The 52332-nt window shown below is 35.7% G+C and overlaps 6 protein-coding genes across 7 annotated transcripts; 5 read left to right on the plus strand and 1 right to left on the minus strand.

Moving 5' to 3' along the window:
• Positions 1 to 875: 875 nt before the first annotated feature.
• LOC132307781 (UPF0426 protein At1g28150, chloroplastic) lies at positions 876 to 7698 on the plus strand. The gene is made up of 3 exons (XM_059805646.1): positions 876 to 1053; positions 1803 to 1925; positions 7380 to 7698. The coding sequence occupies exons 1-3, from the start codon at positions 1009 to 1011 to the stop codon at positions 7554 to 7556; spliced, it is 345 nt and encodes a 114-aa protein (XP_059661629.1). The 5' UTR covers positions 876 to 1008; the 3' UTR covers positions 7557 to 7698.
• A 1278-nt stretch (positions 7699 to 8976) lies between these two features.
• LOC132307783 (phytochrome-associated serine/threonine-protein phosphatase) lies at positions 8977 to 18425 on the plus strand. The gene is made up of 10 exons (XM_059805648.1): positions 8977 to 9320; positions 10997 to 11143; positions 11257 to 11324; positions 12136 to 12193; positions 15766 to 15876; positions 15985 to 16035; positions 16594 to 16737; positions 16825 to 16920; positions 17021 to 17092; positions 17934 to 18425. Exons 1-10 carry the CDS (start codon positions 9237 to 9239, stop codon positions 18015 to 18017), a joined length of 915 nt encoding a protein of 304 aa, XP_059661631.1. The 5' UTR covers positions 8977 to 9236; the 3' UTR covers positions 18018 to 18425.
• A 706-nt stretch (positions 18426 to 19131) lies between these two features.
• Positions 19132 to 31053, plus strand: LOC132307784 (uncharacterized). 2 transcript variants are annotated; one of them, XM_059805649.1, is made up of 5 exons: positions 19149 to 19673; positions 19754 to 19896; positions 20163 to 20344; positions 30331 to 30444; positions 30523 to 31053. In XM_059805649.1, exons 1-5 carry the CDS (start codon positions 19413 to 19415, stop codon positions 30648 to 30650), a joined length of 828 nt encoding a protein of 275 aa, XP_059661632.1. In that variant the 5' UTR covers positions 19149 to 19412; the 3' UTR covers positions 30651 to 31053. The 2 variants fall into 2 exon arrangements, with proteins under 2 accessions (XP_059661633.1, XP_059661632.1); XM_059805650.1 differs by lacking the exon at positions 30331 to 30444 and having other exon boundaries at positions 19132 to 19673.
• Positions 31054 to 31136: 83 nt separating this feature from the next.
• On the plus strand, positions 31137 to 32603 carry LOC132307785 (NDR1/HIN1-like protein 6). Its single transcript, XM_059805651.1, has one exon. It carries the CDS (start codon positions 31784 to 31786, stop codon positions 32531 to 32533), a length of 750 nt encoding a protein of 249 aa, XP_059661634.1. The 5' UTR covers positions 31137 to 31783; the 3' UTR covers positions 32534 to 32603.
• A 147-nt stretch (positions 32604 to 32750) lies between these two features.
• Positions 32751 to 38094, minus strand: LOC132307782 (uncharacterized). Its single transcript, XM_059805647.1, has 4 exons — positions 37537 to 38094; positions 36152 to 36989; positions 34771 to 34937; positions 32751 to 33205 (listed from the first exon to the last, which is right to left on the minus strand). The coding sequence occupies exons 1-4, from the start codon at positions 37764 to 37766 to the stop codon at positions 32998 to 33000; spliced, it is 1443 nt and encodes a 480-aa protein (XP_059661630.1). The 5' UTR covers positions 37767 to 38094; the 3' UTR covers positions 32751 to 32997.
• Positions 38095 to 39903: 1809 nt separating this feature from the next.
• On the plus strand, positions 39904 to 51738 carry LOC132307787 (DEAD-box ATP-dependent RNA helicase 51-like). Its single transcript, XM_059805652.1, has 12 exons — positions 39904 to 40526; positions 42005 to 42190; positions 42501 to 42686; positions 45989 to 46072; positions 48280 to 48321; positions 48584 to 48655; positions 48738 to 49037; positions 49481 to 49519; positions 49629 to 49733; positions 50073 to 50141; positions 50234 to 50359; positions 51364 to 51738. The coding sequence occupies exons 1-12, from the start codon at positions 40056 to 40058 to the stop codon at positions 51544 to 51546; spliced, it is 1863 nt and encodes a 620-aa protein (XP_059661635.1). The 5' UTR covers positions 39904 to 40055; the 3' UTR covers positions 51547 to 51738.
• The last annotated feature ends 594 nt before the right edge of the window (positions 51739 to 52332 follow it).

A 52332-nucleotide genomic window follows, 5' to 3' on the forward strand; every position in this document is an offset into this window, starting at 1 on the left:
GGTCACTGAAGTTGAATATGCAATCTAACTCAGGTAGATTCCACTCTTGGCAAAGCCAAAATTTTGAAACCATTTGCTGAAAGTAAAAGTGCTAGTTTCAAAGATAGAAGATTTTTTGAAACCTTTTATTGAAATTAAAACCCCAATTTCTGTAAAATCTAATTTGGATACAAACAAAACCCAGATCACACAAAACCAAACCAGTATAATAACCCCACAAAACCCAAACACAGCACAAACCAAACCAAACCAAACCCAGAACAATGGAGTCTTCATCTTGCGGTAGCAGCCTTGTTCGGAGCGTCGGTAATGGCAGTCTCTGCCTTCTACATCCACAAGTGCAACCTCGACCAAGCTCTCGAACGCCTCATCAAAATTCACCGCAAATCCCCTCCTTCTGCTGCCAACGACGCCGATCATTTCGCCTCCGATGACGAGGAACACGAAGATCACGACGGAGGCAGAGAGATTGACAACTTCATGTCAGCTGAGGTCCTGAGATAAGGCTGACTTTTTTTTTTTCACTTCAGTTTTATTTTTTTCTGGCAACAGTTGTAGTGACCAAACGGGTTTTGCATGTTTTTGTTTCAAATATTTTCACAACAAAATATCATTCCGAAATGTTTCTTTACAAAACACTCTTACAACAAAAATCTTAATTCTGTTTTTGTTAAAAATAAAACACCAAAAACAAAATGCATTCCAAACGGACCCAACATTGTTGCCCCGAAATTTCATTTGAGAAAACGATGAGGGCCCCTGCAACTACTGAAGAAGCCCCATTTCCAGAAACAGTAGCTGTAATAATAGCCCAGCTTCAGGTCCAGACCAATAGAAAAGAAAAAGGGCTAAGCCCAATGTGGTGAGTTAGAACTGTTGAATGCACAGTGGACAGTTAACACCCATCTTCTATGTGGTGTTCTTCAGTTGAAATACCATACCTACAGTACATATATAGATACATACACACATACATACATATATCGACAATCGGAAAAGGAGAAGCAGATGATGATGTCTGCAGTTCTAATTTCCCCTGCATCATGTTCCCTAGTAAGCTCTCTCTCTCTAGTGTTCTCCAAATTCTCTGCATCACAAAAGATTTGTATGAATCGTTTGGTTTTTTTCACCAAACGAATTGGATTTAATATACACGTATATAATTCCCTATTAATGTTTATGTTGTAAAGATGGATAGAAAAAAAGTCGCAACTTGAGAAGAAAATACTGTTCAATCTAATCGAGAGAATATTACAGGCATATGGTAACCGAAATTCACGATCTTTCTGTTTGACACACAGCAAATCTGTGCACTGGGCTCTGTGATTCAACTGTTCTAGAATCCTGTGAAACCGAATAAAACCCTAATAGAAGATATAAATAATTGGGAAATGGTGGGAGAGAGGTTGCTCAAAGAAAAAAAACCCTATCTTTCCAGGATGTCAATTATTTATGGGTGAAAATTTTCTCTCTATAGGGCAATAAAAGAAACAAAAGCTGAGTTGAGATGTTTTTTGTTCAGTGTTCTTCCGCATCATGTTCACTGGTATAGAATTCCTTCATCCACAGTTGTATATATATATGTATGTAAATGTATATGTATATATATATATGCATCTGGATATCCCTCTTATTGTTCACCCATTTATTTTCTTTCTTTTGTTTTTTTGTTCAAGCAAACGCCCACACACCCACGATATAGTTCATCCATTTCCTTATTAGTCCTTGTTTCTTTTTTCATCCTTTCAGTTGTAAGTTATGGTTTTTCCTCATATCTGTACTGATGAATGAATCTGTGGCAGTGGAAGTTAAGAGCTGTACCAAAACAGCTCTCATCATCATCAGTATCACCAAGGCGTAATACTCGGGTTAAGGCATTTTTCTTTAATCCCAAAGATGACCCCGTTATCAAAGAAGCTCTTAAGGTAATTTAAAGGATAATAATAAAATTATTTTGATAAACTTTGGATTGACTACTACTCTATTTGGTGTAGAACATAAAAAGAGAAAAAAAAATCAAATTAATTAATTTTCGAGGTATTATTACCTTTTACTGAGGTTGTTTTACTTTTTCTTTCCTCTTTAATTTTTTTCTGAAAACTGAATTAAATAACTGATGCTATTCAAATTTTAATTTTCTTTAATTTTCCACAGTTCTTTCAGCAATCTAAATGGTGGGAAGTACTGATAGTATTCAATTTAATTACCGTGTTAATTCTTACTTCTTGCCAATTCATTTTACTGTATCTTTAATACATATATAGGCAGAATGGTGTACAATTGTTCTCATTGCAAATGCTGAAATTCAACTGTATCGATCTGCCTCCCTGTGTAGATGTGAAAAACTAGGCATCCTCTTGTTGAATGGTGTGTTTCTTAATGGATGAAAATCTCATATATATATGATTATTTTCCAATAGTAAACATGCTTAATTAGTTTTTTAATGGATGCAAATTATATTCAAATGATGAAGCAAGAAATTTCAATAGAGGGTTCCTTCCACAACATCAATTAATATTTGTTTAATTGTCATTTGGTGTTGTATATAGAAACTTCCTTTTCGGTCACTCACTCATAGCAAATAGACAAATTACACTTAAAAATTTATAACTAAAGAGAGGACTACCAAGACCAAAATAGTAAACCCTTGGTACGGACTTTTTAATATTACTCCATTAGTGCATATGATCAACAAGCGCTTAAATTGGTTACTCTTTTAGACCACCCAATTCAAGCGCCGTGCATCTTCCTTTGAAGGTGCTTATTATACTGGTTAAATTACTCTGTGTGATCAACATGCTCGAGCGCGTACACAGACACACAAGCACATATATACATCTCTTGAATAGATTTTAGTTTAGACATTGCTCTAGTGAACATGAATATATAATAATAATAATAATAAATTCATCTTTCCTGTTCATAAGGAGAGTGTCAACCCAACAGTTAAGATTATGGGATGAATTAAAGCTCATAGGACGCTTAACAAATCAAACATATTGGCACTTAATTCACAATTTTATCCTTTATCCACACATCAAATATAGAAATTATATTAAGCTGTGAATCCTGACTTCCCAATACAAATTAATCGAATGTCATGGTACTTAATTCACCCATTCACCCTTTCAATCATATTTACATTGACTTAGCTTCTTTCCAGTTTTCTTGCAACAAGAGCAATGGTCAAGGACCAACAACCAAATAGCATTTTCTAAGACTCTAAAAATCTAAGGTACATACAACGGTTAAAGCAGGGTAAAATTCAACGAAAATCTTTTTTGGTTTTTTGCACTTTTTCAGATGGTTTACTCTTTGTAGATTTTATAAATTAGTTGAGCTGTAGAAAGTTCATACTTTTATGAACATTGTTTGTTGCATGTGTTACTTCCTCCAGCACATTTGTTTATAATGCACATTTACTTATAAAAAAATATGATTCAATCACATGGTGCACGTTAATGGGGAGCATGTGACTACTGTGTTATCTCCAGTGGTGTCTACTTTTATGCTTATATGCTCTTTTTCAAGTTAAAGAGGCAGTGTTGGTTGACCAATTTGAATTATGGAAATCAAAATGTCACCTGTGTACATTGGCAGTGTTGATTGAGCAATTTAAATAATGTAAATCAAAATGTCACCTGTGTACATCTTAGGCATTACACTCTGGAATTTTGGTGGTGGGACCTATTGGAGATATCCTCTATGTCAACATCTTCACAAAGTTTATGTCATAAAGGATGGGTTAGGTGAGCTCCAGCAAAGCGCTTCTGTTATAACCTTTATATCAGTATCTTACCCCGCCTTATTTTAGCTCGCAAACCTTGCTTCTTTCTTTCTGTTCAAAAATTCCAGTTTCATACAATCAGCCTTAAACCTCAGCCAGTTCATGCCCTAATCCATCCTTAAACCCCCTAAAGATTAAATCCCTACTCCCTAGTACAACATATTTAATCATAAGGAAGCCTTAATCTCCTTTTTAAAGGCTCTGTCACGTATCATTGTGTATATCGTAGAAGATGTTGAAGATATTTAGTCTCACTTCCTTCATCATATCACATTCATGTCTTTCTATTACAGTGCAGTGTGTTCTTTGAGACACCATTTTTTCCTTTTTCTTTTCCCTTTTTATTGGTGCATATAAATCATGTATAAGATTGCATAAGTATTCTGTTTCCTCATATTGGCCAATTATTATATTTGTTTCAACATTAATGTTCGAGTAACTACTAGACAAAACATGAATGTGTGTACATTTTTATGGGTGAGATATTTCTTTGAATTTGTTTGCCCCATTTTAATATTTGGATTTCCACTTGTGTATGAGAAAATTAGTAATAAACAAATTTTAGTTTGCTTATTACTTATTTCAAATTTTAGTTTGCTTATTTCCGTGCTATTTTGGAAATTCAAGTTCATCTTTATTTTCATTCTCTTATTTATATTTATTCATGATACAAGCTCAGATTGTCAAGCTTTACACATAATATAATATTAAGTCAGGTTGTGAAGTATAACAAGGCTGTCAAGTGTAATAAAGGGGGTCCAAAATGAGGTAGCAATTTGTGCAAATACTGCATCAGGAGGTGATGGAAGAGTTTCTTTCCTATCAGTACATCTAGGTCATGTATTTGTCTTTACCGGTTTACCCCTCTTTTAGTTGTTATTTGGTTCTCTCTCAGTGGTCTGGCAATAGAGCATTTGTTGGGACTGGGGAGTAAAGATTCTAATATCTGATGAGTACCATCTCTGTAGGAGTTATGGTGAAAAATTAATTGATAAAGTTGAGTATCAGCATTAAATGACACTAGCATTTTATAGGAGGTTGTAAGATTTTTGAGGTTGCTCGACAGGTGTAGCAAATAGACAATCAAAAGGTAAAAGCTCATTGCATCGAAAATCCAGTAATGAGAGAGGAAATTTTCGGATGAGCTGCAAGAACAAAGCCATGATTGAAAATAAGTATTCGCAAGTATACCAAGCCACAATTAACTAGAATCACTAAAAGTCTACAACGAACAAAAGGTGTTGAAGTTTCACGTGCAGGCGTGCACAATGTCATCACCCCGAAAAGGCAGAGCTGAGATTGAACTCAAAAAATTAAAACACAATAAATGGAGCTGGAGCCAAATCCAAACTATTGCTAATGGAACTGTGGTGCTACTGATTTGGGCCATGTCTAAAGTGGTTGCAGTTTGTGGTTGTTTGCAGGATATGATGGAGCTGGGTGGGCATCTATTGTTTTGTCATCATTGTGCTTCAGGCCTCTGCGGGAAGGACAATTTCTCTAGAAGATACTCATAAAAAAAATAATAAATAAATAAATAAAAAGCTCTAGAAGATATGGTGGGAGATTTTTTTCCAGCTATAAGGGTGCACCTGCCCATATGTAGGTGAGTGAATGAACAACATGACCGTGTCAACAACTGATTCAACTGTACCTGGGCTAGTAACTGCAGATCAATCTTACATGCTAATGCTGCACCGTTGTGTTGGTGTTGTCTTTGACGTGCTCACCATTGAGGTTACATTTGAGTTGTAGAGAATCCGAGATGCATCCGGTGTACCACTGTCAGCTGCCAAAGGCACTAGTAGCTGTGTAAAGATTTTGCCTATTTTTTACCATTGGTTATAGTCACTACAATGGATGAATGGTACCTCTCTTCTCCATGCTGGGTTTCATGCAACTTCAATGTCACATGCTGTGATTATCCTTTTGTCCTGTATGGGGTGGTAGTGAGGATGTTCTTTTAAGGATATCCATTGTTCTTATATGGTGTGTTTCAAGTGAGTATGGTATCTTTATGTATTGGTGGATGGATACCTCGATTGTGTGTTTCTTCGGAAATTAGCTTTTAATCAGTATGTTAGATCTTTGAGAAGCTTATCTGTCGAAAACTCGGGCTTAGTGTACTGCCTACCACACTAGTACCCGTTTGTTGAAGTAAACCTCCTTGACCATTTGTCCATGACACCATTTAGCCCTGACTTGGTGATTATCTAGATGTAATGGGGTTTGGGCATGTCTCGTTTTTTCGGTGTTCATACGCATGTATTACTGGCTACCATCGTACTAGCAACCATATAATAAATTCTTCCTGCAGTATTATGTTTAAGAAAGCCGAATTAGATTATACACTATTAATTCTGTTATCTGCTATCTTTCACTATTATCATATGAGTAGTGATAGGGAAACCGAATGGTTATCGTCGAATTGTCACCGAATCTCATGTGGTCAAGTCACGTCAAGTTCATTAAATATTCCTTAAGTGTGAAAATTCAAACTCTTCTCTCTCCTCACGTGCCTTGAGTGGGTCCTACACCAATCATAGTTGTCTTTAACCTCAGGACATGGGTTCTGTTTGCAGAAAAACAGTCTCCCAATTTTTACCCATAATCTAATCCAAACTCCTTTCCATCAATGATCTCAAAACGGAAAGAAAAAATGAAGTGCCGAAATAAAAGGAAAATTGGGGAAAATCCTAATATAATGAAGGTGCCATTATCTTCTAAAATTGTTTCCCTGATCAGAAAACAAAATTATAAAATTAGCAAAGAGAATATACAATAGAAACATATATGTATATATATATACACACATAAGATATAGAGATGAGTGTATCAATATCAATTTGGGAACTGGATAATTGGATATCACCAGGGCGACCGTCTTCAATGCTGTACCGAGGGGGCTTTGTATTGGCTAGATTTCTTCTTAACGGCATTCCATTATTACACATATATTTATTTATTTGTTTGGATCTATCGATTTCGTTCCCATGAGTTCTGATTTGGCGTCTGAAGGTTTGCTGCAATCCACATTGAGACATTCGGAATTTGGTCCAATACAATTTTCAAAATTCTCACATATTCTATTTTTTTTTTTTTAGAAAAAAAAAAAGAAAAAGAAAAAGAATTTGAAACTCATCATCTCATGAACACACACTTTGGGACTAGGCAGTGGGCACACCCCTTTTCTTTGTTTTTTTCCTATCGGTTTTTTTGTTTATTTTTGTTTGCATTTATCAATTTCGTTCACGAGTTCCCAAACTGTAAATCATGCCATTGTGTGCTACGATTAAAACTTGGAGTTTGATCCAGTTTGTGCGGTTGAAAGACGAAACTCACCCGAGTCATGTGAGGTGAGAGAGGAAGTTGAATACTTTGCTTAAAAGACATATAATGAATCCTACCTGTCTTTGGCCACATCAGATTCGGTGAAATTTCGGGGATTACTATTCAGGTTTTCTATCGTTATTCTTATCATACGTCTTATGACCTGAATAATGTATTTGGCTGTAAGTACTCTTATGTGCAAAATTGTAATGCTTTTTCCCAACGTTTTCGTTTTCATTTGATCATTTTTACTCTATTTAGGAACCTGTTGCCTTCATGGGTGGGATGTTTGCGGGCCTTCTGAGGCTTGATTTGAATGAAGATCCATTAAAAGATTGGGTTGCTAGGACCGTGGAAGCTTCAGGGATGTCAGAGGAAGACATTGATGCTGAAGGGTCAAAAGCAGAAGATATCCCACAACAGATTGAGATTGAATGACAGTTGTTTTTGTTGTTTCCTTTTCTGTATCTTGTACCTGTCTTAATATTTGTTTGCACAAATAGACGGTGGTTATTAATGTGGCCTGGTAATGTATTGTATAAACTACATATCTTATGACAGAAATAGTGGAGTTGGTCTATTTCACTCTTTGTCCAGTCTTAAACAAAATTATTTATGCGTAAACTGACTGAACTTGTTTGAGAGACACATTACTCAGGACGTTGAGTATTTTCTAAATATTAATTGTCTGAAAATGAGACATGCAATGCTATTGCATTTTTGGAACCTCCCACCTGGAATTGATTATTACATGTACCTACGTTACATTTTCAAGTGTATGTGTGAGAGAGAGTATGTGTGTGAGGCTTTGAGTGTGTGAGTGAGTTAGAGAGAGAGACCTTGCAAATTTTGGCTCATGTACATCTTTAGAAATAGCCATTGAAGGTTATTATTTATCTTCACATAGACATGATGAAGAAATAGCCATTGAAGGTTAACATTTATCTTCACAGAGACATAATTTCATCTATCACCTGGAATTGACATGTACATTATTACTACATTACATATTATAGTGTGTGTGTTTGTGTGGCAGAGAGAGAGTGTGTGCGCGAGAGTTTTAGTGTGCGAGTGAGTCAGAGAGAGAGGCCTTGCAAAACTTGGCTCATATACATCTTTAGAAATAGCCATTGAAGGTAATTATTTATCTTCACAGAGACATAATTTCATCTATTTTTTAAATAGCACTCCAAAAATTTGTGTGATTAGAGAATGAATTAAGGTATCAGCAGTTCGAATTCGACTCTATTCTTAAAACCAACTGTGTATGTTGTTTAAGGTCCTATTATCCATTATGTTTGGGTTAGTTGTGTACCACTTGGGGGGTTCAAATTTAGAGCTGGTTGACCTGATTATGCTCAAGTACCTAATACTTACTATTAAATTATTATTATTATTTTTAAAAAGAGTAAATATACAGAATTCAACAGTTGTCCAACTGGTGGATTCTAAATCATTTTTTTTTTTAAATTTGAGTTAGGTTCAAATTATTGACGATCAATCCAAACTTTCTTATAAAATGTCAAGTAATAAAAGGAAAAAAAAAAAATCCAAATAGTTGATGAATTCATGCAACTTGCATTCCTACACTAAAGAAGAACCATTAGATTTATAAATCTAGAAACATCTTTTTTATCTCTCAAAATAAAAAGTCAAGAATACAAGTTTCCAAAATATATATATTTGATGTTATTTGTCTTGTAGAAAGGGCAAAATGGCTGGGATCCAACAGAATCGGGCCTCAAAGCGGGCTGGGCCCGTTTCAGAGTTCAAAAACGACTGCTAGGTATTTGACAATTGCAAAAGTTGTTTAGGGGCAAGGGAGTCAATTGACTCAACCAATTGCCGCAGTTCGAAATGAAAATCGAAACTCCAGTGTTAGAAATGTCTCTCAATTCCAATAATTAATTATTAGTAATAATTTGATAGTATCTAAATTCTCTGCGGTCTCTGTTTCTCCGTCTTTGGGTCGATTCAGGGAGTTCGGGGGCGAGAGCTTCAGAGAGCAGCCAATCTCCTCCCTCGTATTGCAGTACACTTTCAGTTTCAGAACATATTATATATATATATATATATATATACAGACACGAAAACTCGGACACATATACATAGAAGGGGATGATGGATTTGGATCTGTGGATTTCCAAGGTTAAAGAGGGCCAACATTTGTCCGAAGACGAGCTTCAGCTTTTATGCGAATATGTATGTATTTCCTCTCTCTCTCCCCATCGCTGGGATTGTATTGTTATCAAATCTCTTCTACGATTAGGGTTTTAAGAACTCCATTTACTATTATGTATGTCTGTGTGTATATATATATATGAGGGCTTCGTATCCTTCTTCTTTTTTGCTGACTTATTAAACCCTAGTTCTTTACGCTGCTCCTAGATTCTGTATATTCCCTCTATGTCTGTGAGTGTGCGTGTGTGCGTTAGATATCAATTTCAGCATTAAGTTTCTGCCTTTCGAAGTAGAATTGGTGTTAGAGGTGGTTCTGGAAGCTGATGATGGTTCTTGTGGTGATGGTGGCGTTAGATTGGAGACATCGTTTGCAGCTGTTATGGTTTTGGGAGTCTTGAAAGTGATGTAATGGTGGTGGTCACAGATTGCTGATTGTGGTGACTGTTAAGTTTTAACATTGGTGACTCCAAAAGTGTTGATGGTGGTAGAGTTCGTGATCTTACTACTGTAATTTTAGTTTGGAGACGATTCTCATTCTTGCTAGTTGTGGCTTCTGGTTAACAGTGATATTGAAGTGCTGGTTGTGGTAATTCCCAATGGTGGTACTGGTCGCGATGAAATTAGCTGGGTGTTCAAGTTTAAACTCCATGATTATGGTAGTTAGATTGAAGTAAATTTTTTTTTCTTTACAGAAAATTGTTAGTTGTGGTGGGGTCGGATTTCTTTACTTATTCTTCTGTTTGCAACTCAAACATGAGATTGATTCCAGTCTTAATCATGATTTAATCTTTTAACCCAAACCAAAGAGAGTGTCTGTGAATAAGTTTTGTAGGTTACATTTATCTCTCTGAGTCTCTGGGCATGTGTGCATTTGGGTGGAGGTGAAGGGAACACAGTAGAAAATGTTGTCCATAGTGTCTATCTACCAAATAAGTAAATTTGTAACCAAAATGAATGGTTAGTTATACTTTTTAGGTTCATGTCCAACCAAATGTTGGATACTTATCCACACCCATGTTTAAGTGTTGTGTGTCTGATGCAAGTAGTTTCTGTACTTGTAAAGAGTCTATGTAACATAGTTATCAGTCAATCGTTAAGTAAACTTGAATCTTGATGGATCATTGTTTGATTCACAAAGTCAACAGTCAGTAGTTGGGTTTAAGTCTTGTTGGTTCTAATTTTTTATACTACTTGGGCATGTGTGCTTTTGCCTCGTAGAGATTTTAACACCTAATTGCTTTGGGAGACTGGACTTCTGAATAATGCTAACAATATCCAATTAGGGTGAGGGGCTTTTAGATTCTACCTTTCCTCATGTCAGATCCTAAATTTATTGTGAAGCACTAGATGTTTGTTATCCTCATGATAGATTTTATTTGAATTGTATTTACTTTCTAGTTGTAATTTTGTGCTGCTTTTCAAAATTAATTCTTTCAATTTTCAGCAGCATAATTTTTGGTTTGCTTGAGAGTATGGTGGCTGTCCGTCTGTTTCTACTTCTAATTGTTATGCCTTTGAAAATTTTCTTCCATACCTAATATAGTAATGAGAAAGTCTGTCATGAGATTGTTATCACTAAGCTTGTGCTGTCATCGGTTGGATTGCATTACTGGCCTCACAATCTCATGATTCAATAGGGACACGTCCTCATTGTAGTTCTTTCCCTATAGTGATATCATCTATGTTGTGCTTGGCAGGTGAAGGAGATCCTGATTGAGGAGTCCAACGTGCAGCCTGTCAATAGTCCAGTTACTGTTTGTGGTGACATACATGGCCAATTCCATGATTTAATGAAACTCTTCCAGACAGGTGGACATGTACCGGAGACAAATTACATTTTTATGGTAAACTTAATATTATCACTTTCCATCTGTTGCCTTATTTTGGATCTGCAATTTTTTTAAGGTAGTCTTTTACTCGACAGTTAATGCATTTTAGTACTTTTTAAATTTGACAGGGAGATTTTGTTGACCGTGGGTACAATAGTCTTGAGGTTTTCACAATTCTTTTGCTTCTTAAAGCGAGGTATATATGAATTTATGTGTATTAGTGTTGTTTTACGTGCTTGTGCAAATTAAAATTGATTATCACTTGCAGCACATTTCCAACTTTTACGCAGGTTGATTAATTACCATGAACCGCCAATAAACTGCTTTTGCTTAAGGCTTCTTAATTTGATGAGCAATTCAGAGTGTGTGTTTTGGAATGGTTATCGTCAAATTTGTTGCCTGAAGCCAGTGTCAATTTTTAGACGAAGTCAGAAATATAAAGGAAAGACAGAAGGCATAGAGTAGTTGCAAAGTAGGTGCTTTAGCTTGCCATTTAAAAGATGAAAAGTGAGGATGTGAAAATTAGCGGATACATTTGCGCGCTACACGCAAAATGACATGCATGCTGATAAGACATAAAAGAAGGCGCTATTCATTTCCCCCCTAAAACTTCTACTTCAGTAGAACAAAGTTTTGTTTTGGATATATTGCTAAACTCAAGTGGAAGAGCCTCTTGCTTTCTATTTGTTTAATCAACTGTCACATTTAGTAGTTGAGGACATGGCTTCTAGAACAATTTTTTTTAATTGACTCAATACTGATGAATTATTATTAATGGAGATCCGGGATATTTTTTGTGACTTTTTCTCTCTTTTCTATGTATATTTGCTGCTCCTGTATAAATTAAATATATTTTTATTCTTACAAGGTTCTCTTAATTTGGATATATTTTGTCTAAATGAGTTTATAATTTGATGTATTTTGGATGTTTTTTAAATTCATTTTTTGATATGCCTTTTTAAGAAACTGATGTCCTTCCTTTTCCCTTGGCTTTATGCTTTCGTCAGATACCCTGCTAACATTACCCTTCTACGTGGAAATCATGAAAGCAGGCAACTTACTCAGGTAATTCTCATATGACTCTAGCTTTGTCCTTTTGTGTCTCTGATAAGATTTTAATATCTTATGGCGTTCCTTTCTCTTTTTGCTATGCTAGATATGAATTTTATATGAAGTAGGTGTAAGAAGGATACATCTTATTACTAACTGTGAGATCCACTTTATGGATAGCAGAGTAGTTTCTTGCCTAGAAGGTTAACTAGTAGGACAGTAAGCAGGAATAATGGAGATCATATCGGGACGAAAACTGAGGCTATTTAGAGAGAAAGAAATATGAGAGTTAGGAGAGGTGGTATAGTACAATGGATGCGTCTTCCAGTGAGGGGCATCAGAATTCCAGTATTTAAGATCCTTTGTTGTTCTTGTTTTCTGTAGTTTAATAGGGAAGGTCTTTACCTCAGATGGAGCACCTGCCAAGCTGCTTGACCAAATGGAACAAAAATAGTCAGATTGAGAAATGAGCCTGGTGGATGTATTATTAGCTGGAACATTGGACTTGCCACTTAGCATAGAAGGCACGTGGGGTATTTTTGGAATGTCTGTGTGTGTCATGTGTCCGGAAGGACACTTTACTCTCTCCTCCTAAAAGATTGGCAAAGAAGCAAGTTGTGGTGCTGACATGAGTAGCAAAGGGTCGCACCTCGGCTGATAAGCCAGAACCTCAAGGATCTCAGTAAGGGCCACATTGTGGTGCCTCAATTTACACCATGATCACCAGGATCGTGGCATGATGAGTGGGTCATACTGTAATAGTGGTTGTTCACTGAACTCCCTGGGCCTGCATTCAACCCAAGTCAGGCATCAAGGCACCAAGTGCAGAGATGGGGGTTTCTGATCTAACAGAGAATATATTGATGGGGATGTATTTTTTGAAGATGTGGGAAATCTTTGTTGATCGACCTTCTTGTCTTGATATGAAACAGAGGCACTCCATATACTGGTAATTAGAACCTACAAGGGAATGATATTGCCACCCCTTAGAGGTGGCTACAGGATAGATCCATCTGACATACATAATAACGCCTTCCTTATGGCAGTTAAGGAGATGTCCATGTAGCACATATTATTTGTGGTCCACTTGGCTCAGCTAGGGCCACATTTCTACACACATTTAATATGTCTTGAATTGGAACATGGGTTAAGAATTTCGCTTGCCTAGGAGATATCTACCTAGTCTCTGCAGGTCTTTTGGTTGAGAAAGTACCGTTTCTAGTCAATTTTTTCTTAGTTCCATTAAAATAAAAAATTGGATATGACTTGCTAAATTGCTAGGTATGGGTTGGACGCAGCATCCTGTTGTGGGTGAACAGATGCAGTATTCAAGTTAGGTGTGAAGTATCTTCATCGAAAATTTCACGACAGCCGATATTCATCGAGAATTCCAATTGCACTCCCAGTTAGTTCGATCAGAAAGCTGAATGCATGAACCTATGCAACTTTTATGGTCACATGACGAGAAATGATGGTATTGGTTTTAATAGTTGGACAATATATAATACTTAACAACCAACACTGTATCAATAGTGTATAAGAGAAGGAAATCAACCTTTTGCCTATCTTGTTTCCTCTTACCCTTTTTATTTGTTACCTTTTGTTTTGAAAGGTGGGTGGGTGGGTGGGTGGGTGGGATATGCAAGATTGATTATACAACAAAAGTAGGTATAGACTATAGAGGTGCTCATTGCAGGAGCAGAGCTTGGTTATGTTGAATGGGTAAGCCAACAACTATGTAGTGACAACTTTTTTTTTTTTAGGAAAATCTTGATAATTTAATTTCTATACATCACCACCAAAACACTGATAATAATAAACACAGAGAAAGATTTACTTTAATTGAAAAAACTGTAAAATCACAGCCCTATATAATTTTTGGGTTTCTCTTGTGTCTTTATCTTTATGTTAGTCGAAGAAGCGACTATGTCAAGGATGGGAACTCCCTTCTACCATCCACTCTCTTTACCCACTTTATCCTTCTTCTTTGCCTTCTCTCTCTCTCTCTCTCTCTCTCTCTCTCTCTCTCCCTCCCTCCCTCCCTCCCTCTCTCTCTCTCTCTCTGTGCGTGTGTTGGATGGGTAGGAAAAAAAGGAGGTTCAACCTAGATATAAATTGACCCCACCTTTATTATTTCACATACATTAGAGGGGCCCAATACGGGAAATAGGAATGCAACAAATCTTTTAATATCATGGAATAGACATTTTGTTTTTTTGCAAACTTAAGTGGGGCCAGTTGACCTCATTCACGTGTATGTAGCTCTGCCCCTGGCTCACTGTCCTTTGGATGGCTGTCCCATCTATAATCCCAGAGAAAGGAGTTGAAACTTTAGGAGGGAGTAGGGGCATCTAGAACTGTTAGTTTCTCTTGGTGTAGTAAAAAATATATTAAAAAAGATTAGTGCAGAGGCTCCTTCCTGATGCTATGATCTGGAACATTGCAAGTTGAAAAATGAGTAAGCAACAGTTCTAAATTAATGCTCCATCATTAAAAATATGAATAATGATTTCTTAGCATTCCTGAATCCTCCAAATAAGTATAAATTATTTGTACCCATCTTCCCAGGTTAAAATCAGACCTTGTCTGATTAATTGGGCTCTGCTGCTATGTTTTGATAATTTTTGTGCCACGAGAATACCCGTTCAACAATTTCCTTCAGTCAATCTGTTTATGCTGGCTCTACCATAGTGTATGTTTTGACTATCTCAGAAACACTCCTGGACCTTGTATTTCTCAAAAATTTCACATTTTATTCTGTTTTAAAAACTCTATTTCAGAAGTGGAGGTAATTGTCAACTGTTGTTGCAGATTTTTTTTTTTCTTTTTTGATAAGTAAGAATGTATTAGAAAGCGTTCAAAAGAGGAATGCATCCCAGGACCTATACAATTGCAAAAGCCACAGAGAGGATCCTAAGGACCCAAGTAACCCAATAGATTTACAATAACTCCACATCCGCTTACTAAACAGAGAACTAATAATAAGAAAGCCAGGGCAGTATGGCAGATAGCTCACTACTTGCTTTAACCACCAACCTCCCAGGGTATAAGGCAGATGATCAGTGTTCAAAGAAGAGGGACACATTGATTGGACTGAACCCCTGAACATTTATCTTTGTTTTAGAGGTGACACATTTTTTTGACTAAACTCTTGGAAAGTTTTCTTTGATTTAGTTTGTTGTTCTTTGAAATAATCTTTCAAGTTTTTGCTTATTCAGAACCTTAAACGTTTAGTTGTATGATACGCGCATAAGAATACGGTTTCATGTCTTATTATACATGTATCGCATAAATTCTTTTAAAAAATTGCTACCCTTCTTCCTAGTGTTTTCAAGATTAATTCCTTTTTATGCTTAATTTTCATGATGTATTCGTGAACATCTGTATTTTTGTGTTACATTTAACCGGAATTTTATAGTAAACATCTCATTTTGTATCCTTGGGAGCGCAATTGTGTGATGTTTCAACCTTGTTAAACGTAGTATGCCACTAGCCCACAATTACGAAAGGCAAGCACCTTTCATAATGATGAGTTTTGAAGATCTGTGGGTTTATTGATTTATAATCATATTGTTGTTCTTTTATAGGTCTATGGTTTCTATGATGAATGCCAACGAAAGTATGGAAATGCTAATGCTTGGCGGTACTGCACTGACGTTTTTGACTATCTAACTCTCTCAGCAATTATAGATGGAACGGTATGCCATCTTTCTATTTTGCTGTTTATCTTCTAATGTTCTCAGGTGATTTTATCTACTTGCTGGTTTGTATGTTATATCAAACATGTCCTCTATTTGGAATTTCAGGTACTCTGTGTCCATGGTGGTCTTTCTCCTGATATTCGAACTGTTGACCAGGTTTGCTTTGCTTCAGTAACTGGGTATTTTTTTTTTTTTTTTAATAATAATTCCCCTGAATTTCCTCAAGGGCGTGGATGTGATTTTCTTATAGTTTAAATATGACTTCTCTGTGTCATTTGATTATGTTTTGGATCAAGTGATTTATGAAGCATTTTTGGTTATCTGTTGGGATTCAGGAACATCAGTTATCTGGGTTAAATTATTTACTGAACATTTTTCATCACGCCACGGGGCATTATGTTCTTGGTAGATGAGCTTGAACGTTTGGATTTTATTGAGTTCATTTTCATTAAATCTGACTTTAAGAAAAGGCTGTTATGGAACGTTGGAATGATCCAAAGGCAAAATATGGAATTAACTGGTGAAATATTTATATCTATTTTTGAATTATCCACTTCGGTGCTTGCTCTGGTTACCAGATAAATCCTCTTTTTCTTTTGAATATGATGTCTAATTGTTTTATGTATTATTTTGGCTCAAGAATTGATTTGATATTCTTCTTTTTTAAAAACAAAAAAACATTTGTTGTTTTTTTTTTTCCCCCCCACTTAACAGATTAGGGTCATTGAACGAAATTGTGAAATTCCCCATGAAGGGCCCTTCTGTGACCTTATGTGGAGTGACCCTGAAGATATTGAAACGTGGGCAGTCAGTCCTCGGGGAGCAGGCTGGCTTTTTGGGTCCAGGGTTACTTCTGAGGTAAAAAAAAAAAAATTTAAAATTTGATCATTTAAATTTTGAAGATGTTTGAAGCTAAAACTTATAGTTTTTCTGTTGTTTCTGCAGTTCAATCATATCAACAAACTCGATCTGGTTTGCCGGGCTCATCAACTTGTGCAGGAAGGTCTGAAGTACATGTTTCAGGATAAAGGCCTTGTAACTGTGAGTTGCCAATTCTCCATCTTGCAATTTATTACATTACCTATAAACTAGAATTTTGTAACGTTGAAATAATATTACTGCTGCTCCTTGGCTTTTGCAGGTGTGGTCTGCGCCAAATTATTGTTATCGCTGTGGCAATGTAGCTTCTATATTGAGCTTCAATGAGAATATGGTACTAGTACTCAACTTCTTACGCTTAATTTTAGTTCCTATTTACAAGTTGGGGATGTTAGACTCCTGTAGTCCTGTATATTTGTGCTACCTTGGTTAGGCACCATGCATATTGTGAGCCATAAAGGTTGAAGACAGTTCATAAACTTCCATTGTTGGCTGTATTAGTGGGGAAAACCTGTCTGTACCCAAGTTATATACCAATGGGCGATTAACCCAATGGTATAACCCCCCACCCTCAAAGAGGAAGGGAGGGGTTTGAGCCCCAGCGTGGGAAGTGTGTGTGAGTACTTACCTGATCAACAGGGAAAAAAACCTGTCTGTACCCAAGTTATGGAAAATACTTGCTGTTCTTTTCTGCTCTATGTAACTCCCTCTAGGACTATTGATGTGATTGATTATATTCTAGTTGAGTCACTTGCAAAAAGCTCCAGGCTGGTATGTACAGCAGCTTTCTTTTCTTTTCTTTTTCTTTTGGTCCCTATATAGCTTTATATTTGTGTATGTATATATATGTGTGTGTATATATATATATATATATATATGTATGTATGTATGTATGTATATTGATGTCTTTGTGCTTTGTGCTTTGTGGTTTATTAGCTGTTCATTTGAATTCATTGCTTGGGGTAAATGATCTTTACTTAACCTATGGACGTGGCATAGAAAATTTAATGAATTTGTGGCATTCAATTAGAAATTTGTATTGTTTGGGTTGATTTTAAATTTCTAATACAGTTCCCAATACTACAATAGCCTTGGTAAATCCGGAGAATATAATCTCTCATGATTGCTGTTTTTACTTCCTTTTGCCCTACTTTTTGTTTTTTTGATTCTAACAGGAAAGAGAGGTGAAGTTCTTCACTGAAACAGAGGAAAACAACCAAATGAGAGGACCCAGGACAGGAGTACCATATTTCTTATGAGAATTTGTCCACTCTTTTCTTGTAATATTAATTTCAAAATTTGGCACTTTTGCTGGGGGGAAAGAAAGGAGAAAGAAAAACATTTGCTCAGAGGAACCCTGTATACGCAAATATTTGCGAGGGGATTGCTTGCTATTCTTACAGGTTGGATGTGCAGCCAAGCTTCTTTGTGGGTTAACCTGCTGCTCTTGAATAACTTGCTTGTGTATTAAAGACCAGTTAATGATTCCTTTTTTGCTTCCCTTGTTTCATTATAATTGATCTTACGTCTAGGTTGATTTTGTGGATTTATGTTGGATCAGATTATGAGCTCATAGATTAGTAGCTGGCCAATCCAAGATTGTTATTGATTGTCTGGAACTTTCAGATTAAATCTCCAGACCTGGATAATATATATGTTTATTTACATTTCTGTGCGTTTCGACTGTGTTGTTACATGCGGAAATTATTGATGATAAATCTTAATAGTGCAGGCTGAGTCTAAAAACAGGGACTGTCATGTTGACAACAACTACCTCTGTCGCACAATAGATGTTCATATTTAGAAATAGGAGTTTTTAAGGGGACATATAATTAAAAAAATAAAGGACAATGATGGAAATATAAAGAAAAGATGATTTGACTTTTCAAAGAGGACAATTAATTTGGGACATGTGAAAAAGGAAGAATGGACTGGTAAGGGAGTAATTTTTGAAAGTCATTGCTAACTTGCAAGTGACGTTGAGCTGCTTCCACTGCCTGGAACTGGTCTATACTGAGCCTAAACCAACTACTGTACCAGGTTTATTATCAGTTTCTGATGTTTCATACCACAAAAACAATGTAATGGTAATTCCTGAAGTAAAAATGATGCAATGAGGCCGAAAATTGTTTATATATATATATATATAATGGATAAGAAAACTCATGAGTAGTCTATTTTTTTCTTCCTCTCTTCTTCCCGGCTTTGTTGATGGCCGCATCTTTGATTCGTGTTCACTTACTTATATCTTGTATACATTATCCAATTAAGAACATTGGGTTAAAAAATTATGTCAAACTCTGATAAATAATAGTATCTCTGTCCAATATTAATCGTTTACTTTAAAATCTTGACTCACAAAATTTTTGTGTCAAATTTATTGAAATTAGTAGTAGGACTGAAAATGAATAAAAGGTGACAGTCAAATTTTTTTAAATAAACAATTAATATAGGAATAAAATAGAGTAAGGGTTCTGGGATTGAAGATCCCGGTATTGTTGCATTGGCATCACATCGACGCTAAAAAGATAATATATGCTAGTAGTAATATCAAACGCGGTGTGTTCGAGCGGTTAGGTTCTGTCTCTCTCTCGCGGAGTGGAGTGGAGAGAGATAGTAGTTGCCAAGAAAAGAATAGGAAAGGGGGAGATAGTATGGCTATTGAGGAGAAGGAGGTTGTGGAAGCAGCGGCAGAAGTAGAAGAAGAAGAAGAAGATGTAATGATAAAAATGGGGTCTTACGGTGGGATGGTGAGAATGGTTTCAGAAGAGGCCGCAGAGGAAATAATGCTACTGTGGGGTATTCAGCAGCCCACTCTCTCCACCCACAACGCCTTCGTCCGTCAATCCTCTCTCCAACTCCATCTCGACGCTTGCGGTCGCTCTCTCACTATTCTCCAATCCCCTTCTTCCATGGTAAATTGGTTACACTTAACACATACTCTCTCTATATATATATATATATTCAACAGAATTTTCAATATTATTAAATGTAGAGCACTCCTGGAGTAACTGGAGCGGTGATGTGGGACAGTGGAGTTATTCTCGGCAAATTCTTGGAGCATGCTGTGGAATCAGATATGATTCTTCTTCAAGGCAAGAAAGTTATTGAATTGGGCTCTGGCTGTGGATTAGTCGGGTAATTTCTCATCATAGTCTTCATCTTATGAGCCTTGATTCCATCTTTGAACCCCATTTCTAGAGGAGTTGTACTTTGTCAGAATATCTACACCTATGATGGGTCCATAGTCCATGTCTGTAGCTCATTGGTTGTATCTTTGCACAAGTGATTAACACGAAAATAAAATAATTTCATTTGGATTTCCTTATATTAATTAACCAATTGATCCAAAGAGTCATTTCTCCTCTCACTTAAAGTACTTTGTTCTTCTATTGTGTTTCCAGCTGCATTGCATCTTTTTTGGGTGCTCAAGTTATACTTACTGATTTGCCAGATAGATTGAGACTACTGAAAAAGAATGTTGAGGCTAATCTATACGGGGATGTGCGGGGTTCTGCGGCAGTCACTGAGCTCATCTGGGGAAATTATCTTGACCCAGAATTAAGCAATCCTTTGCCTGATTATGGTAACAAGCCTCTCATTATCTCTTCCTCACATGAAAAGATTTTATTCCAATATTTTGGTGGTTCATTGTCAAGTCTTAGACAGTAATACATAGACAGACTATGGAAGAATCAGTGAACATTGTTCTGACTCATAGCTCTAGCATTCACATAGGTCCTCAGACAAACACGGAAAAGGGGACGAAAATAGTCTGTTTACCTTTACAATATTCCAAAATATCATGGCTCTATCTATTCAATTTTTTCTTTAAAAAAAAGATTTCTGCATCTCTCTGGGGCTGGGGGAACAAATAGGCATGGGGAAGAGGGAGACGGAGGACTACAAGCCCCGGCACAACTCACTCCTAACCTCTCTAGGCACACTGCAAAGAACATGTGATGAAAACTGCCTGTTAAGGGCTGTACAAGGGAACAAAAAAGAGGTTTGATAAGAAAGAGTTTAGGAGTGAGTGTCCCACTTAGTTAAAAAAACATCATTATTCATCTTCTTGAGAAGGACTTTAAATAATTTCTTTCTTGCCTTTGTTGAGTAAATGCATAAATATGATTTGTCATACACATCTTTTGGGATTAAAATGTGTTCAAATCGCAAAAAGTATTTACTTAACTTCTATAAGAAGAGTGAGCTTGACAAAGTTCTGGTTGTTGTTAGAAAATCATTGTATTTTCGAAAGTCAGTCTCATATACTCCAATCTCCTTTTTTGATGTTTAAGTTCCTTGTATTGTAATTTATCAATGGCATTCAACCGCCTAAACATTAGTGCTCTCAAATTTATGCAAACCAGTCTTCTTATTTCAACAAATTCAATTTCTTCTTTCCACTAAGTTAAACATGATTCACGGTGGTGTCTAAAGGAGAGTAATATTTTTACTGATGTGGAACCTGTGATCTTGTGGATGACGGTGATTGGTGCAGGCGTTCAGACTGATCCAGAGTGAAAATTTGATTGCTCCATAATTTAAGTTTCTTTTTACTCAAACCTGATGGTGTTTGAGGATCAGCAATGTCTTTTCTATGTGGAGTCTAACCCTAAGTCACATAAAGCGGGAGCGGGAGCGCAAAAGCGCAAAATTAAGCCACAAATAGTGAGAATTTGAGCGAAAGCGCGCGCGGAGCGTGAGAGCGGGAACGCGCTCTGTTGAGAAGGATTATGTGACTTAGGTCTAACCCATTAGAATTAGCCCTTCAAAGTCTATGGCTGTAGTCTATCAGAAGGACAGCAAGACTCAGCTTGTGTTGTGCATAAAATCAAAGACTCACAGCTCATGCCTAGGGGTTTCCTGCGAAGGATTTGAGAAAAATGCTATGCCTTGTTTAAAGGCATTGATTAGAAGTGGGGTATGCTAGCTTGGATAAAAGGTAGGAACAAGAGAGGAGGATCATTATCTGGAAAGAATAATTAACTGAGAAAATTAACATGTTCAATTGATTATGATGGAAGGAAGGAGAAAGCATGGTTGTAGTTAGACTTAGTTGGGGGCGGGGGGAAAGGGGAAGGATGTGAGCATTGTTTCTCCTTCGAGTTTCATCTTTCATGAAATGTTTGAGGGATAAATGATCCAAACAAGAGGAAGGTGATTAAATCACAGTTGAATGATTGGAAAAAGAATTTGGTATTGTTGCAAGAAACAAAGATTAGAAGATTTCCAAAGAAACAGTATTGGCTGTTGGGGAGGTAGATTTATCTATAGATCTTTTTTGTGAAGGTAGATTTATTTATTAGATCTTTCTGGGAGTAGTTGTCATAGCCAACGATTCTCTTATGTTGTGTTCGGTAGGAAGGAAGGAAGGAAGAGGTGTGGAGAGAAAATAGGAAGGAAGGAACGAACTTCCTTTGTTCGGTAGAGATGATACAAGAAAAGAAAGGAGAATAGGAAGGATGACCCATCCTTCCTTTACAAATATTCATCCGCCCAAAAATGGGCGGTAGAAAAGAGGGAAGACAAGTAGACTATTATAGAAGTTTTAAATTAAATATTATCCTAAATTATACAACTTTTAAATTAAAATACTATCCTCTATATATTACACTATTATAAATATTATTAGATATAATGGTAAAAGCAATTAAAACTTTTTCTTTCCTTCTCTTTTAACAAACATATAGGAAATTATAAGCTTATTCTCTTCTCTTCTATCCAACCGAACAAAAAGAAGAAAATACACAATCTCTTCCTTAGGGATGTCTCATCCATCCCTTCTCTCCCTCCCTTCCATCCAATTTTTTTCTGTCCTACCGAACAGGGCATTAATGTGGGATAGTTATTGGAGTGAATGGAAGAATGGGGTTTGTTTCTCTTATGCCTTTTTTTAATGTGGGAGATGGTATCCCTTTGGTATTGTCAGGATGGACTGATGCAGAATGCCACAACGGTTGGAATTCGGGAAGGTTTGGTAGGTGTTTAAACAGGTGGACCGTCCTTGCGGTCGTAACGATAACTCTAATATATAATTCAGTATTTGATGGAGCAGTTAGGTGTATGTGACGGTGTTGGCAGCCATCAAGGACTTTTTGGTGGAATATTGAAGCTAATATTCCCCTTTGGAAGGTGCAAAGATCATATGGGCTAACAATAGGGAAATGTCACGGAATTATTGGTTCTTGATTTGGTGGGATGGACCAGAGTCAGTCAGCTTATGAACTAATTCTGTTGGATTTTGATGGGATTTGTAGTTGGAAAAAGTTTTACCTTTTAGTGAATATGTGGTTGAGACATGAAGAATTCCTTGACCCAGTGAAGAAGGGGAGATACAGTATGGTAGGCTCACCTAGCTTTGTGTAAGCTGGGAATTGAATATGCTGAAAGCATATATAAAGAAATCAAACAGAAGGGTTTGCAAGTTTAAGTGTTAAGAAAGTAAGCTTTGGGGGCAATTAGTTGTTGAAAAGGTTGAAATGGGTACCCCCTGGATGAGGTCACTTGGATATAGGATAGGAAAGTAGAGTTGGGTAGAATAGCACTGATGGAGGAGATCAGTTGTAGATGAAAGTCCAAAGCTTTGTGGCTTAAAGTAGGGGACAGAAGTATAAATTTCGTTCCCTGATGGAGTCAAGAGGGAGAGGAGGGTGAGGTCAGTGAGGAGATTGTGTACTTCCAATGGGGACTTTACAAAGATTTGGAAAATAGTGGACCTTTTATTTGAAGGTTTTGATTTTGCAGCTACTCAGAAGGGATGCAGAGTTATTGGGAGGCTATTTTCCAATGATAAGGAGTTGCATGTTTTTTGAAGAAATATAACAGGGATAAATGTCGTGTCTTGAACCTTTTTTAACATATGGGAGTGTGGTCTGAGATTATATTATGGCAGTGCTTCATCTTTCACATACTGGGAGACTTCGAAAATAGCCTGATGCTTCGTTCGGTAGAAAAGAAAAAATTTGGATGGAAATGAGGGAAGAAGGGATGGATGAAACATCCCTAAAGAAGAGATTGTGACCTTCCCTCTTTTTATTCGGTTGGATGGTAGAGTAGAGAATAGGTTCACAATTTTTCTGTGTTCACTAGGAGAGAAAGAAAGAGAGAGTTTTAAATTGTTTTTACCATTATACCCATCCCTATATATAATATTGTAATTTATAAAGGATAGTATTGTAATTTAAAACTTGTATAATTTAGGAAGTATTATAATTAAAAACTTTTATAATAACTTCACTTGTCTTCCTTGGAAGGATGAAAATTTGTAAAGGAGGAAGGATGACTCATCCCTTTACTCTCCTTGTCTCTTCTCTACTGATCAAAGGAAGTTTGTCCCTTCCTTCCTATCTTATCTCCGCACCTCTTTCTTACTTCCTTCCTACCAGACAAAGCATTAATGCTTCATTTTTTTCCATGCCTGAAAAAGGGGGAGGTAGAAATGAAGGACTTAAACCCTTTTAGCTTGTTTGGGAGTTTGTTCAAAATTTTGGCCGCGACATTGGCAAGCAGCTTGAAGAGGGTGATTTGCCACATTATATTTGACTTTCACAATGCGTTTTTTTTTTTTTTTTCCTAGTTGGGACTCACACACACTGCCTCCACGGAGGTTCGAACCCCTGACCTCTCTTTGGGAAGTGAGAGCCTTGTACCGCTAGGCCACAGGCCTGTTGGTCTTTCACAATGCGTTTGTTGGGGTCAAAGTTTGGATTTGGTTCTTGTGGCCAATGTAGATTCCAGGTTGAATATATAATGGATGCTTCTCTACAAGGTTGACATACAATCATGTGAATTCGGATTTTCTCTTTTATTTTATGGACTATATGGGATTTGCAGCCAAATGGAGGAGCTGGATTGGTCAATGTATTTTGACAGTCTGCTTCTCCATCTTTGTTAATGGATCCTGATGGTTTTTTGTGAGCTCAAGAGGGCTGAAGCAGTGGGATCCACATTCTTCATTTTTTATCATAATAGTGATGGAAGTCCTAGCAGGATGATTGGGAGAACAATGGATGGGGGTTTCTTAAGGGGGTTTGAGATCAATAGAGCGGGAGGATATCTTCTGCAGTTCTGACCATCTATTTGTTGATGATTCAATCATCTTTTATGGGACAGAGGAGTGAGTTGTGACGTACTCAGTGCATCTTTTTATGCTTTGAGGGAGTTTTTTAAGTGTTGCGTGTTAATCTCGCAAAGAATGAAAATTATTCCAGTTAATAAACAAAATTAGGTCAATTTGGCTGGGCATCTGGGTTGCACCATTGTCTTATTTGGGAATTTCTATCGAGTCTTGGGGTTTCGTTCAAGTTGGCCTCAGTTTATGATTCAGTGGTGGAGAAGTTTGAGATGAGATTGAAAGTGTGGGAAAGGCCATCCTTTTTTAAAGGTGGTAAACTTAATTATACTTCGAGTTTGCCCATGTACTCCATGTCTATGTTCATCATTTGGACCTTTGTGCTGAGACAAGTTAAAGAAAGATGGGAGGCATGGGGGAGTAGTTCAGATATCACCTTATTGTGCGGGATTCTGTTTGTTCTTCATTGCAGTTTTGGGTGTTGGGAGTGAGGAGGATTTCATAATTTATTCAAAGTGCTTTATGCAAATGGTAGTTGAGTTACGCAATTGGAGTGGAGAGTGTGAGGAGGTTGAAGGGAATTCTCAAAATGTGTTGTGGCGGAGATGAATTTAGGATGATGTTTTGGCATGAAACTTAATGCATTTTTTTTTTTTTTTTTTGATAAGTAAAAATATATTAGAAAGACGTTCAAAAGGGGAACGCGTCCCTAATACACAAAAACAAAAGAGCAAAAGCCAAACCTATGGACCAACAGAGTCCAATAGAACAAAAAAGTCATCGATCGAGGAGCAAGCGCTGCCTCTGACATAACAGAAAAGAGAGCGTAGGATAAAAGACTTAAGGTTTGCAAAAGACGATTCCTTCCCTTTAAAGTTTCTGTTATTTCTCTCTCTCCAAATACCCCACCAAACACAATGTGGGGCGACCATCCAAAAATCACGAGCATGACCAGAGGGCATCTTCTCCAAGCATTAATTAATTGGAAAGAGTGCTTAGGCATTACCCACTGAACGCCAAAAATACTGAATATGAGATTCCAGCAATCAGATGCAACAGGACAATGCATAAGAAGATGGTCCGCGGACTCACCATCATTTTTACAAAAACAACACCAATTAACAATGGTATTACCTCTCTTACGGAGATTATCCAATGTTAAAAAATTTCCCCAAGTAGTAGTCCAAACAAAGAAGGCAACTCTAAGAGGAGCTTTAGAGCGCCAAATACACTTCCAAGGGAAATCATATCCAATAAAATTAGACAAACACAAGAACATGGATCGAACTTCGAATCTACCATGAAAAGAGGGAGTCCACAAAATATCATCACAACCTCTGCCAACATCTTTCTGTCTATACAACAGGTCCAAAAAGTCGCAAACTTCAACTATCTCCCAATCCTGAAAGGAACGCCTAAAACGCACATCCCACGTAACTCCACTGTTATCAAGATGATAACCGTCAATTACATAAGCATGCTTATTTTCGGCAATGCTAAAGAGACGAGGAAAAGAAAGACAACAACTGATCACCATACCATAAGTCTTCCCAAAATCTAACATACATACCATTACGAACCTTGAACCGAATATGGGTGGAAAACACATCCCAACCTGTCCGAATAAACTTCCAAACGCCAACGCCCCCGGTAATAGAAACAGGACGAGAGGACCAACCTCCACTCTCTTCCCCAAAACGACATGAGATAACTCTTCTCCATTGTCGATGACGTTCTTTACCGAATCTCCATAACCACTTCCCCAATAAAGCTCTATTGAAAAGGACTAACTTCCGGATACCTAAACCGCCAAACTTCAATGGTTTGCAAACCTGTTCCCAATTAACAAGATGATACTTAAACTCCTCTCCTTTTCCACCCCAAAGAAAATCTCTCTGAATTTTTTCAATTCATTCAGCAACAGAACACGGGATCTGGAATAGAGATAAGAAATATGTGGGAAGGGACGAGAGGGTGCTCTTAATAAGAGTGACCTTCCCCCCTTTCGAAAGATACTGTTTTTCCACCCCGCCAATCTTTTTTCATACCTGTTAATCACCGAATACCAAGTCCCCACTATCCTAGAGGAGATTCCCAAAGGTAAGCCCAGATAAGGGAGTGGAAAGGCACCCACTCCACATCCAAGAACAGTAGCTAAAGTGGAAATATTAGAGACCTCCCCCACTTGGACAAGCACACTCTTTCCAACATTAATCTTAAGACCAGACACTGCTTGGAAGCATGTAAGAATGCACCTCAAATATCTGAGTTGGGAAACATCAGCATCACAGAAAACCAGGGTATCATCTGCAAACAACAAATGGGATATCTCGATCTGGTTAGCAACATCTCTACCAACAGTGAACCCCCTTATGTAACCCAGATTCTCTGCCTTTTTCATTAATTTACTCAATCCCTCTATGACAATAAGAAAAAGAAAAGACGACAAAGGATCTCCTTGTCTCAAACCACGCGAACTCGGAAAAAAACCAGCAGGAGAGCCGTTCACAAGCACAGAGAACATAACTGATGAGATGCAAGATTCAATCCATTTTATCCATCGATCTTCGAACCCCATTCTCCGGAGCAAATAAAGAAGAAATTTCCAATTCACGTGATCATAAGCTTTCTCGATATCCAGTTTGCATAAAACACCAGGAACTTCACTCTTCAACCTGGAATCGACACATTCTCCTGCAATAAGAACAGAATCTAAAATCTGTCTACCACCAACAAAAGCATTTTGTGACTCTGAGATGATTCCATCCAAAACAGTCCACATTCTAAGAACAAGGACCTTGGCAATAAGCTTATACATACACCCCACTAAACTGATTGGCCGAAAGTCCTTAATGTCAGAGGCGTTGCTCTTCTTAGGAATAAGAGCTATAAAAGATGCATTTAATGATTTCTCGAATGTGCCATGAGAATAAAATTCCTGAAAAGTGCCCATTACCTCATTACGCACCACCTCCTAACTCTGAAACACGCAAGACAAAGAAAATAGCCCTTTCCAGATATTCGTTCTAGACATCCATCTACGATCCCACATAATAAGAATACCGCCTGATGTACCATAGGCGTTCAAAGCTTCCCAATCCACGAACCTACTTCCCTAAAGGCTTCTAACCACGGCATCAGAAATAGAAGCCAACTTGGTTTCTTGCAAGCAAATAACATGGGCATTCCACTTCTTCAAAGCAACTTTAACCACCTTTCTTTTGTCCGGATCATTTAATCCACAGACGTTCCATGTAATAATTCGTATCTTCATTGAGAACCAAAGATAATTAGTGCCCCTCCTCCCTGCTTCCCACTTCTAGTCCTTCCCCTTTCTTTATTCACGCCATCCTTCCCTTCGTAATTGATATTGGAAATGAGGTTCTTAACCTCCTGATCACCTTTCCGATGTGCATGTTTCTTATTTTTAACAACTTTTGTGCTTTTAAAGGTCTCTACATTATTGTTTCTTATATACCCGTAAAGACCACATTCTCGGATATATTTCACATTGCAGCAGATATAGGAGTTCTTGTTTCAAAATATGTGATTATATTAGGTTTACGGATATGAGATACTTGGGAGCCTTGCTTTTTTAGGCCTCTTCATTATTGGATGTCTTTTTTGGGGTTCTGTATGGGGCTTCAATTTTGTGGCAAGAGGGAGGATGTTTTGTGCTAATTTTGCAATTGGATCGTTGTATATGGTCTTATGTGGAGCCATGGAGGAGACTGCAGGAGAGCATCAGTTTTACATGGGAAAACATTTGGAAGGTAAGAGTGCCTTGATGGGTAGGCTCTCTTGTTGTGCTTTGGCCCTTCTGTGGGCTTCCATCGAGGAAAGCAGGCTTGACAGGCCCAAGTCTTCATTTGTAGGACTTTCTTTGATGGTTCATGTAACCTTGGGTCTTTCATTCGGGCCCTCTTGGGACACCCTGTGGGCCAATGCGTATAAGCTTGGGCTTTCTTAACGTGGCTCATTTGACGACTCATTACATGGATGTCACGAATCTATTGGCATGGAATCTTTTCTACGTAAGCTGGTTGTGCAAAGTTTTTTAAAGTTTCTTTCTTTGTCTGAACTAGTGCTTTAGAGGTTATTCTATGTATGGATAATCTAGGAATGCAAGGGAAATAGATCTCCTGTGGATATTGCATGTGCAATAAAGCGAAAAAAATAAACTCCATTATCCAGTGGCTAGGGATTTGTTATGCTACTCCTTATTTGGTGTGCTTTAAGGCTCCATTAGTAAAGCAGTTCCTTGGTTGTTAGGTTGGGGGTGCCTGGCCAGCTGTTTTAAATTCTAGGGAGTTGTACCAGAGAACTGGGAACCGTTTCCAGAATCTTTACTCTTCTGTAGATGTAAAATGGAAGATTTAAGATGTATAGAATGATCTTAGTTTTTGTATTCCTGTATATATATAGTGTGTATATATATTGTTTCTTTGGCGGGTAATCGATATTCCTGTATATTTGATGCCTGTATGAGCTGCAACCCCTCTAGCACCATCCAAAAGAAAGATGAGTTAGAATAAACATCACACGTTTTATGTGGGAGCGATAGGGCAGGGATAGTAAAAGAATAATAAAATAAATAAAAAGGCATCCTGCGTGTTTGTGTCTGACATTGTGGTGTATTTCTATATATATATATATTTTTTTTTGACATATGACAGTAATATACCACCCCACCCCCACCCAGCCCCGCGTTTTTCAGGATAAGTCAATCTGGGAGATTTTTTAAAGCCAAAGTTGTATTTACTTCTAAACGTCCAATACATCGATTAAAGGACTCTGTTCTAGTGGTTCAACAGGGTGCAGGTTGAGTTAGTTTGATAATAAACTTATTGCACCAAAAGATAATGGCTCAAAGCATCAACCCAAGAACCAAATGATCCTCTACAATGAGACCAGACCCAGCTCAACTTGAACTAATAATATTACTATCCCAACTTTATGGTAATGGACACTCTGTAGATCCGTAAACATTGGAATTTCCGTAAAAAATTCCCGCAGGCCATTAGAGCTGGGTCGTTAGGTCTAAGTTTGGCTTTTGGGATGATCTAAGTTACGACTTGCGACCTGCTGTCAAAACAAACTGTGCAAGAGTCTAAAAGCACGTTATAATTAGATGAGCTTCACAAAGCTGTGTAGCTTGAGTGGTATTTGAAGTCATTCCTGATGTTTAAGAGGAGGTGCAGGGTTATTGGGACCCGCAGGTCCTTCTTTCCAAAAGAAATTTTTTCCCTTTGGCGACTATCTTCTTAGTGCCCACCAAATGGTGGGTTTCATCAAACAGCATGAATTCTGTTGCTCCATGAATTGACTAATTGACATATAAGATAACTTGGTACTGTCTCTCCCAACTCCTGGTAAAAGAAGCAAAGCATTTCAGAATTGTTTGTTTCTTGTCCATATCTGGTTTAAGTTTGGAAGTTCTTTCTTAATTTTGTAGACCGATCTTTTTTTTCATTTTTTAAAATATATATATATTTCAGTGCTCGGTTCAGATGTCATCTATAGTGAGGAAGCAGTGACTGATTTGTTAACCACCCTACTAGAACTATGTGGGAGCCAAACAACTATTGTTTTGGCTGGAGAACTTCGAAACGGTAGATATTTTACCTTAAAATTTAACTTTCCTAACACCATACAAATTCAAAGATCTCATATATCTATTCCTGTGACAGATGCTGTCCTTGAATACTTCTTAGAAGCAGCAATGAAGGAGTTCACTATTGGGCGTGTCGATCAAACGCAGTGGCATCCAGATTATCGCAGCCCACGAGTAGTGATTTATGTCCTGGTTAAAAGGTAAATCAGGGAACATCAATATCACAAATGGGAGTTCTGTATGTTAAGCTGGTGATCCATCTGTGCTGTTTTGCATTATTATTCAGAGCAGCAAGCTCCAGCCTTTTGCTACATGACATTATAAGAGCAGAAAATTTCAGTGATGATTGCTGCCTGATGAGTTTTGATTACATTGGGAAGGTTCAGTTTCCTGTTTCCAGCAGAATATTGAAAGTGACATAATGTATGCTGGTGAAACAATGTGGGCTAATTTACTAGCTTATGTGAGAATACTATGTCAGTTTTCTCAATATGAACAAGTGTATCTAATATTGTAGTTAACATAAATATTTCTAATGGTGGTCTCGTGAACGTATATTACGATGCTGAAATCAGATAATTGAATAGGAAATGTTTCATTTTTGGCATTGTTGATTTTTTTACATGATTATATCATACTTTTCATATGCCATTTTTGCTTACAGTTGAGCTATGTGATTTTGAAAGGTTGAAGTGTTAGTATTAATGTATTTTTATTTTTTTTGGGTGATAATGAACTTATTATCAAATCGTTATTGTAATGTCCATCTTGGTGTTGGACCAGATAGTTGTTCACCGGCAAGATCTTGGTTGGAGATGAGAGACACTGTTAGCTGTTCTCCACATCGGGCGACATGTCAAGATGTCATCCTTGTACTTGTCAGCATCACAACCCTAAACTAAAAAGAAATTTGAAGTGTTTGTTATTCAATTTTTCTCATCTTCCTCTAAATTTTTAATAGCAGATGAGGAAGACAATTTGTACAAAAAGTATTGATAGCAGTGTACTGAACCAACACTCTGCTTAGCTGACCTACTTTCACTTACTAAGCTTCGGATATCTTGTTAAATTAGGTCAGGAAGGTGAGAAGTTTTCAACCCAAAACCATCTTCTATAAAGTCAAGGACAAATCAACCTCACTCCAAATATATAAAAAAAATTATATTTACCACACAAATCAAATAAAGAAGAAGAAAGTCAAATAAAGGAACTACACTGAATCCATCTATATAATTGTATCACTACTTTTTTACCCAGGCTGTGATGCCTGTTGGAAACTAAACATTGTTCCAGTATTGCATGTAAGATTTCTTCTCCAAGTTGCCAATCTAAGACCAATGGCGGATCATCAGAAAATTCATCCGGTGGCAGTGCAGGAAGCACCACCAACACTACCTTTAGTGCCTCCAGGCTCATCAAATTCAGATAAAGGCAACCCAATGCAGCATTACTCTCCACCATTCAGGCGTACCATTCCAGAAATCCACTCAAAGCCACCATGTAGAGGAACATGTTGCTGCAAATGCGTGTGCTGGACGGTAAGCCTTCTCATCCTCCTGTTGATTGTCATTGGAGTCACCGGTGGCATTCTTTACCTCATGTTCCAACCAAAGCTTCCCAAATACTCCATTGACAGCCTCAAAATTTCTGATTTTAGGCTTAACTTTGACATGAGCCTGTATGCCAAATTCGACGTGAAGATCACTGCCAACAACCCAAACAAGAAAATTGGAATCTACTACGAGAAAGGGAGTCACCTGAGCGTGTGGTACACGAACACAAAGCTATGCCAAGGATTGCTTCCAAGATTTTACCAAGGTCACCAGAATACGACACGGCTTGATGTGGCCTTAACTGGTCAAACACAGTACGCAAACGCTTTGATGGCGGCATTGCAGGAGCAACAACAGACAGGAAGAATCCCATTAGATCTTAAGGTGGATGTGCCAGTGAGCATCAAGCTTGGGAAGTTGAAGCTGAGGAAGGTCTGGATCTTGGGCAAATGTGTGCTCATAGTTGATAGCCTTTCTGCTAATAATCTAATCAGCATCAGAGCCAATACTTGTAAGTTTAGGCTGAAGCTCTAGAAGACTTAGAAGATGGGTGTTCCTGCTATGTAGCCTGCCTCTTCATTTTTATTTTTTATTTTTTATTTTTTTGGTTCCTTTTCATTATGAAACATTTTTCCTTATATTTCCCTAAATTTGATTCACTATATTTCCATTGCTTTATCAGATAAATTTACTGACTACAGCTTTTTTAGAAGCAAATTAGAAAATCTCCTAAATTATTGTAGAAAATAAATGAACAACAATAACAAAATGAGCATGTCAAGTAAGCACATTAATTTGTAAAACTTTGAACCCTTACATGGAAGTGGCATAGTGCGAATGTCTGCTTCTAAACTTGACATTTGTGATATCAACTAAATGAGAATGATTCATCTAATTTGAAACTGCTACATTCTGACAATATTGATGAGGCTTCTATCGACTACAAGGCTTTCTCCATGAACACATACAAAATCATTTACATCAACTACTATAGAGCACTAATCACCAATTAAGGCACGAGGTCTATGCTCTATGGTAAATAGAGACATTCCGGTCTGTGAAACAGCTCTTACAAAAGCCATGTTTGCAGTTAAAGTAGGAGCATGCCAGTAATCTCCACTGCCAAAAACAACCTTGTTCTTCAAGGATAGCTTCCTGGTGGTTGGAAGGCTCGACATGCGTGCTGACGGACTGTCAGGCACAATCCTGCAATGATTATTTAAATAATTAGTTCAACGAAATGTAGGAATGATCGATATTGCACATGTTTATAATATTATGATATTTTTAACTTATGATTTGGTTTTAATATAAAGATATGTAATTCAGCTAAAAAATCAAGTGTCACTATAGTCATCTTCTGTGTGTAGTTTTTCCTATTCCAACTACTTGAGAAAAGAAGGAAATAATAAAAGAAAATACAGTGTTGCTACTCATTACTGCTGACTAATATCGAATGACAGTGTATAGGTCATTGTACTATTTATTTAGTAATATGTGGACCGTAAAAACAACCCCCAACCCCCCACAACAAAAAAAAAAAAAAAAAAACCCACCCAGACACGCACAAATAATAATAAATAAATAAGTGAACATTGTTACAGTCTGGAATGGCGAAATGGATCTATATGTTTTCACTTAAAAGAACCATGGTAGGTGGATTCATGGTAAATTTCACAAACATTTGCTTCTGTATAAAATTCTCATCAATTAATCAAGAAAGCTTTATAATTTTCAGATTAAAAGGTGAACCATATGGAGAATTTCATCATCACTTTCACAAATTTTGCAAAACATTTAAGTCATGCAACATGTTCGAAGTTCAATCACCATGTCTATAACAGTCAAAGTTCAATCACCATGTCTATAACAGTCAAAGTTCAATCACCATGTCTATAACAGTCAAAGTTCAATCAAGCTAATATAGACACAAGCTTGTTTTAGTTCAGGCACACCATGTCTTGTTACAATTGCCATTGGCTTTAGATCAGCTGGGTAAGATTACGCCAAACTAAAAGGGTATTCTTCTCACTCAAGAAAATTGTTCCGGTCAGCACAGATAAGGTGAAGAGGTATAAATGCAGAATTGTGTAGATAGGGAAAATTTACAATTGGACATTCTTTTCTATTTCTACAACAAAAGGTATCATTAAAAATAATAATGAAAAAATAAAATTAATAAAGCACAGATTACAGTTGTAATGGCTTTTCGTCTGCATTTCCAGAAGTTCATTGACAATACAGTTATCATGGAAATTCACAAATGATAACCATTTTTTTTTTTCCCGATATGAAATATTTACTCACTCCTTGGGGCTTGAACCCTCAACCTCTCCTATGGGGAGGTGGAGGACATACCCCTCAAGCTAAGGCTTTGATGGCAAAAGAATATCATCAACAAAAATAAGTTGGTGAGTTGGATGTATATGCGAAAATAATAATAATAATAATAAATAAATAGTCTAATAAGCAGTTGTTATCCCCTATATATACGAGCGCACGCGTGTGTGTGTATTTTGATAACCAGTTGTTCTCCCCTCCAGTATCATTGAATGTATGTATATGCAAATAACAAAGGCAGGGAAAACCTAGTGATTATGACCAAAGCAAAACTACCTTGATTTCAATAATGTGCATATGGATTTAAAATATACCTACATTTTCCCGTGTGACACTTCATAGTCATAAATTGAAATAATTCCCAATCAAAATTACTGCAGGTCCAACCTAATTGTTGCATTGAATGATACAAATTGGTCAGAAAAACTTACATGAGGCATTTTATTAAGTGATCAGCTCTTAGTTTCTCATTCAGCCCCCCACACATTGACACTAGCTCCGCAAACTCGAAACAAACGCTTTCACATATCATGCCTCTCTTTCTAGATAGTATACCACCCAGTTCCAAATGGATTGGATTTTCAATTTCAGACATCACCTGGCAAGAGATCAAAATTAGATAGATTCCAAATGGACATTACTATAATTACCCATAAGGAAATGCAGAAGTGCCACAAATACACTGCAGCTGTCATATTAGGCTATCAAGCAATATGGCCATATGAAGAATATTGGCCAAGATTATAAATGCAGTCTTGCCTCCAATAATTAATATATGAGTATGACAAATTTTATCCCAGAATATATGATTAAATAGTTCTCTTACATCATAACTAATAGTTATTTGAGATTTAGTATACATTATTAGAACCTTTTTCAACAATAATAGATGTACATAGTCATAGATGCATATACATATCTAGTGAATTTAAATTTAGATTATGTTTTTTTCATACATCTTGGGCAATGAAACTCTCAACCAACTATTTTTTGTTTTGTAAATTATGGTTTTTACCTGTCTTGTTCATGTTTAAGCTAAAAAGAACCGGCTGCCTCATTTGGGTGGGAGAAATGCAAGGATGGTGACGATGAATATGAAGCTAAAAATAACTCATCCGAATAGAGATTAGAGCTTTTATGGATAAAAAATGTGAATTTGTGAAAAACTCGCCAATTTTAATATTTTCTACCGTGGCCAGTTTTCTTGGGAAGATGTATAAAAGATCCTCTTCTGTGCAGAGAGTGTTTACTTAAAAAGTTGTTTGTGGTTTAAAGTCAAAGAAGAAATAGATATTTCATGTTCCTGTTAATAAACAAATTTTGAATCTCCCATTATTATTGATTATAACAGCTGTGTAGATATCAAGAAAATTGCTAACAGTTTGCATCTATCAGGCACTCTTTCTATGGAGAACAATGTCAAACAACCACAACCATAATGATTGGGGGGTGGGTGAGGAAGATTGGACAACAAAAAATGGCGAAGTACACAGATTAATTAGACATAATAAATGGCGCATTATGCACGCACCGCAAACTTCAAAGATTAACTAGAATGCTCAACATTATGGAAAAACATATTTGTTATATGCAATTGACTAGTGACTTTCCATCCAATGCTTCATATTAGATAGATTTGACAAGATGCGTGCATACAAGTACCCAAAATTAGAAAGCATGAGTATTCACATAGTCACTAGACAAAAAAGACAATTTCTGCATGTAATATGTACATAAAGATGCTGATGGTTAGGCTTCTCAAAAAGAAACAGGCAGAATAGTGCACATTGCACAAGAATGAAAAAGATATACCTGGTTAATCACAAACTCGAAGTTGCTCTTAAACCGCCTTCTTAATTCACTCTCGGGTGTAGCCAAGAGTTTCTCTGTACCATTGTTACTGATTCCCGATACAATAGCTATCAATGCAGTTGTATCCAAATTTATCAGATTGGCTTGAACTGATGAGTCCTTTGGTTGAACAGATTCTTCATCTTTTACATCCAAAGAGCATAGTATCATTCTTGAAACGAGAGAACAGAAAGAACCACCCAGGTTTAGACCAATGTGCTCCTCTGAAAGGTCTTGTCTGTCAGCACCCAGGAGTGAATCGTTGACCCCAAATTTAATCCTTGGAATGGAATTATTAGAACAGTCAACATTTATTTCAAGTACACACGCCTGTTGATAAGATCTCACAAGTACATTAATCCATTCACCCTCTAGTTCTTCAGAGAACCCAAAATCAAAGTAAGAAAACTCCATTCCGAACTTAGAAGCTCTAAATTCATCTTCAAGCTTCCCGCGAACACTGTCATCAAGTCCATTTGAGAAGAAAAGGATGACTGAAGAAGGTCTCACCGTTATGGAGGACCGGGCTGCATCAAGAACTTGTTCAATTCGCATTCTCAAGCCCTTATTTCTACAAGACCCATTCCAAGATATATACTTTGGGTTTCTATCTGATACAATAAACCAGACTGGCTCTCCATTGAGACTACAGACTATATCAACATGGATGCCTTTCAGACATGAATTACTTTTTGGCCCCTTTTGTGACAAAGGAATTGACTTACAAACACGAGAAACTCCTTTTATATATGGTTGCTGAAGAATGTGTAAGACTGCCTCGAGATGACCAATGTTAACACTAGCATTCCATCACAAATATTGATCAGATTTCAATCAAACATTTTATTTTATTTTTTAAGTGGGTGTGTGTGTATATTTGTCTCTGTACATGTGGAGAATTCAGAACTACAACTACTGTTTAAGCCCCTATTACTACAAATTTTAATCGGATATTGAATGTGTAGTAGACATTAATATATATATATATATATATATATACATTACTTGACTCTGTTATATATATATATATATATATATATATATATATATATATATATATAACAGAGTCAAGTAATGAACAAGAACTTGTGATGGACCTTAGTGAGGCCACACTACTCCAGATTATAATTTCATATACCACGTCAAGTAAGAAACCATAACTTCATGGAAAAATAGACAATACATCACATTAGCAACAATAATTGAATGAGAAATTGATAAATGTTTGAAAGTGGGAAGCTATCAGAGCAGATATATGATAATGAAACATAACCCTATTCATACTTGTCTACAGAGACATAATCACACAAATTAAATATGTATATATATAGAGAGAGAAAACCAACCTGAGAGACGAGTTGAGAATGGGATTGGGAGTGGAAGAGAGTGATATAGAAAAGCGAGAAAGGAAAGAGAGCTCAGAGTGGGCCAATCTGAGTATCGTTCGCTTGCAGGAAAGGGTGATTTTTGAGGAATCTAATCTTTCTATTCCATCGACCACCGCCCTGCATCTCTTCTTTGCCCTTTCAACGGCTGCCCACAACACTGCTTCCTCACTCTCCCTCTTTGCACTCATGCTTCTCTACCTCTTTTGCACAAACTCTTTCATTCTTTACATTTTCTCTCTCTATATATATGTATGTATTATACTTATGCTAATATATTACTCCGTTTCCAATATATATATATATATATATATTGCTAGTTTGGTCTTTGAATGTGTTGTCAAAACATGAGCTTAAATTCCTCACTCTCCCTCTTTGCACTCATGCTTCTCTCCCTCTTTTGCACAAACTCTTTCATTCTTTACATTTTCTCTCTCTATATATATGTATGTATTATACTTATGCTAATATATTACTCCGTTTCCAATATATATATATATATATATATTGCTAGTTTGGTCTTTGAATGTGTTGTCAAAACATGAGCTTAAATTTTAACCCATTTTTTATATATTTAAAATATTATGTTATATTGCATATACTTACAATCCGTGGACCGTTGGGGAACATTTTATTTATTTATTTTTTAAATATCAATTATTGTGTATTATAATTATTTAAAATTTTAATTTCTTAATAATTTGTTTATGATTTTTATTTTTATATTCAACTTTAGGAATAACTAAACCCAAAGTTGACATAAAATAAAATTGATTTTTCTATTCCAAGTTCAACTTAAATTCAATAAACCAATGTGTACTAACTCAGATGGATTAATCTCTCCCTCTTTCTCATAAAGAGGTCGTGTCTTTGAGTTTAATTGTGTATTTGCTTTAACGTTTGAGAGGGGAAAAAGAATTACTTAATTTCAAGTACTTTTATTGGGGTTTTTAATTTGGGATTAGGAAAAATTACTCCTTGATTAGTTTGATTAAAGTGTTCATAAGTATTGATAATTTAGCATTATTTTGATAATAGTCAGTAATTTTTTATTTGTTAAAAAATAAATAAATATGTCTAATGTACTCACACACAAACTTTGGGTTTGTTTGACACGCAATTTGTTTTTGGCATTTTGTTTTAACCCAAAACAAAATAAGTGTTTTGTTATAGAGTGTTTTGAATAGTAATCGAATGTATATTTAGTAACGTTCATTTGTTGCAAATATTTTGGAAGCAAAAACATAAAAACATATTTGGTATAAAAAATGTTACAAGTTAGAAAAATATATAATGGTTAATTTAAAAATGTCATTTAAGAGTTTTTAAAAATAAAATAATTTTACTGTTCATTGCTACAATACCAAAGGCCACAATGTGCAAACACACAAAAACATCAAATTGGTATTTTGATTTTTTGCCACTATTCACGAAACATTCAGCACTGTACAAAATCAAACAGTTTTTACCGAACACGTTTTTTTCACTGTTATAGTACTTGGCAAAAACAAAAACATACAAAAAAGAAAGGCATATCAAACAGGCCTCTAAAACTCTTGGAATGTAAGAAAAATATAGGAGTAATATTTTTTGGTTTATTTGATAAAAAAAATAATTTAAAGTTCATATTATAATGTTAGCATAAAATCCTTCATTACAATGATTTTATAAAATAAGAAATTAAATTATTTTTATAAAAGTACAAAATAATATAAAAATTTAAGAAAAATTACTTGCCTAAAATATAAAATCTCTCTCAAAACACAATTTTACATGCTTCCTCAACTAAAATAAAATATTTTTATTGATTATCAAACATATTTACTTTTGTATAATCAAATTTTTTAATTAAAAATCTTACAAGTGATTAATAGGTCAATCCGACGTATGAAATGTTCAACTCAAGTTCAACCGTAATTCTACTTTCAACCTTAACTATTCAAATTGAGTTCAATCCGTCTTTTTACTTTTAAACTCAATTTTAAATTTCATATTAAAAAGTTAGGTAAATTCGGATCACCTATATGAACAATCTTTATACTAAAAAATTATTGTGACATTAAATTAGTTTATTTTATTTTTTATAAGTAATGTGATATTGAATTAGTTTTAGATTAAAATAAATTTATAAAAATAATATTAAAATTCGAGTTTGCTTTGGACTCGGTTGCTATCACCTCAACCCAAATTAAATCATAATTAAATACTTATTGTGATTTTTCAACCTAAATTCAATTATAATTATCAAAATAATTGTCCACATTAGCGAAAAATCGAATTGGGCTGGGTTAGATTAGCGTTGCCCAACACACCTAGCAATTGGGATCGATCCAGAGGAGCCTCGGCTATTTTATTGTAGACTTCCTCCCTAGAGGAGCTCTTAAACCACATAAGCCCTAGTCTGCCCAGCCTAAAGAGAATATCACCTCCGCCGTTTGGACCGAACCACGCGAACAACGGAGAAGCAAACGGTGGCCGCCATGGCAGTAACTGAAGTAAACCCTAACACCAATGTCTTCGACGAAGAAGCCAAAACCAGGAAGAAGAATCGAAAGCGAAAGAGAGATAAGAAGAAGACAACTCTTTCAGAAGAAGAAGAAATTGGAGAGGAAAGGGCCAACGGAGATGGAACAGAAGAGGGAGAAATGGATGGCGAGGAAGAGAGAGAAGAAGTTGATAGGCCTATCAGTGAGAAAAAGAATAAAAAGAAGAACAAGTTGAAGAGAGAGAAAAAGTTGGTTGAGGACGAAGAGGGAAGTGGCGAAGAGAGTGGGGACGACGAGGAGAGAGAAGAAGAAAATTATGAGTCGAAGAATGAGAAAACGAATAAGAAGAAGAAGGTGAAGGTTGGGTCTGGAATTATGAGTACGGAATCGTTCGCGGCGTTGCCCGTTATATCCGAACTCACCATGAATGCTATTAAAGACCTGGGTTTTCAGTACATGACTCAGGTAAATCACTTATACAGTGTTTGTGATTTGAATCACTTATATGTCTGTATTTTATTTTGTTCCTCTTCGAGCTCTGTTCAGATAAAATCAGCTTTTCTATGCGAATAAAAAAAGAAAAACTTTTAATTTCCTAGTTAATTGGCTTAGACTATGTTCTTCATGACTTGAGTTTCGTTTAAATTTGAAAATCAATGCCTTAGGTCATTTTGTAAAATCTGAATAGGTTAAAATTGAATTTTATGTTTTTCCTCTATTCTCACCCTCCATTTGGTAGCTAAGTAATTGAGAAAAAGGAAGACAAAGAAATGTTTGAATTTGATTGATATTATTCTTAAAGATTTCAGAGTAAAGAAACTCTTTTAGATCGGATTGAATTTGATGCTTATATCCACAATTGAGCTTTCAATCAGGTCACGGGGAAATCCATTTGGCTGCAGGGTTATGAGTCTTATAAATGCATATGTTGCAATTCGGGTCTTGCTCAACAAGATGTATATATCGGGACCAGCTTTTGTTTCTCATGTAATTCATGTTTGTGAGTACTATTTTGTGTTTATCTCACATCTCAAAAGTCCAGTAACTGATTTTAATGAGTAAAGCTCGGACTTTGGCATTGATTCCACTGCAGATTTTGAACTTATCTTATTTGATTATATTGTTGTGTCTGGTTATTGGGGAATTGTAGAATAAAATTTCAGCTACTCTGGACTGAAATAGAATTAAAATATAACTTCACCGAGCTCAATGCAATTCTTTGGTTCAATTGAGTTACACACTTTTGAAAACAATACACAATGAAATTTTTAAAAGTTTCAAAAATTTTCCATGTTCTTCCATTATTTCAGCAGCAAAATGGAGGTTACTGTATTGCAACTAAGAAAAGATGCTCCCACTACATTGCGGAAGTTTTGACATAGAGACCATAGGAAAAGAAATGGTGAACTTCAAAATTTGTAAAAGCTCTTCCTACACCCAGCTATTGATTCATTCCTCGTTGGTTATTCTTATGAATTATATTTAATCAAAGTCACACAAAGTGAAGGGAATAATTCCATATTATCACATTCTTATGAATTCTATTTAATCAAAGTCACACAAAGTGAAGGGAATAATTCCATATTATCACAGGAGAGGATATGATTGTCGCATCAATATTGGCATGCTACTAGCGACCCATTGTCAATGGCAAAAATCAAAGAGACCTTAGGAATGTTATAATGGGGACATATTTTTCTGTGCTTTATTTTGCATTTCTTGCTTCCTATTAACTTGTGCAAACATCTATTTGTCCATTTTGTATATATTGTATATGTATATATAACCTCTTTGTACAAGGAATATTATTTTTCACTTTTCATGCATGAAGCAAGGTTAATCTAAATATTAATCTTTCTATGCAGATAATCTTTTTTGTATCATCGTATCTTTATAGTCCATGTGGAATTTATATTTTTTGTAACATTTAATTGCATTTGCAGATCCAAGCTAGAGCAATCCCACCACTACTGGAACACAAAGATGTTCTTGGAGCTGCAAGGACAGGCTCGGGAAAGACGCTAGCCTTTCTTTTGCCGGCCGTGGAGTTGTTATACCAAATCCGCTTTACTCCTCGCAATGGGACGGGTGTCATCATTATTTGCCCTACAAGAGAGCTTGCCATACAGGTAACTACTCATTTTTTTCTCTTTTTCTTTTTTGCTGGGGGAAAATTTGGTGGGTTATGCAATCTTCATAATCATACACTCATGATGTATATACAATAGAAGTAAAAGGTAACATTTATTCTGTTGCTGCATACCGTATATTCCATTTATCTGACAGGCAATTTTCATTCATCATTACAACTTGTTCTCAATCTAAAAGTTTGAACACGTTATTGCTTCAACCTAACTGCATAGAAAATATATGTGCAATGGCATTATATATGCAGAGGACTTGCACTTCCCTGACTGATCACCCATTCAATTGATGCAGACACATGCTGTGGCAAATGAACTTCTCAAGTATCACTCGCAGACTCTTGGCTTGGTTATTGGTGGTTCAGCTCGAAGGGCAGAGGCAGAACGAATTGCGAAAGGTGTGAATTTATTGGTGGCCACGCCTGGTCGACTTCTTGATCATCTTCAAAACACCAAAGGCTTCATATATAAAAATTTAAAGGTATCGTGTAGAGGCATGTACAATTGTCCAACCTCAATTTATGTCATACCTTACTACTAAAATTTAGCAAAATGATTTTGTGGGTCACTTATTTAGCATCTATATCTTCTAAATAGATTTTATAGTTTGTAAACTTTTTAATGTAGTTAGTGGCCTCTTGTCATAGAATTGATAATCGAAGTTGAAGATATGATGCAAATTGCAATATATCCTTGAATCATTAAATTAAGAGAGTGGTGATTGATGCGTAAATAAAACTTGGACTGCACAAATCAACTGGAAGGTGGGATTTTTTTCTTGGTGACATGAATAGGAGGGTGAAGAAAGTTTAGTGTATAAAAAACATATGGCATGAAGCTATTGAATGGAAGGCAGATGATAGCATATTATTCTTCTAGGTTTAAAATTTGACAGTCATTACATATTAAAGGACACGTATGTGAATTGTGAGGCAATCTTCTGTGACGGGCCCAGAAATTTTTTCTAGTGGCGGCATTGAATAATAATAAAATTAAAATTTTTTGAACCAAGATAATAAATAAAAATATGTAATTGTTGATCGATAATATATTTTTATTCAATACATTTATAATTTAAGTTTATGAGTTTTCACCATTTCGAAATGTTGCATCTCATTTTTCAATGTCATTAAATATATTTCTCTTAATATATATAATTAAATATGCCTTTGCCATGGTATGTTTTATTGTATTAAAAAAAAAAAAAAAATACAAGCAAGAAACACACGCTATTAGATCAACCTAGTCACTAAGTTGCATAAACATGTTTCTTCCTCCCTTCCCTCTCGTCTTTGTGTTGGATTTTAAGACCAATGATAGTTTTATACAGTAATTTTGTAGGAGCGCCATATATACAATCATTAGAAGATAGACATGCAAAACTAAAATAATAATTTTTTTGGGTTAATGTGCTCTACCATTGACATGGTACGAGAGAGAGATTACTCTTTTTTCATGATCCAAAACTTTAGTGGGGGCAAGTATATACAATAATAAAGTATTATAAAAAAAATTAGTAGGGCAGTCTTATAATTTTTAATTAAAACATAGGTATATAATGGAAATAAATAAAATTCCAGTGGGGGTGGAAGCCCCCACTGAGCCTAATGTAGGTCCGTGCATGCTCATGTGACAACTTGGTCTTGATTAGGGATGGCAATGGGAAAGGTTATTGAACAAGCAATATATAGAATTGAGTAAAGCTTAACAGGAGCTCAAAAGGGGTTAGCAAATGCTCCCCCGTACAACTCTGTATAAGCAAATAAGGTAGATGATGCTCAAGTTTCTGTACACGGATGTGTTTGTGCTCTTAAATGCTTGGCTACATCACTTGATTATCGTTACATATTAAAATCTAAAATTGATCAAATGGTAGTCTTAAGTGTAGGAAACATGTTTTATTGCCTAATTCACGCCAAATTGCTAAAAATGTATATATTGTTTATTTTTAGCAAACAATAGGTATGGAAACATGTGGGGAAAGTTAAAAATTACTCCAAGAAGCAACATATGTTGTGTTTATTTTAAGGCATGGAATCTGATTCTGATCTTGTACTCAAACAACCAAAGAGATTTTTAAGATGGCCCTAATTGTAGCGGTCCAAGACACAACATGAGAGAAGACCTTGACTAAAACCATAAACAATATTTCTTAAAGTAATTTTAGATTCTATTAATATTATTCCGTGGAAACCTAATTGGGCCAGTACTTTGATGGAACTTCTAGGAGAAATAATCTCAACATATGTTACTTCTTGGAGTGATTTCTGGTAAGAATGTTGTTTGTGATGACTATATAAAAAGCAGCTGATGTATTATGGTCTAGAATGGTTCTATGTGGCACAAGACAAACTTTATGGCTACTTGAAATCCATCACGCATTATGGTCTAGATTGGTTCTCTGCGGCATAAGACAAATTTTGTGGCTACTTGAAATCCATTATGTAATTTATGTGTACGGTGAAGCCGTAATTAGAAAGATTCTCTGCAAGTCCTTGAAACATGGAATAAGGCACCAGACACGGGCACAAGGACATTGAGGATAAATCAACAAAGAAGTACATTATACATGTGAAATTATGTCAATATACATTTTTAATAGGATAACAAATATTACTAATTACTCTATGATTAATAGATCAAAATATTTTATGGTTATAACTGTAATCCGTAACTTGTAGTTACTTTTGTTGGACAGAGAACATCACGGGGACACTGCATCTGTGTTTTTATAAAATAAAAAAAAGGTTGTATATATACATATTAGATATACTTGTCAAAAAAAATATAAGTATATGTAGATATATATATGTACACACACATTTAAAGAACTCCCTCCTTGTCCTGTACAACTCCTTTTCTTCTTATTATTTTTTATTTTTTATTCTCATCGGTAAATCACCTTAATGTATCTCCATGTGTGAGATTATAATAACTTTTAAAATTTTACACTACTACTCATATTGATTTTTCTTTACTATACTAAAAGAAATATGTATCTCAACATCTAAGTTCTGACACTCATGTCATAAAGCTCTCAAAATGACCTGAAATACGAATTTTATTTTAAATTAAATTAAGGACGTAAGGTGTTGGACACATTTTCAGGATTGCTTAACTGGTGTTGTTCAAGACATGTTGAACATAAGGTTAATTCCTTGTATATAATCTTTTAAAGAATCCTTAAAGTGCTAATACTCAAATAAACTAATGGGAGGTACTTTAGTGATTAGTTTTCATTTCTTAATCTTATTACTAGGGACAGTTGTTTGGTGCGTGTAAAAATTTGGAATGTCAAGCATGAGAATGGGTTTCGAGTTTGAGAGAAGGCTCTTTGTGCAAATAATGGTGAGAGTTAGGTTTATACTATTTTCTATCCACACCCTATTTTGGCAGGTAAAATACTGGGTAATCGCCTTTTTCAGTACTATAAAATTTTGAGAAAAGTAGTTTCTGACTAGAAATTGGCGTGGAAGGATTTGAAACCTTTCTATAACCATTGACGCAATATTGTGTGCTACCCCTTGACAAGAATTGTAATTCTTGACTTTCTAATAATTCTTACTTCTTCGTTTATTGTTTTCTTTTTCTCCATTGTTAAAAGTTATTCTATGTTAGTTGCAGATATTTGAAAGATTGTATGGCAGCACCCGTGTGAATTATAGCTATTTCATTCATATTTCTGAATACCAATTCTTTTCTTTCTGGAACTAAATTTAGCATGCATCACATATCTTATTATATAGATGCTTGTAGTTCTTTAAAATTTCCTTCGACTTGCAGCTCCTTATCATAGATGAAGCTGACAGGATTTTGGAGGCAAACTTCGAAGAAGAAATGAAGCAAATTATTAAGATTCTACCTAAGGTAAAGTACCTTTTGTTCATTCCTGTTATTGATGACAGCAACACCAAACTGTTATAAGGCAGGGTTTATATGTTATGAGATTTTTTTGTCATGTTTTCTCATTAATTTACTTATCAAAATGTTTTGCCATTAAATTAGTATTGTCCAACATAGATATCATAGCTGGACAGGAAACCAACCTTTTTTGGTGGCTGTAACATGTATCCACCGGCTCAACAGCGGTTCAGGCTCACTGTCCTTGCCACTTTGCCTATATTTGAAATATTAGAAGTTACATAAAATAAACAACTCAAAATGCTATCATATTGGCTGTATTACTACAGCATTACAACTATATAGATCTCATGGTAGGCGAGCATACACTGTTTATAGTGGCTATATTATTATTTTTTTTTTGGTTCAAGGTCTCAATCATCACATCAAAGAGTCTTTTTCTAGATTAAGTCTAGATGGTAGTCTAATATGCGAATAGGACTTGTAGGCTGACTGGGTCATGGTGTTCCGGTCTAATTAGCCAGCCAGTCTTGTCCAGTTTTTTAACAATGGTGTCTGCTTCCTATTGGTATCTTCTCAAAGCAAAGGATATTTGATTTTATTGGGCAGACACAATTTTTTGCATTGAGTATTTGCAATGCTGGTAAACTAAGGGTGTGATTGGCTTTATTACGTGCTTTCTATTTTATAGTTTTCTTGAAATAAGTAGCATGTTGATGTTTTATTCTGGTTAAATGGGAACAGAAAATATGTTTGGTATATCTAGGGATGTTGCTTAGGATTTAGAACGATAATACAAGATAGCATGTTTGTTTCCATGGACATAATGGAAAACCAAATACTTGTTCGTATATCAGTCAAGTGGTCAGCTAAACTATACTTTTTTAACTATTAAAGGAAATTATTATTTACCATTGAGTAAAAATAGCATATTAAACAAATTGAAACTGTAGTGTTGATACATTGTATAGCACTACATTTGACGCTTCACACTTTTTGTTAGAGAGAATATATCCAACCACCACATCAGCGGGAAACAGATGCATATGAATAAAGTAATATAAGAAAATTTTGAGCATTAAAATATTTTAATTATATTTCAGTGGGTTGTCACAAATTTATTAACTAGAGCTCATGCCTCCTGTTACTCTCATTTGTTATCTCAGGGCTTTGGCCCTGAACTTGTACCTCTGAGTGACCGACAATAGATCTAGTAAGTTACAAAGCTTATTCAGGAAATAACCAGCAGGAGATATTCAAATGGTTTTTGTTAATTTTATTTTCTACCAATCAATCTCCACTGGTTATTTCATTTCTTTGCGTGATTCACTGTCGTAACAACTATGTTGCTCAAAGGGAAAAGAAAGTGGAAAAAAATGCCCAGGTGCCATGGAGCTTTAGAGAAGCAATTGCGAATTCTTTGGAATAGAAAATTTTGAGAAGTCAGTATGTGAACATGTTGGCTACACTAAATATGAAGTTTTGAAATGGTAGCCAGAGGGACTAATGTAAAATGGCAACGCATCTTGGATTGCAATAACTCAGAATTCTAAATAAATAAATAAGAAACAAAGAAAAAGGAAACTGAAATCTTCATGGTTGTCTGTAACATCTTGAAGAAATACAGCAGAGCAACATTTGAAAAGAAAAAAATGGAAAAGTTAGAGACTAACTAGCAGTGAAAGAGACGGGGCAATTACTGGAAAAAGAAAGACAAAAGGTAAGAAGAGAGTTGCAGCTTCTATGAGGCACTTTTTACCCACAGCTCATAGGCAAGACCCAAATACAGGTTTTTTTCAGATCTTGATGAACCCCATCGACAAGCCCCAATACTCCACTCTCACTCCAATTTCTCCTAAATTAAAATTTGGAACACACGCATTAACACATCATGGATCTGTTGCACACACACACACACAGATCACCATCTTCTTTCTTCACAGAGAGAGAGAGCGCGCCAAAACGCCTCTTCTTTCTTCACACTCCTGTGACCCCACTATCATTTCGGCTTGTCTTGAAGCTGGGGTCTTGAAATTTGTTGTCAGCAATTTTGGAATAACAATTAAACTTTTCATCACGGATCTCCTCAACTTTTATTATTTTGAACTGCCTTGTAGAAAACCTCGCTGACTGTTTAAGGGCTTTGTTGGTTTCCATTGTTCTGTTCGCTAACAATTCCAAATGAACTAATTTAGATGCTATTTGATGTACAGATGAGGCAGACAGCTCTTTTCTCAGCTACCCAGACCAAGAAGGTATACATATTCAAACGTCAAATTGATCATTCATTTCTTTGCCAAGGTTCCAGGCATCAACGTTTGTTGTCAACTTTTAAAATCTTTTATTTTTTTTTTGTTTTTTGAAAAAAAAAAGATTCAATTTTATTAGCTTTATAGGAACTGATGGTGACAAAGTTCCATTTTTCTCTATTTTTAACTCTGAATGGTATTGAAATTAGTGTCAAATTTTTTTTTAGTTCTTAATATTTCATGAATGACTGAAAAGGAACATTTTCAGGTTGAGGATCTTGCACGGTTATCGTTTCAGGAACGTCCTGTCTACATCGATGTGGATGATGGGAGGACAAAAGTAAGTTAAAAGTATGGATCCTATTTATTTATTGTGATAATCTCTAATCTCCACTGAAACTGATAAGGCATTTGGCTTGTAGGTCACTAACGAAGGCCTGCAGCAAGGCTATTGTGTTGTGCCCAGTGCCAAGAGATTTGTTCTTCTGTATTCCTTCTTGAAGAGGAACCTCTCAAAAAAAGTGATGGTTTTCTTCTCTTCATGTAACTCAGTCAAATTCCACTCAGAACTTCTCAGATACATACATGTGGATTGCTATGATATTCATGGAAAGCAAAAGCAGCAGAAAAGGACCTCTACTTTTTTTGATTTTTGCAAAGCAGAGAAGGGCATCTTGTTATGTACCGATGTGGCTGCTCGTGGCCTTGATATTCCTGCCGTGGTATGCTAGTATTTATATGTTATTCTTTTTTTCTTTCTATTTTTTTTTTTTTTTTTCTATTGTTGTTGTTATCTGCGTCGTCATTATTATTTTATGATTTGTTGGCCTTGGATTTTGTAATGACGAATAAAATTATCTCCCCTTCTTAAAAATTAAAGAAAGAATGGCAGTAATCTGCTGTTACATCAGCCCTTTTACATCATAAAGGGATTGTTGCAGCCATAGTGTTGACCACTGCTAATGATCGTTGTATTCTTTTATTTTTGAATATAGATTATTATAAGCTTATAAATCCATTGCTATTTGCTTATATAATGCATCTTTTGGCAAAATTATTTGAAAAATGTGAAAGGTTGTCATAGATCAATTATTGTCATCTATCGAAGAAATAAAACAAATTATGAAGACTGAATTATTCTTTTTTCTTTTTTCTCTACTTGCAGGATTGGATTGTGCAATATGATCCCCCAGATGAACCCAAGGTGATTAGTTTCTTTCGAGGTTTAATACTTATATTTATCTATATATTGTTACGGTCCCCATTCTTATACTTCCTTGTTGAAACATGTTCCTTTGGGTAACTACTTTTAGGAATACATTCACAGAGTTGGTCGAACTGCCCGTGGTGAAGGTGCAAAAGGAAATGCTTTGCTTTTCTTGATTCCGGAAGAATTGAAGTTTCTTAGTTACCTTAAGGTCTGTATACTTTACCATGTGAGGAAATGCAATTTTGTGAAAAAAATAAATGACCAAACAGAAAAGAAACCAAATGAAGGCTGGGATGGTAACCCCCTAAATCTTTGATGGCGAGGAATTCTCTTCTTTATTAACGCACTGAAAGGATATAAAATTTCCTTAATTGCATTATTAAACAATAATCCCTCAAGGAGGGTGCGCTGGAAAATTCAAAAGCAACCGCTGTTATAATCCATGGATAAAAGAAAATAAACAAAAGCAATCTTTTAACTTGGTTTAATTGTATCTGAGGTTTGACTAGTATTCTTATTTGAAATATTATTTTATTGTTTATATCAGACTGCAAAAGTGCCTGTTAAAGAGTACGAATTTGATGAGAATAAGCTGGCAAAAGTGAAGTCTCACCTGGTAATATCTTCTTCACAGCATGTTTCACTTTATTTTCTCCGGCGATGTCTTACTGTTTGGGCCTTAAAAATGGACAATTTTGATTGATGCAGGAAAAGTTGGTGGCCAACAACTATTATTTAAACAAGTCCGCTAAGGATGCGTATAGATCTTACATATTAGCATACAATTCACATTCTATGAAGGACATCTTTGATGTTCATCGCCTTGATCTGACGGTACCAACCTTTTTTCCTGACCTTTTAAATGGCAATTATGTTCATGTATAATCTTACTGTTTTATAACATGCTTTTAAATGAATTCATGATTGAAGGCAGCCTAAAGTTGTTTAGCTTTTCAAATGAATTCATGCATGTAGATAGAAGAACCAAGCAATTATAGCACTTGGGAAAAGTGCTGCTGCATCTAAAAGAGACCGGTGTGATTAAGGGGTTTAGAGTCTAATTGCTGACGATTAAAGATATGTTAAAATGGAATAAGAAATATGAATTCTAGTGAGGCCATGATTGGTTTGCAGTGTTGGGGCTGGATTTGAGGGCCAGATTGGAATTAGAACTACTCAATCTGTTTCTGGAGGCAATAGGAAAAGAAAATCTAATTTTGAGCTTCACTTCCTTGGAAATTAAATGAAGCATAAATTGCTTCTTTCAGTTTTAAGGTGTGGGAGGGGTGGGTCGATTTTGATTCCGGGTGACCATCTGCTATTTGTCATATGACTTATCTCTTTCATTTAATTGCTCAACCCCTCTCTTCTAGTTCATTTCTCTTAGTTTCTCTATATCACATCTCTCATGCTGTGGTTTAGAAGAGGATGTAGAAGGGATATTCCAAAATGTTCTCTCATTAATTGGTCTCTTATCTAGGGGAATTTCTCCATTCGGATTTGACTCTACTCTACTCTTGATGCTCGAAAAGTGGATATGCACCTGATTCCCATCGGAATAATTTAGTTTTGCCAAATGTTTTGTGGGATGATTCAAGCTTAGGAACACAGAACTATTGCAATTTTAAATTTAATTTAAACTCTAGAAATTTTTTTGGGTCATATCACGTTGTTCCCGTACAATTTTGAATTGATAAATGTTACAAATAGCTTCTGAATTACTCAGAATATGGTATTTGTAAATTATTTATGACTAGTTGACATGTAGACACAGAATATGGTAGAGCTTTATGATGCTGTTATATACTAAATACAATGAATTTGTTGGTTGATGGAAGGCTGTTGCTGGTTCATTCTGCTTCTCCTGCCCTCCAAAGATACATCTAAGTATAGACAGCAGCGCATCCAAGTTCAGGAAGACGGCGCGTAAAGTTGATGGAATCCGACATGGATTTAGTGAGAACAACCCTTATGGGAAGCAAAAAGGTGAAGATGCTATTCGGCAATATGTAAGGTATTAGCAAAACCATGCATCAGCAAAAATGCGAGACTTGTTCTCCAAATTTTTTTTGTGTTGAGTAATTTTCCTTCTCAATGAAGTGGCACTATTTTTTGTTTTGTTTTTTTTTTTTTATTTATTAATTTATTCCTCAATGATGTAATATTACACTGATTTTGAAAATGGGCTCCACTGCAATGTGCTACAAAATCTCTATTTGGTTCAAAAAAATGAAACTCATCAATCTTTTTTTTTTTTTTTTCCTTCACTGTTTCCTTTTATATATAATTTATTTTTAGAATAATGATAGGGAGACCGATGAATTATTTTCGAATAAGTAGCGTGGTTTTATCTACCTCATCTACTTGAAACATTTTTTAAAAATAATTGTTTAACACGTGATAAGAATGACCAATCTCGTCAAATTCGAACTAATTTGATGATTCCTTTTTGATTCTGTCATTATTTTTTATGAAATTTTTTTAATTTTTTTTACTTGAAATATTAAAATATAAAAATAATAAAATAATCTAACTGGCTGGCCGGTGAGCACCAAATCATGGAATTGGGCTAGCTAGCTACAGGTATGGTCAACAACTCAACGGTTGTTATAAATTGAACTTATTTGATTGACTTAAATAAGGATTGGTTTTTGTATTATTGTTGCAATTTTGCTTTTAAATTATTGTTGTTAGTTTTTTATTTTTATTTATTTTTTATATAACTCAACTTTCAAAATTATTAAAATATTTTCTTTTTTGTTTTTAGAAAATTTTTAATTTTCATGCATAAACGAATTAAGCCAGTC

Source organism: Cornus florida, unplaced genomic scaffold, assembly GCF_030987335.1.
Source record: "Cornus florida cultivar Cherokee Brave unplaced genomic scaffold, ASM3098733v1 CherokeeBrave_3.0.0_Hap2_Chr05, whole genome shotgun sequence".
Taxonomy (NCBI): domain Eukaryota; kingdom Viridiplantae; phylum Streptophyta; class Magnoliopsida; order Cornales; family Cornaceae; genus Cornus; species Cornus florida.

Bases quoted from the DNA above. Each gene is read 5' to 3' on its own strand.
- LOC132307785 (XM_059805651.1), top strand. From the start codon at position 31,784: ATGGCGGATCATCAGAAAATTCATCCGGTGGCAGTGCAGGAAGCACCA.
- LOC132307787 (XM_059805652.1), top strand. From the start codon at position 40,056: ATGGCAGTAACTGAAGTAAACCCTAACACCAATGTCTTCGACGAAGAA. The intron at 46,073-48,279 runs GTAAAGTACCTT...TTTGATGTACAG, and splicing joins TTATTAAGATTCTACCTAAG to ATGAGGCAGACAGCTCTTTT. The intron at 49,520-49,628 runs GTGATTAGTTTC...AACTACTTTTAG, and splicing joins ATCCCCCAGATGAACCCAAG to GAATACATTCACAGAGTTGG.
- LOC132307784 (XM_059805649.1), top strand. From the start codon at position 19,413: ATGGCTATTGAGGAGAAGGAGGTTGTGGAAGCAGCGGCAGAAGTAGAA. The intron at 19,897-20,162 runs GTAATTTCTCAT...TTGTGTTTCCAG, and splicing joins TCTGGCTGTGGATTAGTCGG to CTGCATTGCATCTTTTTTGG. The intron at 30,445-30,522 runs GTAGATATTTTA...TTCCTGTGACAG, and splicing joins GGCTGGAGAACTTCGAAACG to ATGCTGTCCTTGAATACTTC.
- LOC132307782 (XM_059805647.1), bottom strand. From the start codon at position 37,766: ATGAGTGCAAAGAGGGAGAGTGAGGAAGCAGTGTTGTGGGCAGCCGTT. The intron at 34,938-36,151 runs GTATATCTTTTT...ATCTCTTGCCAG, and splicing joins TCGAGTTTGTGATTAACCAG to GTGATGTCTGAAATTGAAAA. The intron at 33,206-34,770 runs GTAAGTTTTTCT...TAATCATTGCAG, and splicing joins CACTTAATAAAATGCCTCAT to GATTGTGCCTGACAGTCCGT.
- LOC132307783 (XM_059805648.1), top strand. From the start codon at position 9,237: ATGATGGATTTGGATCTGTGGATTTCCAAGGTTAAAGAGGGCCAACAT. The intron at 11,144-11,256 runs GTAAACTTAATA...TAAATTTGACAG, and splicing joins AGACAAATTACATTTTTATG to GGAGATTTTGTTGACCGTGG. The intron at 12,194-15,765 runs GTAATTCTCATA...GTTCTTTTATAG, and splicing joins AAAGCAGGCAACTTACTCAG to GTCTATGGTTTCTATGATGA.
- LOC132307781 (XM_059805646.1), top strand. From the start codon at position 1,009: ATGATGATGTCTGCAGTTCTAATTTCCCCTGCATCATGTTCCCTA. The intron at 1,054-1,802 runs GTAAGCTCTCTC...AATCTGTGGCAG, and splicing joins CCCCTGCATCATGTTCCCTA to TGGAAGTTAAGAGCTGTACC. The intron at 1,926-7,379 runs GTAATTTAAAGG...TACTCTATTTAG, and splicing joins TTATCAAAGAAGCTCTTAAG to GAACCTGTTGCCTTCATGGG.